General features: G+C 47.0%; 1 protein-coding gene across 1 annotated transcript; it reads right to left on the bottom strand.

Annotated features, from left to right (window-relative positions):
• Positions 1–7955: 7955 nt before the first annotated feature.
• On the bottom strand, positions 7956–35597 carry GRAP2 (GRB2 related adaptor protein 2). Its single transcript, XM_054582418.1, has 9 exons — positions 35519–35597; positions 32457–32516; positions 25879–25970; positions 19208–19299; positions 15263–15382; positions 12093–12261; positions 10162–10347; positions 8873–8995; positions 7956–8237 (listed from the first exon to the last, which is right to left on the bottom strand). Exons 3-9 carry the CDS (start codon positions 25954–25956, stop codon positions 8058–8060), a joined length of 948 nt encoding a protein of 315 aa, XP_054438393.1. The 5' UTR covers positions 25957–25970; positions 32457–32516; positions 35519–35597; the 3' UTR covers positions 7956–8057.
• Between the last annotated feature and the right edge of the window lie 15480 nt (positions 35598–51077).

Below are 51077 nucleotides of genomic sequence, written 5' to 3'. Positions count from 1 at the left end.
GGTTTCTGTGAATAGCATGGGATCTGTCCCCACTGACATGCTGGCTTAATCTGCATGTGGGAATCCGTAGAGGAGGGCTGGTGTGTGTGTGTGTGTGTGTGTGTGTGTGTGCGCGCGTGCGTGCGCGCGCCCATGTAGGCATCTCCACTCAGAGGGGAAAAGCTGGGGAGCTGTGCTCCCTCACACTGCCCTCTTGTTCCCTAAATATCTCAAGAAGTGTATATGGAAAGATCTGGTCCCTTAATATGTGAATCTTCTAACGTTCCCTGCGGGTTGGAGCTTGACAGCCATTGCCCACCACTGCCTTACCCCCACTGTTTCTTTCTTGTGGGCAGAACCCTGCCTGTGTTCCCAGGTTCTGTCTTTCTCAGGGTCCCCCCAGTTGGCCTAAGTCCTCTTGGAAATGGTTGGTGTAAGGACAGCATGTGACCTAGTCATTGTCAATGGGATCTGAGGGACTGGCTGTGGAAGGACTCTTGGAAAAGGTTTTTTCTCAGTAATTAAAATTGGGAAGGAATGTATCTCTTCTTCGTTGCACATTGTCAGTCTGCATATGATGTCTGGAACGGCAACAGCCGCTGAGACATCACTGACATAGAGGAAGGTACTGTTGAGCCACTGAATTCAGCAAGCCAGGAACTGCCCTTCTTCTGGACTTCCTGTACGGGGTAGCATTAACCCCTTATGGGTTACTTCCGTGGGATACTTCCGGTGAGGGTTCCATTTTCTGGCAGGCAAACGGCTCCTGACTGATACGCTTGTCCTCACAGCCTCAAGTTCGCTCTCTTTACACTAGTCTGAGTAGGGCCCTCAGTAGATGCCTGGACAAGGCATGGTAGTAAAGGTAAGGACCCAAAGGAAATCCTCTTCCTGAATAAGTCAAAGATATGACTCCTTGGTTCTCTACATCCTGAGCTGGAATTGAAATCGGACCTGCAGCTGTGTACCCAGCTTTCTCCAGGTCTGGATAGACTTCTTCCTAATGAGGCCAAAGTCTTCTCTTATGTTCCTAGTGCTTTCCTTCCTTCCTTCCTTCCTTCCTTCCTTCCTTCCTTCCTTCCTTCCTTCCTTCCTTCCTTCCTTCCTTCCTTCCTTCCTTCCTTCCTTCCTGTGCTATGCTGGAGCTGGTTCTTACCTATTCCTGAGAGCCAATTGTGCACATCTCTTCCTCACCTTGAGTTTAGCAATGTCATGTTAGTAGCTTGAAATCAGTCATGGTGGGAGGTGTGTTTTTTTTTTTTTAAATACACTTAATTTTTTTTAGAGCAGTTTTAGGTTCACAGCAAAATTGAGCAGATGATAGAGGTTTTCCTTATACTCCGTGTCTCCCAACATGCATAATCTCCCACATTATCAACACTTCCCACTAAAATGGTTCATTTGTTGAAAACTGATGAACCTGTATCAACACATTATTATCACCCAAAGTCCATTGTTTTCACCAGTGTTCATTCTTGGTGGTGTACATTCTGTGAGTTTTGACAAATGTAAAATGACATGTAGCCACCATTATGTTATCACAGGGAATAGTTTCACTGGCCTAAAAGTCCTCTGTGTGTCACCTGTTCTTCTCTCTCCCCACTCCCACCCTTGGCAACCTTTGATCTTTTTACTCTCTTTAGGTTTGCTTTCTTTCCCAGAATGTCATATAGTTGGAATCACACAGTGTGTAGCTTTTTAAGACTGGCTTCTTACACCTACTAACATGCATTTAAAGTTCCTCCATGTCTTTTCATGGCTTGATAGGTCATTTGCTTTTAATATTGAATGATATTCCATTGTCTGGATATCCCATAGTTTATTTATCCATGCACTGACTGAAGGACTTCTTGGTCGCTTCCAAGTTCTGGTAATCATGAATAAAGCTGCTTTGAACATTCATGTGCAAGTTTTTGTGTGGACATAAGTATTTGGCTCCTTTGGGTAAATGCCAAGGAGCACCATGGCTGGATTGTAGATCAGGACTATGTTTAGTTTTGTGAGAAGCCGCCAAACTGTCTTCCAAAGTGGCTGCACCGTTTTGCATTTCCACCAGCAGTGACTGAGAGTCTCTACTGTTCCACATCCTTGCCAACATTTGGTGCTGTCAGTGTTTTGGATATTGGATTTTCTAAGCGGTGTGTCGTAGTATCTCACTGTTGGGAAATCTGTATTTCCCAACGACATGTGATGGTGAACATCTTTCCCTGTGCCTACTTGCCATCTTCCATCTTTAAAAGGTGTCTGTTCAAGTCTTCAGCCCATTTTAAAATTGGGTTGTTCATTTTCTTATTGTTGAGTTTAAAGAGTTCTTTGCATATTTTGGATAACAGTCCCTTATCAGATATGTCTTTCACAAGTATTTTCTCCCATTCTGTGGCTTCTGTTCTCATTCTCTTGACATGTGGTAGAAATATTTACATCACAGACTTGGGAAATACAACAAATTAGGGCTTTCCACCAGAGAGCCAACTGGTTGACCTTGACCAGCACACCAGTGGATTCAGGCACCAATCATTTATTGGGTGAACTGTTTTCCTTGCCCTCAAAAATAATCTGTCCAGTGGGGGAGGCAGGTCAATGAATTACTGACTCTGGTGCAGAGTTCTGAGTCTCAGGATAGAAGCAGAGAAAGGATGCTACAGGAAAGTAAACGAGGGGCATCTATATCAGCCATGAAGTTGGGATGGCTTTGCAGTGGAGAACTTGAGCCCTGAGCTAAGCATTTCAAAGTGAGTATCTGTTGTCTGGATCCATGAAGGTAGCCACTTGCCAAATAAGGCTATTAACTCTCACTAGCCACATTGCAAGCACTCAGTAGGCACATGTGGCTAGAGCCTGGCCCATCAGACGGAGCAAATACAGAGCTTTTCCATCATCTCGGAAAGTCCTATTGGACAAAAAAGTGAGAGAAAGGTGTTCCCGGCAGAAGGAACAGAATGAGAAGACACAGAGTTCTGAGAACATGGCTCCTTCCAGGGAGAGATGGGAGTTGCAGCTGAACAAACAGGCGGCAGTCAGATCACAAAATGTCTTTAGAGCGAAACTGAGGAGTTCAAACTCTAGTGTGAAAGCTCTGGGGTGTCCCTGAAGGCTTTTTAAACAGAAGCTTTATGTCATCTGCTGTGCATGTTAATAAGGCTTCTCTGGCAGTCAGGCTGATTAGAGGGGGCCACCCAAGAGGCAGAGAGACCAGTTCTGAGACTGTTGCCTGGGAGAAAAGTGAGAGGCCTTTGAAATGAGGCACTGACCGGGGCACAGATGCAAGGAGAGGGCAGAGTCAAAAGATAAGAAGGACCCACTGGCTGATTGTGTGGGCCCCTAGGAGGTGCTTTGTAAATATTTGTTGATTTAATGAATTAGTTCTAGCTGAGCCCAGATTGTACAAATGGGTGCACTTCCCCTGGGATCCTAGGTGGTATCTGTTGCAAAGTGAACAGGTGGAGGGGCGTTTCTTTTCAGCTGAAGGGGAAAGGGGCAATAGGGAGAGAGACAGACAAAGGAGATGTAGGGGAAGGTGACACTCCCTGTCCTGTTGATGGCTCTGGTGACAAGGGAACAAGCTATGATCATGAAAGACTGTGAGAGACACTGGCCCCAAGTAGTGCCTCTCTGGGACCCAGGGACAAGAGCTGCACCGAATTGGGTGCCGGCCGTTCCGTACTCCGCCCCTTCCCTAACCCCCTTGCCACATGGACTGCAGGGCAGATTTGGTTTCCTGAAGGATCAGACTAAGTTCACCAGCAGGCAGATGCAATGCAGAGCAGATCCACAGCGGATCCACAGCATCAGGAAAGATGTTAGCGGAGAACTTTGGGGGCAACCAAAAGTGGCCAGGGTAGAAGACATAAGCAGGCCGGTACTTAAACACAAGAGAAATACCAGCCTACCGCTCTGGGACTCTAAGTAACTGGAGATTTCGAGGGCAGGTGGCTAAAAGCTACTGTAACTTGGGCATTGATGTTAATATCACCTTGTTTACACCTAAGTGTCTATAATACTGGGGACACTTGGGTTACAGGATGAACGATATAGGATACAGGACGTGAGGCGGGGTTCACTTCTTCATTCATTTATTGAGCCCCTGTGTGCCATGCACAGTGCTGGATGCTGGGCGTACAGCAGCTTATAAAGCAGACGATCCCTGCCCCCAGGGAGCTTACAGGCGAATAGTTGTCCAGATCAGTCCAGCGCCTTCACCTGTGCACTATTCAGGAAGAGCGCTGGCAATCACGAGATGGTCTAATGGGAAGGATTATTTGAGATCAGGGGTCAGAAAAAGAACAGTTTGAGAGAGTGACATTTAAACCAGGTAGAGGGAACAGCAGGTACGAAGGACTTGGGGACAAATCCTTGGCCATCTGGAGGCGGAGAGATGGCCAGTGGGCCAGGGGCATGAAGGCGAGGAGGGGAGAGGCCCAGGAGGGGGCTGGAGAGCGAGGCACAGGCCGGGCCTCCCAGGGCCTCGTTAGGACGGTGTATTTTCACTTAAGTGCGCTGGGCAGAGGCTTGATGTGATCAGACTCGTGTTTTACAAAAACTGCTCCAGCATCTGCATGGAGCAGGGTCTGGGAACAAGAGGGCACACAGGGAGAAAAGTGTAGAGGCTAATTCAGGTGCCGAAGAGAGAGCTGTCGCTGGCCTGGCTCTGGTGATGGAGAGAAGCGAAGGAACTTGAGCGGTATTTAAAATAGTTGACGCTGTTTTTCTCATGCCCTTGCCTTGTTATAGATAGGCTGAAGCGCTGATTTTAGACCAGGCAAACAGCAGATATTTTCAGCATGTCCATCTGCACCCCCCCCCGGCACCTTTTCAGCTTTGGGCTAGTGCAGGTCTAATGATGTCACACGGGCCATTCCGCTGCCTCCTAGCAAGTCCACACCTGATGGGAATCAACTTTACATTCAAAGATTTCCTGAGAAAGCTTTCACAACCTATACTCATGTTGAAAATAATTACTATTAGGAAATCTCTGTTTGTACTTCATCTGACTGCCTCTCACCCTAAAATTTCCTGATTCCCAATGGAGATGAAGATGCTGAAATAGCAAGTCACCTGGGCAAATGTGATGTCATAATGATAGTTCTGAATCATGTTTGTCTATCCCATAGCCAAAGCAACCCATTTGTTAGCAACAAAGAAAGATGCCCCAGAAAAGGGATCCCATTTAATTTTTGTAGCTGTTTAGCTCACTGTGAAGTTCTTTGCCCTTGCAACTCAAAGTGCAGTCCCGGACCCAGCAACCGAACTCCGGAGATTGGTAGAAACGCACAACTGAATCAGGACCTGCATTTTAACACGCTCCCCAGACAATGCTTTGGCACATTTATTTTGAGGAGCGCAGGCCTTGGATTGCCCTAAGGACATCTAAAAGTGGGTGGGCAGGGGCCGGTGCCAGGACTTTGAAATGCAGCGAGCCTCAGCAAGCAGTGTGGGGAAACCGAACTGGTCCAACAGGAACTGGATGTTCTCTGGAAGTTCCCTGCTCCCGAGTCACACAGGGCATTTCTGCGGAATTCAGAGATGATGTGCTGTTTCCTGGTTGTGGGCCTGGTGAGCGGTGCTGCGGGGACAAGCCCCCCGAGCGGAAATGCTGTCAGGTGGACGCACTTGGCAGGCGCTCCTCCAGACAGCACCGGAGGCCATGGAGAGCCAGCTGCCCCTCCCCTGGCATGGACGGTTTGGTCCTTGTCCTCTTAGCTTGGTCCGAGGGCCCTTGTTCTCTGGGAGGTCAGGGTGACATCTGCTTCCTTCTGCATTGAGGCACGTGAGGAGCAGGGTGTTTTAGCACCTCAGCGAAAAATGTCCCCACGGTGGCCTCTGGTGGAATAGAAGGCCTGGTCCAGGGCTCTGAAAGCCCTGCCCACACCGTATGGTCAGCCCCTGCAGGCCACGGGCCCTGCCCCCACGGCAGGGGGCAGGGGTGGTGTGCAACACAGGCGCCAGGCATAGCCGGTGCAGCCAGGGCCCTTTTTGGTTACCGCTTTCTCGAGAAGTGTTTCAAGGCGTGAAATCCAGGCCAGAACCAAATCACTTCACTCTGTCCTCACTGGGGCTGATCCTCCCACATAGTCAGACAAATGGATCAGGTTGGTGGGCAGTTTAAAGCATATGGTTTAAATGCTGCAAAATCAAACATTTATTTTGGCTTTCAGTTACCGTAACATGTTCGCATTACCTGGCACCACACAGCTGATGCGGCCTCCTTCGCCTTTGTTCTCTCGCCTTCACTCCTGCGGTGGCTTTGCCCCCTACCTGCCGGTGTTAATTTCTCTGCTCCAGTTCCTCCTCCCCACCTGCCTCGCCCCTCCTCCCGGGGCCTCGTCTGCCCGCTGACTCCAGCGTCTTCCTCCCCTGTCCCACTTAACCTCTTGCTCCCTTCCCTCCCTTCGTGCCCCTCACAGTGCTCCTTCATCTTTTGAAATGTCCTCGCTACTTTTTCCTCCCCTTGCTTTTATTCTCAGAGGCCACGGGATGCTCCTCACTCGCGCTCCACTCGCCCACTTCTCTCAGGCTGTTTTCTCTCCCCTCCTAAAACCACCACAGAGCCCCTTCTTTTCCTGTTTTTCTCTAAGGGTGACGTGGGGACCGGAGAATCACAGAATTCAGAATCAAAGAGACACAGGCTACGTTACACTGACAGTCACTTCTGAGTCACAAGCTCTTTCTTTTTCTTCTCTCACCTTTGACGATGGCTGCCCCTGTCCCTCCTTAGAGCAGGAAGGGCCGGGGAAGAAGGAGCAGACCCCCCCACTCACCCCACAGGCCCCTCGCTAACGCTGTCACCCCAACCTTTTCTTTCATGTCTCAGAACACCAACATGCACATTCACGCCCTCTAGGTGTCCTCGGTGCAGATGTGTGCTCCCAGCTCCCCTGTGACACTGAGCTTCCTTCTCCAGTGTCCCTTGTTCCTAGCCAGGCTGGTCTGTGCTTCCTGCCCTCGGATGAGCACTAGGAAACGCAATTCTATTTTGAGGTGCTGGGTAGTGATGAGGCCATGGGGTTCTCCTCCCCAGGTACAGCTCTTGGTAGGGGGAAGGTAGCAGCCGAGGTTCAGTAGTCAGGGAAACAAGAAGCTCATCTGAAAGCCAGGTCCCCCCAGGGTCACGTTCAACCAATCAATCAGCCTGTCCCTAGTCAGTGCTCTTGTGAGGTGGGCTTCTCTATGTGCCACTGCGCAAAGCATCTTCAAAATGCAGGAAACCAAGAAGGAAAACAAATAGAGCCCCCAAAAGACACCCGTGTAACCACAGAATAATGGCTCTAACATCAGCATTCTTGGCAACGGCTTCTCCAGGCGCTTCGCAGGATCTAGGATGCTACTTTCTTGGAAGCTGGGGACATGGAGGTTACAGCCAAGTAAGCCACAGGGAGATTGATGAAAAAATCCAGTCCCAGTGCTTGGCTCCTCATGGTGTCCCCTTCTCTCCATGTCAGCCACAAGCAAGGGGACTGGCCAAAGAGCAGTCACTTGAAGGAGATGCAGGTCCCAGCCTTGCCCAGCCTCGGGACACTTGCGCCCCAGCCCCGCCCTCATAGCCTGGCTGCTCCAGCTCAGGCATGTGTGGCCGCGCCCGGATTCTCGATGCAGCTGTGCTCGCCCTCGGAGAACAGGAGCGAAGCTGCCCTACATGCCCTCGAGGTGAGCGGGGCTCTCAGGTCAGCCGCAACGTGCCCTGCCAAGCCCGACTCCACCCTGCCGCTCCGCAGCCAGCGCTGGGGTGTGGACCTCCGCTGCCGAGCCGCCCAGTGACAATTCCCAGAACCAGGAGGAACAGGTGCCATCTTTAGAACAGGAAGAATTTCAGTTTCACTTCTCTGCCCCCCACTCCCCATCCCCACCACCTTCTGCACCCCCGCTGAGGGGAGTAGAAAAACAAGGATGAATATAGGCCTCCACCTGAGTTACTTTCATATCAGCTAATTAACCAACAAAACTGCCAATAAATTACTGTTATAAAATGTGTGTATACATAGGAATATGTGTATGTAGATGTAGTTCCAGCTTTTCTTCCTTGCTCCCTCTCTTGCAGGCAGCTTCAGACAAAGCCTCTGGCCGTCACCCCCCAGAGGGATTCACCGGGTCATGGGCGCCACGTAGTTGGCAGGGAAGAGGCCCAGTTTGTTGTGCAGGCGGCCAGTCCACCAGGATGGGTTGGAGCTATCCAGGACCTCCACCACCTCTCCAGTGTGGAATCCCAGCTCGTCGTCCTCAAGGGCCTCAAAGTCATACAGCGCCCGGGCCCACCGTACTCGCTGTTGGGGGAAAGCACAGAGGGGCCCGCTGAGCGAGGGGCCGGTCTTGGGACTGTCACACAGAAGAGGATCTGCTATCTCTGGCATCAAGACAAAGTCCTCCGTGCGCAGCCTGCCCCGGAGGCTGATGCATGGCTCTCTAGAGACATCCCAAACCCCACTGCCACTGAAAGCGGACGCTGGCCGCACAGCCGAGCGCAAAGCTCCCAGAGCTCCCCAGGGTCACTCTTGGGACTCAGGACTAGGGCTGGCGGAGATAATATTTCCCAAGGCCCAAGAGAACCCTTGAGAACTCCTCTCTCCCCATCGATAGGTGGTCTTTTTGCTTTCTTCAAGTGACAGAGTGGCAGTGTGCCCAAACTAACAGCCCTTGGTGCTAGACCAGTGACCGCTCCAATAGACCCAGAGCCAAGAAATATGAGAAGGACAGGGCGAGGCCGCCGGCCAAAGAGAACAAGGCTGGATGGCGCTGGGCTGGGGCCGCCCCGCCCGGAACACTCCCCCGGCACCGCCTGGGCTCCCAGCACCTCCGCTTGAGCTCCGGGAAGTTTGACATCTCTGCTGGAGGAGCGGTCTTTTCTCTAATCACCCCTCTGGCCTCCTCCCCTGAGCCCAGAGAGGGAAAGTTCACGTACCCCGGCCACCTGGAGTTGCACCGGGTCTGTGTGTCTCCGGTGCATGAGGGCCGCGTTCATTTCGCTGCCCAGGCCTATGCCGCAGTGCCCGTCGTTTATGTCGAGGCTGCCTCCGCGGCGTTCCTAGAAACAGATGCAAGAGGACCTGTCACCGCGCTGTCAGAAGCAGCCCTCACAGACTCCCCTCGTGCCTTGCTCAGAGGCCATAAACACAGCCAGTGTTCCAGAGTACGTGCTGATGATGACAAATAAACCCTAGATGACGGTGACAGGAGGACGTATGACAAAGGGGCCTCAGATTCTGAAGGCAAAGAGGATGGCAGGTCTCATTTGTTCAATCAAGAAGTGTTCAGCAGGCACCTGCCACGCATCTAGTATTGTACTAAGCACTGGAGATAGGTAGCTGGAAAGAGAAGGCCCCTTGTCTTCATGGAGCGCCAGTTCAGAGGGGAAATTACGCACATTTAAGTGATAAGCGAGCAGAGAGAAGAGTGTCTAGGTCAGCCTGGGTAATCAGGGCAGACTTCATAGAGGAAGTGACGCTTGAACTCCAGCTTAAAGGATTGGCCAGGAGAGGGCATTTCAGGCAGAGGGGACAGCATATCAAAGCCTCAAAGGCGTGAAAGAAGATGCAGTGGACCATTCTGGTAACTAGAGGTGGTCATGGGCGTTTGTGTGGGGAGCAGAGGGAGGCTGCAGGAGATGAGGCTGGGGAGACAGATATGAGCAGCTCACAAAGGACTCTGTGGGCCCTGCGAAGGAACTCAGGACCGATGTTATCTGCCTGCACTGTCCATCTCGCCAAGCCGCCTAAAATCCCATCTGGAACTGGGCACGCGATAACCAGCTAACTAAATAAGCAAGGCTCCGTGGCAGGTGTTAATCCACTTTTCTTGTAGATCTCTGACAGCCGGGTAGGTTAAGAGGCAAGAATGAATTTGAAATTGTGCTTATAGGAAAATGAAGCAATTGTTCACTGAGTCCTAGGGGTAAGAAAGCTGTGTGTGTGTTCAGATGGGGAGCCATTTGATTTGCAGAGGCTTCTTTGCCAAAGCAGTCTCCATATCATATTTCTGCCATTTGGGGGGTCCCAGGACCTTCTTTCTGAACTTAGTGAGACCTGACGGGCTGGGCCAGGCCAACAGCCCCAGGAGCACAACAGAACCCCAGCATTTATTTGCTACGGTTGTTTCCAGCATTATGGAGAGTTTTCACGCACTAAGCAACCCTGGATGCAAGGTGGCCCGAGCCTCCAGGGGGAGGGTACCCTGCTCCATCCTTCCAGATACCTGATGAAAATGGTGATGCTGCATGTACCGCTGCTGCGGTGGTGGGGCTGGGGGATACTGCGAGGGAGGGGGCGGCGGGTGATCTGACAGCTTCCGGTTCATCGAAGGCCGGATTTCTTCTCCCACAGACCCACTGAGGTGTGGGCCTCCCTGGGCCCTCTGGTCCAGGCTGTTGCTCCGGCGACCCTGGGAGAGAACAAAGACGATTGGATCCATCCTCCTCCTACGTCTCCTGGCCATACTGCGCCCTTCAGGCAGCTGTTCCCAGGCTCAGCCCATGACAGCCCCAAGAAACAGCTGATGGGTGGCGAGCATCTTACAGAGAACCCATGGAGCAGACCTCCTGCATCCTCAGATTCTCCCGCTTTGGGGATGCCAGGTCTCTGGTCCACAGACTGGCACTTTCCACATGGTATCCATTTAGTCCATTCTCAGTGGGCTTGTTGTTCTCTGTGTAATCAAGCTTAAATATTCTCTTTTACTGACATAATGCCACTCCTCCTTATCGCATGTTGCCACACCACTGGACATCCTACCCTCCAGATAAGCCCTGCTATTGACTTTGCGTGATTTTGTCATTTGTCACACAGCCTGGTGAAAGAGACCAAAATGCAACACTCTTGCAGCACCATGGAAACCAGGCCTGCACTGGGCATGTTGGGAGGAGCAGGGTCGTCTTCATGCTACAACAGCTTCAGGAGCCGGAGAGAGTTACTTTTATTTACCAGTCCAGAGGGCCCTGGACTTAGTTACTACACACCAGACACTGTTCTAAGCACTTTGGAGAGATGAAATCATTTAACCCAGTTTAAGGCAGTTTTATGTTGCCTTTCCTATCTCTGCATGTACAGCCTAGTAATTAATACCTCTGTCCACTTCCTGTTTAAAATAATTCACAAGGTCTTGCTTAACCTTTGTATTTCTTTCTGAACTTTTGTGTGTACTTGATAGGAACACCCTTTTCTCTTTTGATTGTAATTTCTCAGTCTTAATCAACCAATAACTTGAAAGGGATGGTTTTCTTTGTTTCCCTGAAGCACGTGTTGCTTTGAATGTCTCAATGCCTTTTTAAATAACCCAGCCCTGGGATTTTGACTGTTCCAGTCAATGCTCCTTCTTATACCCATCTTCCTACACTATGTTATTTACTTTGAAAAATATTTTATATATTTCATGTATATGCACGCGTGAATTTACTCATGGAAGGCAAGTTAATGTTTCCTTTGTGCCTATGATGGGCCAGACTCTGTGGCAAATGCTATCACTATATTTTCTCATTTGATAATCACAACAGCCCCGTGAAGGGGGTATTATATTCTCTCCATTCTACAGATGAGAAAACTCATACTCAGAAAGGCTTTCTTAACTTGGCTAGGTAATTAGGATAGCTGGTGATAATATCAGGATTTAAAGCCAGGTCTGTCTGATGCGTTTTCTATGAAAACAATACTCTATATTCCAAATTGTCCCAAGAGCAAGAATTCCAGGGCTAGTTTTCTCCTCCAGTGCCTCCTCCCCACCCTGAACCCTGCCATGAAGCTCCAGCGAGGCCAAAGACTGTGACGTAGTCAGGTCTATAACAAAATAATGACACCCGCAATAAGAGCTCGTGGGCACTGAGTGCTCGCAGGGTGATTGGGGTGATGTGTGAGAGGGGGACACACCCCTTCTAACCTTCACAACCATCCTATCAGGTAGAGGCCACTATCATCCCAATTTTATGGAAGAGGAAACTGAGGATCTGAGAACCTCCAAAGTCACACAGCAAGGAAGTGTTAAGCTAGGATTGAAACTGAGACCTGACTTCAGAATTAGTCTACCTTTCCAAATCCTCAGAGCACCTGCCTATCAAATGCATCGTCTTGGTGGTTCCTGTAAGCCTCTGGCTGCCTACACTCTCTAGGCCGGGCTGGCTGGGGCCTGAAGCATACCGGATCCTCTCGCGTTCTGTCCCTCAGGAAGATCTGCTTCTGTTTCGAGATGGAAGTGGTCCTGTAGTAGTCCACCAGCTTATTTAGGGATGGAAACTTCTCTGTCCATAGGAAGTAATTACCCTTGTTGTCTCTCATGACCTTGAAGTGCTGGACATCATCCTCGTGCCTAGAGACCAAGACAAATCCAAACCGTGTCACACTTATACAATGACAACATCCCCGCCCTCAGAGTTGATTGCAGAACAGGGAGAAATGGGCGGCTTGCTTATCATCACTGGGCAGGTGGGTCGGCCTCATCAAGCTCTTGGGGCAACTCTGGGAAAGGCCTGCTCAAGACACAGGCTGCACTAGAGCAAAAGGTAAAAGGTCGACCGGAGCTGATCTTTCACAAGAGATGTTCCAAGAGCTTTAAAGACTGAGGTCAAAGGCCTTTTAACACTGTTTATCTGGAACATGGCAGCCCTTGAGCCCGTGCTGTGTTAAGGGCTCTGCTGAGACCCAGAGGGGAGGGTCCCAAGCCCTCGTCATCTTTCTGCTACCAGAAATACTTCCAGCCAGCTCCTTCAGGCCATAGACTTGTTGCAGACAGTGGGACACCACCTTGAGAAATTTGTCATGCTTTGTTCTCTACATAGATCTTTTGATCTTGATTTATGTTTTGCATAAATAAAGTTGCAAAGAATTTGGAGCTTTTGGGGAAAGAATTATTATATAGAAGTGTAGAGTGTTAATTGGAAAGGGCTTCAGAGATTGTTTATCCTGACATCTGCATGTTGTAGCTGAGGACACTGAAGCTCAGAGAGATGGAGGGCCTTGGTCAAGGTCACTGCGAGTGAATGGCAGAGCTGAGGCAAGAACCCCAGGTCTCTGATTCCAGCCTGCCACGCCGTGTACACACACTAATTTCTTTTAGATGGGCATCTCCTGAAACCAGCTGGACTCACAAGGGGTTGGCATATTTGCAGCAGGACTGGAGAGACTGGATTTTATTCATTGGGAAAGGGGCACTGGGCCTTTGCCAATACCTCTAGGATATCAAGTTTGTTTGTGAAATGGACATGCATTTATATCTAAAAATTAACTGACATTAATTAATAGTTCCAATTGCCTGATCCAAAAAGTTACGAATTTAAAGAGTGTTGGAGAGTAAAGATACTTAAAGGTATCTTCAGTGGAGTTGCTCAGGGATGGATTTAGTGGTCTGTGTTCAGAGAGGACAGGAATTCTGGTTCCCTCTGGGCTCTGCTCATGGCCAGGTGAACGCATGAGGTGACCCCTGCCAAGCTGCCCTGGGGTGGTAACCAGCACTTTGCAATCACTGCGTGGCCTTCCCCTGGCTTTGGCCGTTAACAGATGTTTTCTTCACTCTAACACTACATGGCTTGACTCATAGTCATTACCCCTCACATTTGGGTGAGGAGGAGGAAATATCCCTGTGGTATAATTATTCATCCACCCCCTCTGGTTAAAGAACACAGAGTGAGAAACATTAACCCTTCTACTCTCCTGAGCCAAGAGGATGGATGCCAGGGTTGCATTTGGTCACCTGGGCCGATGGCAAGCGAGTGTTCTGAGAGGGGCAGAGGAGAGGCTGTGACTCGGCACTCCGGACACTGAAGTCTAGTGTTTCAGACCCTTATCAAATGCTAAGTGATAAAAATACAGTTAGCTCTTAATTATCTGTGTTCATGACAGAAAGCAGATGTATAAATAAATGAATTAGAATGATTTCACTCTGGAATACATTATACTACATTTCTGCAGAATACGTGATAATGATTACAGTAACAATCACTGCCACAAGACGCTGCATTACCTCCATAGCCGGGGAAGACTTTGGCAGAAGTCAAGGCTGACTGTTTTGTAGAATTTACTTTAATCAAAGAAATGTAAACCATGGTTCATAGCTGAAGAAGCCAGAGTCTGCTTCACGCACATCAAAGGCACCAAGAGATGCCCTTCAGCCTAACAATTTACTTGGTCCATCCTATAATCAGGGCCCTCAAGAAAGAGGTTTGACTTGTAAGATTTATTAAGGGCAAAATTTCATTAATTAAGGCCTAACAAGCTTAGAGTTTGTGATACATCAATACTGGCCCGACCTGAAACATCGCCCAAGCTGTGAAAAAGAAAGGACACCTGAGAATTCGGACGAGACCGCAAGGGCACTGTAGACGAGTCCAAGCTATTCTGGAGGACTTTATAGGCACATGCGCATACACACAGTTGGCCCATTATTTGTAAGTCCCTTCTATCTATTCCTTAAAATGTCCACTCTTTCTAAATAATAAAGTGCCCTCAGTTTATCACTTGAGATCAGGTTTCCGTACTTAAGCACTCAAGCTACATGCCTTTCAAAATACATTGAATAATCCAGACCAGCATTTCCTGTCAACTAACTTGACAGTAGGTTTCACTGTCATCCTCCTATACTGCCATCAGCGTTAATTCTTGCACTTTCAAGCCTGAAGCATGACTGGCGATCCCTGACACGCTGACCATGTGCAGTGTGTTCAGGCTTGGGCCTTTGGAGTGTGGGGCTGTGTCACGCTTGGGCCTGGACTGAGTCGCTTCCTGCCGGGTGCCGCATATCAGAGAGATTTTGCTCTTAGGCTCCCCCCCGCCCCCCGCCCCCACCCTCGGCCCCGCCCCCAGCCCTCCTCTGCTCTGCTCTGCTGCCCTCACTTGTAGGTGTCTGTCCTTCTTGTTGTGCAGTCGCCTACAGCTCCATGTGTGTCCTACAGCGATGACTTGGGGTTTTTATTTATCTCTGACCCACTGCAGGCATCCGTCAGTAGCAAAAGGTTACAGTTTAGATGGATGTGGACAATTCTCCTTTCCAGCTTGTTCCCACAAACACTCATGGAGCACCCACGGGGTACAAGGCACTGCTAAAGGTACAAAGAGGAAGCAGATAAAAACCCTGTCTTTCCAGAAGCACCTGGGCTAGAGGGGGAGGCGGACAATTGTACACACAGTTTTGGCCACAAACCAATGTGCTAAGGAGTTACAAGTACATGTTATAGGGAGGAAATGAATATAGTACCACATTTGGTGAGGTGCGTGGGCCTTGCGGCCCCCGGGCTCCTGAGCAATGGGTCACATGAAAGAGGTCACGTCATGCCTTTAGCAGTCTGGGTCAGGGAGGTGTCGGGAATGGCAGGTACCTGACAGAAATGGAGAAGTCCCCTGGGGAGCTCTGGCTGGCCCGGATGATGAAGAAACCAACCTCCTTGCCCATGAGTAAGTTCTCTGCCTGGTGTCGCGAGAGGCCTTCGTGAAACCATCTGTGGATCAGAAGAAACCAGAGGGTCTTGGTGAGATGCCAGAGCAACAGGAGGTGGAAGTAGGGGTGAGATGACCCACAGGGAGAGAGGCTGGGCTCTCTGTTCAGCAGAGAGCAGACAAAACTGCTCCGGCGGCTTCCAGGCACAGCGAGCATGATGCCCCCTCTGTTCCCCCCAGAGAAGTCTCTCCAGCTCAGAAAGCCAGTGGAAATGTGCCACTGCACCAAATGGGATGGTGTGGGAGTGACTCACTGGGGGAGTAGCCTCCTCCTGGCAGCTCTGTGAGGGATGCTGCCAGGAAAGAACTTCAGGGACACCCTATGCGACAGGAGGACAGGGAGCCCTTCCATCCCTGGGGGTGGGCGCAACCTGGCAGAGCTGGGAGGCCTTGGCCGCTGGCTCCCTGGCTGAAGCCTCAGCGGCCCGGCCCGAAAGGAGCATCCATCCAGGGCCCCACGTTCTTGCTCAGTGCGCCAGGCGGAAGCTGCAAGGCCCCTGGGGAGCCCTGCACAGGCACTTGGGAATGAGCAAGGCTGGCATCAGCCAGAGAACCACGTCTACACAGCGGGCTCCTGGGCCTCCTCAAAATCGAGGCTGCAGAGAATCTTTACTGTGGAAGAGAAAAAACTGAGGAGAAACTGCTCTGTCAGGGGAGCAGTGAGGTGGCAGCCTGCGGAAGTGTTGCTGCAGGTGGCCTGTGGCGTGTGGCATCTGAGAAAGGCTGGGCTGTGTTTTCACCTAAAGTGTATTTGCCATAAACATTTTCACCACATAACTAACTAATTGGCTGTAAGGCAATTTGTCATTAAAAAAATAAGTTAAAATCACAAGAAATAAAAGAACATAAAATTTAAAAGGCTTTCTTTGAATATATTTAAAGTGTGGGGAGCTTCACGGCAACACTCTGTAGATAACCTATTTTAGTTTGTGCATCGTAGCTAAGCACTTGTCTTCATTCTGTGGGAAGTGTGGGTTCCCCTCTCCGCTCTCACAGAGGGCCCTGTCTCTCCTCCCGGTTAGAGTGCTTCAAACTAAGAAACCGATCTTGGGGGCAAATCTTTATCCTCTGGAAGAAATGCTATTTGAAGGCCACCACCATGTTTACTCTCAGTGTATGGACTGAATTAAGAGGGCTCACTAAGATTTACAGATTACACAGATTACAGATAACACAGCTGCAAGAACTTGTCAATAGAGAAAAATGAAACCACACTGACAACTAGTTTAAATGCATTAAGTCTGTGGAAGGCAATTGATTGATTCATCAATGGAGAAATAAAACCAACCAACCAAACAAAAAAAATCAAAATCAAACTGTCAACCAGTTATTTTCTTTTTTATGGCAGTAGATTCATCAGTAAAGAAGTGAAACCAAACGAGAGGGGAAAAACCAACTGTCAATTGTCAATCAGTTATTTATCTTTTTTTTTTTTTTAATGGTAAAATTGCCTTTAGACAACAAGTTATACTGGGAAAATGTGTGCAGCAAAAATGCAACAAAGCTGTCTGTGGCAAAGGAGCAAAGACTCTGCTACGGAAGCGCCTAGAATGGAGAAGGGCCAGGCGCCGCCCCCCCCCCCCCCCCCCCACCGGGGCCCAGGTACCGGCTCCTGCCCCAGGGCGGGGGCAGGGCTTCTCTCCACCACAGCAAGGCAAGACCAGTGTTTGCAGTCTCTCAGCGGCCAAAGGTGGGACAGGATCCCATTGCTCCAAGGTGGCTGCCCTAACTGAAGCCACCAGAAGGTTAGCATGTTTGTCCCTTTAAGGTGCATGTCCAACGGGCACTGCTTGGATTCCTTTGTGAGCAATTCTTGTGCTTTCTAGACTTGGGAATCTGAACAGACAGGGGTGGCAGGAGGGGTGTCCTCATTCCAGACCAAGGACCGCAGGGGGAGGTTGGTTGGCTCTGAGGGAATGGAGGCAGAGGGCTTCTGGTGATCGCTGGCCTGGAGATCCTGCCAGAGTATCTGCCATACAGCCCTATGGGTGTTTGTGTAGGAAACCCAATGGGAATGGAACAAAGAATGGGACATGCTCCATAGCAGCCTTACCTCAAAGGAAATGTATTAGAAGAGACAGCAAGCAGTGAGGGGATAGTGTAGAATTTGTCCTCCAACTGGAATTTGATAAGTGAATTTTTTCAAGACTTGCGAAGCTATCCACACTTTACCTATTAAATGAGTGGCCAGGGTTTCAATATTACATATCATTCATTCGTTTAACAGCTTTTACTAAGTAAGAAGTGCCAGGCCCTCTTCTGAGCACTTGGGATAACTGGCGAGCAGGGCAGACTAGAACCCGTGCCCTCATGGAACTTACATTCCAACATCGGGACAGGGGCAGGGGGGCACACAGTAAACAACAGAAAGTCACAATATGTGGTAGGTCAGATGACGGTGAGAGCTGTGGAGACAATGAAAACCAAGAATGGGGATGGGAAGCTGGGGAGTGGCTTAAAATACCGTGACAGGGAGCACTTCCCTCGGAGCGGGATATTCTAGAGGAGATTGGGACGATGAGGAGAAAGCAGCAAATGGGACTGAGGACGGGCAGCCAGGAGGAAGGGTGTCCCAGAGCCCAGGGAACAAAGCGTTTCAACGGAAGGGAAAGGTCCCTCACGTCAAGTTGCGCTGCAATGACGGCTGAGAATGGACCACTGGGAGCCGCGCTTACTGCGACCTTGGCAGGACCACTCACCTTGGCAGGACCACTCGCAGGAGTCTGAGGATTCTAGGGAGAGTGGCGGGGGAGGGGCGAGGAGAGAGAGGACGGATTTGAATGATTCCTTTGAAGAAGTGCAGTGGTAGCTGGGAGAGGATTTGGGATCCAGAGTTTTTTGTTTGCTTTTGGTTTGAGTTTTTGGTAGGATTGGAGAAATTGCAGCATCTTTGTTTGCTGACAGGAATGACTGAGCAGGGAGGGAAAGAAAGCTGATCAGGGAGAGAGGGTAGAATTTTTGCTAGAAGCACGGCCAGGTGCAGGAGGTGGGTGGCTGCAATGAGTCAGGCTGGGGGTGGGGTAGAGGGGCTTTTCCGGTCCCTCCCACTGGCCCAGTGCAAGCTGTGGGGCGGTGGGGGGCGGGGGGCGGTGCGGTGAGGGGCAGAGAAGCGTGACTTGGTCGCTAGAGACTGCAGAGCAGCACCAAGGAGTGGAGGCCGGTGCTTCAGCGGTCAGTGCTGGTCCCTAGTGAGCGGCGCCGCTGCACCTCCCCAGTGTCACTGACACCACTTTGGTTTTATGGCAAACTTTTGCTCTTTGGGCTAGTCCCTGACTCTCAGACAACATTAGATTTCTATCTAACCCTTCGTGGTCAATTCTTGAGACAACAAAATTCAATCTCAAATTTTCATTTCCTCTTTATGAAGGGAGTTTCCCTTTTCCTGCCACTGACTTCTCTCTTTGGTGTAGCCTAGTTTAAGGAAGGCAGAGAGTGTCCACGCATCTGTTTCGGGCCTGGAGCTGTCTGGGGTCCCTGGTTAGAACGGAAGGTAGGTTGGGAGATAAGTGCTTTGAAGTAGCTGCTCTTGAAGTAGAGTGGCCAACAGCTCTCCTGCTGGAATTCTTGGGAACCCTGTGATTGCAATTATAGATGACTTTAGTTTATAAATTTGAAATAGGCGATATGAACACGTGGTATAAAATTCAGAAGAGAATGCAGTGAAATGAAAATCTCTCCCGCCCCTGGCCTTCAGCTGTGTGTTTCCCTCTCCAGAGGCAACCATGTTTGACGGCATCTTGCGTGTGCACGGATGCTTTTAGTGACTACTGAAGAGGTAAGGGGAGCGTGTGGGGGCAGGCGCACCTCAGCAGGCCGGAGACACTTACTCAGGAAACTGGATGTCAATAAAATTCTTAGGCACGTATCCTTCTTGGCTCCCAAGTTCTGCCTTGAACCACTCCTCCTGGTTACTTAAGATCTACATGGAAGAGAATAAAGGACAAAGACACTGTAGGGAGGACCCCAAGAAGTAAAAGAAAGAGGCTGAAGGGTGAATAATGCCCCTTTGGGGTTTAGAGAAAATAAACCAAAGAATCCACACAGCTGCCCTCATGGTGGGGTGGGGCACCAGGGTTGTCTTTGGAGTTTACCCCAAGCTATTTCTGTCCACAAGTGCCACCTACCCCTGTGACCCCACCATGGCGTGGCTTCCAAGACTCAGCACTCAGGGGCTTCGCGCAATCCCTTTCTCTTTCTATTTTGGAAGTTCATGTATCCCAGATCTCAGCACCTAAGCTCATCATCTGGGTTGATGGTGAGAAGGCAAGAGTGGCTACTCCATATTTTTTCTTCTCTGCCAGGTAACCAGGAACCTTTTAAAATTGTAATTTGTTCTATTTTTTTGAAACAAGTAGGTCGAAACTTAAATATCCACGTGGGGCCAGCTTTGAAAACAGTAACTCTGTGTGTTCACACTCCATGTGCTTCACAAACTATTTTGACATGAGATATCTGGAATGCTTTTCCTAAACTTGCTTTTAGATCTAGGTCACAGACAAAACCACACGTTCTGTCTTATTACTATATGGTCCTACCTTGACCATGACCCCAAATGTTATCACCTACTTTGATTACTCGTGTGACTAATCAGACTTGGCTTTATGTGGCTTCTGGTTATTTCAGGAAATATATCACCATTAAAAAACAAATACTTGCCCACACCCCACTCTGACAGTGTTTCCAAAATATGTGGCATAGACTTGAACAATAATTCAAAATGAGGATGGCAGAGCAGAAAGGTGGAAAGAACCTTGATGATATCATTGAGCCATGGAATTAACCCCTGAGGATTCTGCCTACTTCTGAACTTTGGCTGAAAAATAATAAATCTTTGTTATCGTTTAAGCCATATTTAGTTTCGATTTCTTGTAGCTGAAAATGTCCAATTGACAGAAGTGCTACGATGAAGGGGGAAGCAGAGGATGGACAGGAAAGACGACCTGGGAGAGAGGACATCTGGGTTGCCCAGGCAATGACAGGAGTTACCCGGGAGAAGCCTGGTGCCAAAAGAACTACTTCTGGGATATAAGGAAGTGCACTGCATTCTGGGAGTGAAATGCCTCAGTCTGGTGTGTGTTAAGATCGTGGCCCAGATGTAGAGAGAGAGGGAATCAGGAATGCCAGCCTTGTGGACCATGTTGAAAGTTTGGATTTTTATCTTGAAGTCTCTGGGGGGCTATTAAAGCAGGAAAATAACACAGTAAGAATCAGAGTTAAGAAAGAGTGTTGCATCAGAGTGTGGAGATAGATAGGAGGGTAAAGTCGGGGGAGGCACACTTAGGGGGGCTACAGGAAGAGTAGCTGTAGGAAGACGGCTGCAGGCATCCAGGCGAGAGACGAAGGGGATCTGGGCTAAGGGGAGGTAAGGACATGTTGTAGAGGAATCAGGAAGCAAAATGGGCAGAATTTCATGACTATTCATGGAACCACGGGAGGCTGGGGATTCTGGGATGGCTCCGGAGTTTTGGCTTGGGAGATGGAGTGGGTGGTGAAGCCTTTTCTAAAATAGAAAATAGAGGAGGAGGAGCTGGTCTAAGGAAAAGCTTATGGACCTCAGATCGTGTGTGGGTGGGTCCAAGCTGCCCCTGAGACCATCCTAGAAGAAAAGCTCGGTGAGCAGTGGGAGAGGTGAGCCTGCACTCAGAAGCGAGGCTGGGATTTTAGGGTCATTGGGAAGTGGGTGAAGTTGAAGCCATGGGTCCCCTGGGTTTCTCTCTCCCAGACATGAAAAGAGAATGAAAGAGAGCTAAGTAATCAAGAAGCAATGGTGACCTGTTTCTAATATCCCTCCCAAGGCGAAAGGAAGGGAGGGCAGCACGTTGAGTTTAGAGTAAGACCTGGTGTCTAGTTTTGCCCTGTCACTAGCTGTATGACCTTTGGCAAGTCATTGACCACCAGGAGAACGGGGGGGGGGGGGGCGGGGGGGAGATGGGCCAATGCCCCACAGTATTGATGTGAGGATTAAATGAGCCCTGTGCCTGGGAGTCCTTTAGAAAGTGTATGCTGTTTTTCAAAAATATAATTCTATAAAATGTGATATCTGACGAGGGAGGACTCCAGCTCTGGAGGGTTTATGAGTTCTTTACAGTGCTCTATATGTATGTTTTGAATTTAATCATTTGTTCTGAAGAAATAAAAATGTGTCCCGTATTTGAATTCTAGAATTGCTGAGAGAAGAAAACTTTACAGTTTCTAACATCAAATGTGACTGTTGCTATCACCAAGGACGTGTGGGTATGTGTGTGCTGAGGGCGGTGGAGGGGGGAGCAGAAAATCTAGGTCAGAAGAACTAGGAAACCCGGCGCTGGCACCTGGTATACACACACGGGGCGCGAGGGCATTTCATTCCATGCTGCCTTCCTGGATTGATGGCTTCGGAATTCCTTCCTGCTGCCACATGGGAATTCGGAGTTTGGCCGGGGTGACAAACGTCAAAGAGGGGAGTGAGCAGGGATGAGGTAAAAGAGGCCATTTGGCAATTGGCTTTTCACAGTAAGAACCACACTTTGTACTTAGTTCTCTGACCTGAAACCAGCTGTAATTTTAGTAATCGTGGCTCACACCCATCGACCTCCTCCAGAAACTGAAAGATTATCTATGGCACGATGCTGGCCATTTCTCCCTACCACCTGGGGTTCAGTCTGTCCGAGACTGTGTTCCCAGGGAGGTGAATTTACAGGCTATTTTGGATGTCTAGAAGACACGGTTTTAAAAAATCCATTTTCTGCAACGAAGAGTATTTGCGGGGGGAGGTGGTTTCCTCCTGCCGTTGTTGGCACAGGGCCCTAGGCTTCCTGTTCTCATCTCTCCATCTATTCAGTTCCCCTATCTCTTGTCCCCATCACGTAAACCTGAGCTAGGAGTTCAGCCTAAACACCTGAGGTTTGACACTTTACTGTATCTCAATTCTTATAACACTGCTTACTAGAATACATTTCTGGGTCCCATGGTCTGAGACTAATTTAGGTGTGGGAAGACAAAAAACTGTACGGTTGAAAGAATTTTAAAATTGGATGGAATTACAGCTCTCAGAGGTATAGCAGAAAAGTGAAGTGCTGAAGAAGTTATTGATGTAGGATTAACTCTTAGTGCTTTTAGGTCACTGTTTTAGTAGGAAGAAGTGAGCTTGACTAAGATGCATTACAGAAGCAGACAGAAATCAACTGGGTCAGGAGTCATGTTTTAAGATGACTGACATATCCTACTGACGCTGTGTGTAGCTGCAGGCCTGGGGGTTTTTGACATGGACACAAGACACCACACTTCTGACCTGTCAGATGTTTCTGTCTTAGAAGTGAGATCAAGTCACTGGGCAGGAGTTTCCCCTCCCCAACCTTGTTCACCCTTCTGTGATCAGCATCTAGTGAGCACCTGCTGTTTGCATGTAGGTGCTGGGAATGCAGAGGTGAATAAGCTGGGGCCTTCGCCCTGGGGGGTGGGTTGGTGGTGAGCTGGGAGCCATTTTGTACCTTCTAATGAAAAAGCCTGCTTAGTCTTTTAGTACTAGAGGCCAAACACCAAAGAGCATCCCAGGAGTGAGTTGCTGGGTCAGTTACAAGATGGCTTTGAAAACATTTGTGAGGCTCCTGGGGCTTGTTACACAGCTCTGAGGGAAAGGGACAGATGCTGCAGCCATACGTAGAGAGACCCACAGGCAGGGCCACTGACTGCCAGGAGGCAGACATTCTGTGAGGCTTGGCCAGTGGGCCCCTCTCTGCTTTTCTCTTTACTCCAACAACTGTGATGGACAGAATTTGAAAAGGAGGAGGAGTTTGGCCTTCCCATGGAATTCCAAATCAGCATGCAGAAATGCAACTTAACAAGTCAAAAAATGTGCCCAGAGCACTTGCTTGGGGCTGCGCTTTGTGTTAGATGCTGGGAAGATGCAAAGACAGCCTGGCACAGCTTTGCTCTCGGCATGTTCACAGACCAGCGGAGGAATCAGCCACTCATTTGCTCACCGTTCACTGCGTATTAGCAAGGGTCACTTTTTTGCTGTTGCAGCCACTGAGGCAGGCCCGGTCCCTGCCCTCACAGAGCTCTGCCCAGTGGCCCACACATAAACGACAATCAGGACAACATGGGGCAAGGGCAGCGATGCGAGGTGGATATAGAGGGTGCATGAGAGCACGGAGGCCTGGCCCGCCCACAGAAAATTGCCGTGGGAGGCGGGCTCTGGTGTTTGTTGGATTAAGTGTGTGTGAGATGCTGTGGAACTGCTGAAGAGGGAGGGATTAATGTCCCCAGGGCAGTGGGGGAGGGGAGTTAGTGAGGGTTCCCAGGCAGTGGTGGTCAAATATGTGTGTGTGGGAGAAGGGCATTTGGAGGAGGGGGCAAGGGATAGTGTACACCTTGCAGCGTGCCCTGGGGGCATTAGTGCACAAAGATGTGTGTGTGTGTGTGTGTGTGTGTGTGTGTGTGTGTTCATGCATGTGAGCATGATGAAGCTGGGGCAAGATGGCTTAGACTTCAACCAAGTGGTAATGGGGAACCACCGGAGGCTTCTGAATGAGGAAGTGGCATGATCTGACTTGTCTTCTCGAAAGATCCCTCCGGGAGTCGTATATAGCATGATTGAAAGAGGAAGATACAGGAGGTGGTGAGGTCATCAAGGGGCTGTGGCAATAGTCTGAACAATCAGAGGCAGCAGGAAGGAGTAAAACTGATAATATATGGCGGCCATTTACGGAGCATTCACTTTGGGATGGGGCCATTACTTCTAAGCCATTCCATGACCCTGCAAGATAGATAGATCCTTCACTTACAGATGAAGACACAGAAGCTCAGAGGGGGCAAGTGACTGGCCCTGGGCCACACAGTTAGTCTGCTGGGATTCGATCCCGAATTTACCAGGCCCCAAAGTTCCTCCCTCCTTTTCATGCATTAGGTCCCTCTCCAGCAAAGCAGGGGGTTGCTCGAGAGAGATCAGGAAAGAAAAGTCTTCAGAGCAGGGGACAGTGTTTGTGAGTCAGCCAGGACGCTATTCCAATCCAGAAGAGGGACAGTGAGCGGCGTCACATTTTACAGGCATTTTGGTAGAGTTGTTACATTCCACACTAAGGATATCACTGGCGGGTCTGAAGGGGGCATGGGGGTAAAGTCGGATGCCCCAGGGGGCCTGTGGAAAGAACGGGAAAGGGAGCAGGGGAGGCACCCAACAGAGGGGACTGGTCCCAGTACTGGTGGCAAAGAGAGGAAAAGAATTGGAAGCTGGATTGAGAGGCAGAGTTGAGAAGTTGTTTTTTTTTTCTTCCTTTTAATATTTCTAGGGAACAGGGAAAATGTGAGCGAAATATTAGGTTCTGTTCACAAAAGGAGATGAGGGGTGGGAGTGGGCCCCTTCCCCACTCTAGAGACACATGTTCACAATACCCCATGGATAAGGGAGAGGCTGGTCACCATATGGCAGATCCCTCTGTGATCTTGGTAAGAACCCAAAGAAATGAAGGTCACCTTTTCCTGGGTCAGCAATCCAAGGACATTCTGACCTTGAGAAGCTCCAACATTGAAGGTACATGTTTTGCAACCACATTACTAGATCTTGCAAGGTGAGAACAGTTAGAAGGATAAATACTGGGGGTGTTTAAGTTACAAACCAAGTTGTCACCTCGTTTGTGTTCCACAGATACTTTCTGAGTCACCCTCTCACATACTGGCAATGTTCTTCCTATAAAAGGCATAATTTTTAGCGGTGGGACAGTGGCGGCCTCAGCGCTGCTGGGCCGGCCCGCGCGTGCTGCCGAGGGCCATGGGCCGGGATGCCCGAGGGCGCTCTGGTGGGGGGCGCTGCATCACAGGCTCCTTGTGCCCTCTTGAGGGGCTTGTGCTCTTTTGCACAAATCAGGGGCTGAGATGCAGTCTGTAAGTGTGGGGCATGGTATTTGGGAGGAGTCCAAGATCTTGTCAGCTTAGCAAGTGGCCATAATGACTCAGGTGCAGGCTGGGAGCACATGGCCTTTGTTGAGCCGTGTCCCCTCCAGCTGCCTTTCCCAGGTGACAGTCTCCACCCGCACCCTCCCCTTGCAAGCCCAACCATGCTGAATCTCACAACGCTCACAGAATTCCACACGGGCTTGCTCATTTCTGAGCTTTAGCTAAAAACCCGACTCACCTTCATTACATCCCGCACAAGTGATGTTGCCACACGTGCCTGCGAACCCATCTTTCAAGATGGGATCGCTTGTTTCCTCACCTGTGCTTCCCGAGCTCCTAGATAAGAACACCTACAACAGCCCTTTGGATGGATTTGGTTCCCCCTCCAGAGAACGCGAGTGTCTCAGGACAAGGGTGGCGGCTTATGCCAACCGGATTTCCATCACCTGGCCTGATAGCTGGCACACAGGTGCCCGAAGGAACCCTTTTGGTTGAGGTGAACTTCTTTGTTGAAAGGAACTGTGTGTAGTTCTTCAGAAACAAAGGCATGGATTGTTAGATTAACTCAGTGACCAGACAGAGTAACCTAAACCCCCGCGGAGCCCCTGAGCCCCAGGTCACCTACCTTCAGGATATCTCCAGTGTGAAAGCTCAGTTCATCCTCGCCCGAGGCGGTGAAGTCAAACTTGGCGATGGCTTCCATGTTGTAACACGAAGCTGGAAGAAAAATAATGCGGTCATTGTGCCTTTCTGGCTGGAGAAGTGTAGCGAGCAGACGGTGCTGCGGAGCAGTCTTAGCGGCTGGGAGGCGAGGGGTCGAATGTCTCCAGGCCGGGGAGAGAGACGCAGGCGCACAGTGAGAACTTTTGTTTTTGAGAAGAGCTGCTGGAGCCCTTAGGGCTTGCATCCTGGCATCTTTCTCTGAATCCCGAGATGCCAGAAGCAGGAAATGAAAAGCAGACTGACTCTCCTTTCATTGCCCTTTGCCTGTCCTGCCACCATTTCTGAGGCATCTCCATTCTCGGTTGCTAAGGAAAAGACTTGCTATCATCTCCAGCTTGAGGCCTGAGGGGCTGGAAAGGCTGTTCTGTAACACGGTCCCAAGGCTGCCCCTTGGCAGCTATATTTAACCAGCCAGTGTTAATTAGACAGATGCCATTGTCTCTTTTATGTCTGAGTTATTTAAGAGAATTGGACAGCGCTGGCCAGTGGGGAACTTCAGGCCCTTCTGCCTGGTTTGAGAGTGGAGAGCACTCTGGTTTTAGAGTTGGGAGGCTCAATACGTCAGCTTCTTTATTTATTTTATTAAAGCTGAGTAGCAGTTTTGTTTTACAATAATTTGATGGAATTAATTTATCTTCAGCAAGGGTAGCCTGGCTAACAGCAGCACACGTTTTCTTCTAATTCCTCTCATCTCCTAGAAACTTTTCTCATTGAAATTTGATGTTTGCTCTCCATGACCCTCAAATCATCCGGTCCTCTGCTAAGAGGCTTACTATCAGGACACAGTCTTGAAAGCTGTTGTTTGGCATTTATGTTTTGCAAAATTTGCCTAAGTCCAAAACCCTTTAGATTAGTAACTCCCAAACCTAATTGACTTTCAGTGACCAGACCAGTAAACTGGGACTACAATTGTCCTCTCAGTGGGGATTTCTGCTCAAGTGAGAAGATTTGGGTGAATAAGGAAGGTGGCCACTGGCGGTTGGGTGCAGTGGCAGAAATTGGGGATAAAAGCCGACTGCAACCGTGGTGATAGCAACGGGCTCACTTCTTCGATTTTCCACATTTGCTTGGTCCAAAGGCAATTGTAGAGGTGAATATTACCAATCCCAAAAATAGATATTAAGTAAAAAATATTTCAGGAGCCAAAGTGAACTGTCATCACTAACTGCGCTTACTCACCAGCCGAAGCTACCCTCCCCGCAAAGTATACTTTTTGTACACTTTCTTCAAGACCTGTCCATCTAAGGCAAATTAAAATTTTTGTGACCTACGATGACCCACTCAACAGGAAGGCATACTCTGCTCTCCTTAGTGAATGCTAAATGTCTTTGCTGATTTGATTCGCCCCATTACTTTAACATGCAAAACGTCCCCTAATTAAGGCCTTGCCTCTAGTTGGCACCACATTAAGATGTGGTATCTGTGGGTCATCCTCATGGTGTCAACAGTAGACACTGGTCGCCTCAGGAGATCAAGTGTCAGGTGAATGGTCCTGAAAACCAACATCCCATTTCTATGCAAATTTAGCTTAATAAGCAGGAGGGAGACAAGGGGAGTACCAATGCTAAATATATTAGAAAGTCACATAAATTAGAGATGAAAAGAATATTCAAGGCATGCTCTAGATATGACCTTGAGCTTGGGAAGCTATTTCCTACATTACATGTAATTCAGATCAGGCCTTGGTTCAGCCTGGCTATAAGTCACTTCAGTGAGAGGGCTGAGGCAGAAGGAGCATTGCTTCTGAATGGTGACACTTTTCTCTGCCTTTCCCCCAGGAGGCAGGTGGTACAGCAAAGCCAATGACACAGGCACACCACAGAGCTCCCCAGCTTCTAATATTAATCCTGGCTCAAAAAACCCAATTAAAGAGGCCTACTCTTTATGAAATCACTTTGAAAATATTTGTTTGCATCCCATTTCCATCTGTGAAATGAAATCTATTTAGATGCTGTTTGGTAGGGGGAAGATGCTCAGGGTGAAGTGGGGTATGCTTCGTTTTTGTTCAAGTCACAGGGCTTTACAAATTCTTCCCTTGAATTTACCATCCTCTGCTTCCCAAATAGCAGAGGATGGTAAATGTGCTACCCCTAGGGGTCAGTCTCCTATTTGATCATAGAATTGCATAAAAATTTATATCCCATTCCTCTATAGCCATTAGTTTTGTTTTGTTTTGTTTTTTAATCCTCACTCAAGGATATGTTTATCGATTTTAGAGAGAGGGAGAAGGAGGAAGAGAGGGAGGGAGGGAGACAGACAGACATCGATGTGAGAGAGAAACATCCGTCTGTTGTCTCCATAAGTGTCCCTACTGGGGATTGTACCTGCAACCCAGGGATGTGCCCTGACCAGGGATCAAACCCACAGCCTTTTGGTGTTCGGGATTACATTCCAACCAACTGAACCACCTGGCCAGGGCCATTAGTTTTAATTTTGAAAAGTTTAAAATTGCCACCAGGGAAAAAGAAAACCGAACTAATGTAGTTTATTCAGTATTTATTGCATACTGCATCTGGGAAACAAAAAATATATATATGATGGAGATAAAACATAGTAGCAACAATTTCAAGATAGAAGGGGGCCACGAGAGAGAGCGAGGGCAAGCAGCTGTCTCTATAATTCAAGAATGCAACGGGTAACAGCGCTTCTGACCCCGTGGGGACATGGAGACAGGGCCGCCTCTTCAGAGAACCTCCCAGATGGACTGAATGTGCCTTTTCTGCCAGGGATCAGGTTTAGACATGGCTGAAATGCTACCTGCCACAGAGTGTGAGTGAGAAGTGACAGGATCCAAGGGCAGCAAATCCACCCCCAGCAGCCACCCCATGACAAAGCCATTTGTCAAGAAATCCCACCTCAGAACCAGGCAAGGGTCCCTGCCCCTGCTGCTCCCTCTGCTTCTCACCAGCCCTCTGCCAGGGGCGCACGTCCCCCTCATGAATTGCTCATCATACCCGTTAGCAGCCCTGCGACACGGATCTGCCTCACCGCAAGGCAACACCCCGCAGGCCCTCCCAAGGCACAATTTTCTCTACCCTTGCGTTTCCAGTTACACTTCTTTAACCAGTAAGAAAATCTGAAAAATACTCAGACTATATACCAGGAATGCTTATCTACTTCTAAAAGACAGTCACCACAGAGGACGAAAACAAAAGCCATGAGACAGTTCTTTAAGATATCCTTAATTGATGTCATTTACCTAGTTATGAATACCTGTCACACATAATGTCAACACATACAGAAACTTTTGTGAAAATGTAGTTGATGGAGCATCTCGTTGCCTGTATTTTTGAACACTGCTCTAATAACAGAATCATATAAGATGAAATAAGTTAGATTTTGCAGGAAGAGCTCTTACAATAGAACTCACAGCGTTTTCCCTCCCTCCTTTAGCAATTTAGTATCTGGAGCCATTAATAGCTTGTTTCTTTAAAAAGAAATCCAGAAGGTATATAGAAACCTTTTCAGATTTTTCATCTGGTTTGTTCATGCAGACGTAGTTCTAGCAAAATACCTTATTTTTCCTTAAGGTATTTTTTACAAAGGCAGATGCTTCTGTATTTGGAAATTTCTACTTCAGTTCCTGAAAAACTGCAAAACCAATCTGTATCATGTACTAAACTGATTTAAAATACAACTACATGTTTATAGGGAAAAAGTATCCTTAATTGAAAGCCAGATTAAGGGAATGTGTTCAGTAACATGCAGTTACCATTAAAATGGTACCAGGCAAGAAACTTCTTGAAAGATTTCAGCTCCTCCTAAGTGGGCTATGAATAGTTTTCCTTTTTATGCGTCTCTTAAAAAGAGCACTTGCATAACACCAGGAAGCCGTGTGGAGATTCAGGCTCAAGACCCATTGAAAGAGGGAGCCAGGTCCTAAACGGAATCAGTGACACCACTTCCTATTTTTCTGGGGAGTTCTAATTTGAAGATTGTATGACTTGCTCCAGTTTATGTTGTAATTCAGTTAAGATAATGCCTTGGAGAAAAAATAAAAAAGAGAGAGAAACACTGCTCTTTCTAAGTACAGTTGATTCTTCAACAACATGGGGGTTAGGGGTGCTGACCCCACACGTGGTCAAAAATTCCCATATAACTTTGACTCCCCGAAAGCTTAGTCGTCCCTCGGTATCCAGGGGGATTGCTTCCAGAACCCCCACAGATACCAAACTCCGAGGTTGCTCAAGTCTTCTACTTAAAGTGGTGCAGACCAATGCATACTGTATCGGGGCACTCCCAACCTCAGGTGGAAACATTATAGTTATTTATTGGGGGAAAAAAACACGTGTAAGTAAACAGGCACAGTTCAAACTCCTGTTGTTCAAGGACCAACTGCATTGCTGGTAGCATAATTACGAGGACATTAGCAACAAATGTAATTTTTATGAATTTATCTTGCACATGACATAAAGTGATAGAATAGTGAGGAGTTACCATTTTAGGATTTTGGCTGTAGCTCCGAAGAGGAATTTGGCTAAAACTGTGAAGTTATACCAACCATTGAACTTCCCCTGAGGCAGACACTTGGAACCCACCCACAGCCTTTCTACTGTCAGGTGAAGCCCCTCCTGGAGACAATGAGGAGGTAAAGCTTTTACTACCCTCTGGAACTGATGGCCCAGCTCAGTGACTTTTCAGAAGTAGGAAACCTTACCCTGCCAGGAAAATGATTAATGATTATAGCTAAGCCTCACTGTATACAACAGATAAGTTCTTGAAAAGTTATTATGAATAGAGTATTTGTAAATGGAATCATATTAGCATGCATATGGAAGCTCATTGCATAAAAGAACCCTGTGGTGAATTCTTTTACAAAATGAAAGGAAAATTTGTTATGCAAATCCCTACCTTTTAATTTATCTCTTTTAAAGTTTGGGTTTTCCTGCACTGAGTCTTAAAACAGAGCACACCTGTATAACCCTTGTAGCACCTCACACCCGGGGTTAAATAAGTAGGAGTTTTCCCTCTTTTTAACTCTCAAAATCCTTTTAAAAACCTCTCCTACTGATACATAACATTTCACCTTGGAGTATAGACTAGGAGTCACCAGGTCTTTTCTGTAAGGGCCAGAGAGTAAATATGTTCGGCTCTGTGGCCGTGTGGTCTCTGCCACAGCCTCCCGGCCCGGCTTGCTGCAGCCAGGAAGGCAGCCGCGGAGAAAAGTAAAGGAATGCATGAAGCTGGATTCCAATAAAGCTGTATTTATGAAAGCTGAAGTTAGAACTTCATTTTTACATACCACGAAATATTATTGCTCTTCTGATTTTCCCACAATCATTTACAAATGGAAAAACCATCTTAGCTCATGTGCAAAAATATGTGACGTTTTGAATTTGGTCTACTGGCCACAGTTTGCCACTCCGGCATAAACGTTTATATCTGTGTCCTGCCTCTCCTAATAGTTTGTAAACTTCTTAAGGAGAAGGGTTGTAGCTCAGAGGACAGATTATGGACTTCGGAGTAGATGGACCTGGATTTGAACCTCAGATGTGCCGTTTACTTCCCAAGCGCCCTGTTTCTGCATCCATAAGACAGGAGTAGCCACACTTACTTCATGGGTGTGTTGTGTGTTAATGTGTACAAAGACCTTGGCACACAATAGGCATCTAGTAAGTGCTAATAGTAGCTACTGTTTTTATTTATTCTTAGATTCCCTATAATATCTAACTAGTACTTAGTAGGCACTTAGTTTGCTGAGTGAATAAAAACATGATGAATGATCTGCCATTACAGTTACGATAGGCATTGATTTTTCTCAGGGAAGGGGCAGCAGATAGGATCATTTACAAGGATCAATTAATTTCCCACTCAGAGGTGCCCTGACTTCTCAGCAAACTCAGCCGAAGGTAATGAAATACACACTAACACTAAAGGTCTGATTTATTTAATCCAATAGAGGGCAATGGTGCACCCCAAACCGTCGATTCCACCTTGTAACTTTTCTTTTTATCTTGAAGCCCCACGACCTTTATCTAAACAGGTTTCCCAATTGTCCTCATTGTCTCTTGTGCCTTTGAAGGCATATAAACTTTAACATTTCAAAGAGTCTAAAACCCATAAAATACAGTGCTTAGATGGAAAAGATTTGAATCCATCTGCTCCTACACATTTCCTTATGCTTGAATTCCTTCTCAGTTTCCCCAAAAGGCGGTCCCTGTTCATCTCAAAGTGACTGGTCCCTCACTCCTGCTTTTGATTTTAGGTCCATGGTTTGTTTTGAAATGCCGTGTGTGTGTGTGTGTGTGTGTGTGTGTGTGTGTGTGTGTGTGTGTGTCTGAAGCTTATGGCCGGGGCTGGAGCCTTTCTGCCTTAGTTTATTTCAGTGTCCTGTTCCCCAGTCCCCAGTAAAAGGTGATAAACTGAGGCAGAAAGGCTCCAGTTACACCTCTGGGGTTCAGATGAAAGAAAAACGTACAGCAGGGGTTTCAACACAAATCATTAACCTTGAAAATGCGTAAGCATAGGATGAACAACTACCTATAATTCACTTGTCAGCCGCTGCTTAAATAGTCTTCTGGAAACCCAAAGCAATCCAATCTGGGAAAGAAAGCAAAAGAAATAAAAGCAAAAAGCTGAACATGGCCAAGAGATTGAAGGCTGGCTTTTCCTCATTTTGGGTTCTCATATGACAATACTTTTGCTCTACTCTAAACCAGCAGAATCACTGCTTACAGGAGGCCTTTTATTCAGCTGGCCATGTTAGAAATGTTAAACCTTCTCCCTGGATGTCTAACAAGGCTTGCACATTTTTTCAAAAACTGTTCTTGGTCTAGAATTACTTCTAATTTATCCTCTGAAATAGAGACCCCCAAATGCTATAAGATCCTTCTTCCGGGTTCTCTGGAGACTCAGCTCTGTGGCCGTGCGCAGAGGGTGAGGTGGGAATTGAATCACGGCAGCTACAACCCAGTTTGCAGGTAGCCACGTACCGGGGAGTGGCCTTCAGGGCCGCTGCTTTAAAAGATTTCCAGCCAACTGTTCTGTGCATATCTGGACCTCCCAGGTCAGATGCAAGACTACTTCTTTTTAGGCTCAGGATTCCAGGGGAATAAATGGCTTTCTCAGGAGGACATGGTCTGTTTCCACAGGTGCTCTCCATGGGATATAAACATTCCTGATTTTATTGCAACCAGAGTAAGTCAAGACAAGAGAAATATACCCCACCAAACTATTTCTGGTTGGTTGGCTGAGATTTTAGTGCCCTCTAAGAGCCTCCATTTTATATGCTTTTATGCACATAGGACATTTTTATTTTCCTCTTGTCCCCAAGTGACTTATTATTTCCTCCTCCAAAGCCCCAGGAAACCATAAATGCCCTGGCATGACAGGCAGGGGTGAACACACGGAGCCAGAGGGGCCCCAGAGCTTGTCTGAGAACCGCAACCCCTTGCGCGGACCTGCTGATGCCAGTCGTGGAGACCACAAGGGCCTGTCTTCTGTGAGAAGCCTCCCCACCTGCACAGCCATTCTCTGGCTACTCCACTTGGGCGGGAAGCAGCAACAGCGCTGTCTCTGGCGGCAGGTAACTAGCGGGCAGTGTGCTTTGCAGGTGAGTCAGGAAGCTTGGGCAGGGGAGGTGTGCGGTCCTCCCCCTGGCATCAGGCTTTGTACGCCCGGACCCCCTCTCCCCTCCAGACCCGCTGTCAGCCTCTTAGGGTTCCAGTCCCACCTTTCGGCCCTGCCCTGAGATTTCGACCTATTTTCCTGATAAGAACCATCCCTCCAGCTAGAAGTCACTTGGTTTCTAGGTTTGGAAGCCAAATAAATATATTTCAAAGAGTTACAGACAAACTTTACACAGCTGAAGAATCCCTCTAAATCCCATATATCCTTATTTAATCAAATTGCTGTTCTGCAGGTCCCTGCCTTTCACTGTGGATTAGGGAGATTCCATTGGTCTCAAGGATGCTTTCCTCTTTTTAAATTAGCTCCTCTTTTCCCGCCTAAGGGTTTGTTTGTTTTCAGGGTGGGGGGGGGCAGTAGGGAGCAGGACAGTGAGCAGAGGGAACAGATGAAGAAAGAAAACAAATCAAGAGCTTGTTCCTGTGCAGGCCAACACTCCCCCTGCCCCCCGCCCAATGCTACCATCCTTGTAAATTGAGTGATGCCCAGACGAAGGGTGATTTACTCTTCCTTTTTGTGGTTTATTTAAAAAAAAAAATTCTTTTGTTAAAGCATAGTTGACATACAATATTATTGTCCTTGTTCTGATTTTTTTTTTATTACCTCACTCTTCTTTAATCAATACCAGCCTGGCTTATAAAACATAACTTTTTCTAAGTTCAAAGCATGTCACATAAACGCTTACTTGTCCTCCAACTTTTTGTAAGGAAAAAAATCTTTTTCTTTAAGTGTAATGTATGTTTTCTATCAAACTCAAGCAAACGCCGTCCTTTCCTTCCTACCTTGCCACTCTCTGCAAGGTGAGGTTGCCAGCCGCGGTGGAGGTTCATAGGACCAAGATGTCAGAGAGGCCTGTTTCAGATCTTAAGTCTTTCTTGGTAGCTTTTCAAGCCCCCGATTTTTCTCGCTCACCCTGCACTAGTGCTAGCTTCTCTCTGCTCACCACCGAGCCCCGGCTGCAAAGTCATCGGAAGGTACAACGCCCTTGTGATCAAGGCAATCCAATAAGAAAGAGAAAATGCCCATAAGCAAAGGGAAGTGGAGAAATGGAAGGCTGAGAAACAGAACACTGATCTGGCTTCTAAACTGGCTGGCAGCCCAGAGTTCGGTCACCGCACAGCTGTCTTTGAACAGCATGCCCTTGGGCAGCCCCTCGGGTAGCCCCGTTGGCACAGCAGGCAACTAAGCCTCCACTACCTCTAGGAGCAACCAGCTATGACTAAGCTCCATTTATTGACATAGCCCATCACTATTATTATTATTATTATACTATTACATTTAAAATGTAATATAAAATAGTACACTTTATAGCTAAGAAACCGAGAGGAGAGAGGAGCACCTCTGCCTGCTGGCTCCTAAGGCTGTATGCCCTGATTCCACACATGGCTTCCCAGTCCTAGCAAAAGGGTGTGAGTCCTGCACTAGTTTGGGATAATTGCTCACTGGCTTAGGGTCCCCTGGACCTTCCCGGGCACTGTTCTTCAGCCAAGCAATTGATGGCAACTATTCTCACATACCCACGAAATTCAAGCCCTTACTCCTCAGTCAAAGAGGCAAAGGCTGCAATAAACTTGGCTGACCTCAGACCAGGCAATCATGTGCTTTAAGGCAATTGCAGAAATGGAAACAATCTCAGTTAATAAATTTACAAGCTACTGTTCTCGTCTTTTCCTTTCCTTTCTGTTCACTATTCTCTCTCTTTCTGTTTTCTAAACTTTCCCACTATCAACTGACCCCAAAATATATTCTCTTTTCAAGTTCTTTTTCTCCTCAGAACATTATTTATTATGAATCTAATTAGAAAAAAAGTATATTTAAAATGCTTTTGTTTTTCAATCTCTTCTACTTTGCTTGTTTAAAGGACACCATAAGAAAACATCAATCCACCACAAGAAAAATGAAACAGAAAGACCCACCAGCCCCGCTGGAGATGCCTCCTGCAGCTCCTCTCTGCCGCGGAACTGACGGATCACTTGCCATTCCCTCGTTTTATCCTCATTGTTTCCTAAAGTGATGACAACTGTCTACAGAGACACCATGAATCCTGCTGTCAAAACCCCTATATGAGTGAAGCATTAATCATACCCACCCAGAATCAGAAATTATCTAATGAGCCCTATAAGAAGGGCGGGAGGCGTGGTGGAGGACGCAAGTGAAGCACCAGAAGAGACAGACAGACAGGCAGACATTTCGCAAATTTCCAGGCATCATTTTTTTTCACTTCCTAGTTTCTATTCACATCATGATTTCCCCTCAAATATGTCACCAGGATTTTATGGTGCCTTTATGTTCTCTTTTCCTTCTCTCCCCTTCTGCTGGCTTCGTGTTTGTTTTTATTGATTTCGGGAAGCGTGGCTCATTGGTCATAAATTTGAAAGCCTTCGTGTCTTGCTCTGCTGTTGCCACGGCTGTAACGTCGCTCGCAAATGAGGCACATACGCTCGGCGTCCTCTCTCCTTTTCCTCACCACCTGCACTGCTTTAATTCTTATTTAGGCAAAGCTCAAAAGGGTACCATAGATGACTGAATGACCACAACCACTTTAATTTTCTTGTCACTTTTTATTTATATACCCAAGCACCCATTTATTATTGGAAAGCAGTCATTTTTCAGTTTGCTGGGCATACAATTCACAGAAGTGGACATTAACCCATGTAACAGCTCACCTTGCTTTACTTGATATGTCTATCCTGAAAATTTGGCGATAATTTCATTTTAAAATATTAATTCACCTCATAAAGGCACTAAAAAGCTGCCAATAAAAGGAATGATAGTGCAAATTACTTCCATCAGCTGGAGTAATTAATCTGAGTTTGCTTAAACTGAGGAACACCTGTACCTGCCATGTTTAAATTTTGACCAAGTAGGGCCCTGAATCTTAGGTTCCCAAAATTGGAAGTGACCCCAAAAGTTGGTCCAGTCTTTCCCTAATTCGAGATGTCAGAGAGTGGGCACAGGGAAGGGTGGAATTGGAAGGAGGGAACTAATAACTTGGTGAATTGCTATAGCGGACCAAAATGTCTCACTCTAATTTTCAGTCTGAATTCTGCCCTAAGAAATAAAGGCTTTGAATATATGAAGAAGATGCTCAAGTTCCAATGTCTTATGCATAAGTTTAAGTATCCCTAGGGTCCTCTAGGACCTTCCATGTGACAAGGTTCAGATTCTTTGCTCTCCTGGTCATTTTCTTCAGGTCACATCACAGTTTCTCAATGTTCTTCTCCAAATGTGTCACCTGGCATTGAACCCGGTGGTCTCAGCTGGACTGAGTATAATCGGACTATTTAATCACTTGATGTGGACAGTAGATTTTTAATGATGTGTTACACTCTTGGCCGTTAGGGAGTTCGACAGCTGCGACAAAACCCCAAGTGTTTCCCAACTGTGTAGAGGCGTCAGGCCAGGCCTCTCCACTTCTGCAGGGGATTTTTGAAAACCTAAACGTGAGGTTCACATTTAATCTTTTTGACATTCATCTTGTTTTAGTCCTCCCCCGTGGGCAGTTTCCTCTGTCAGCCACAACTCTTCTGGGCATGGATTTGTATTCCTACCCTCTCGTTATCTCTTCTCTTTTTTTTCATGAGCAAACTGAATGCCTTTCTGGTTCTTCAGAGCTGAGTTTGAATTCTGACTCTTTCCTCCACCAGCTGCGAGATCATAAGCAAATTGGTTATCTCAGAACTCAGCTTCTCACCTGAGGGCTCCCTCCAGGTCGTATTTAATCTGTGAATGAACATTCTTTGAGTATCGACTCCAGACGCACCAGATAAAGTAGTTATCATTCAGCCTGTCTCCCTGCATTTTGTTCTCGAGGTTTGGTTACATGAAAAATGTAACCAAACGCCTGACTACAATCACTGTGTGTGCCTGTGGCCCTTTCCATATGTGCCAGTCTAATAACCTTCTAGGAAAGAAAACACCAGAACAGGGGCAACTCTTCCTTCGGGGCCATACTTGGGAAAATGCAAAGTGGAAGACATGTATCTTCTCACTCACATCCCCCCTTTCGTGCTTTCTGTTCCCTACTTCTTGCCCCCTTTTCCAGGCCATTGAGTTTCCTTTTGCTGTCTTTTAAACAGGCTGCCGTCACCGTACCTACAGCGCCCCATTCTCCCTCCACCCTGTTCCTCCTGCTCGATGGAACCAAGGCCCCTGTGTGTCGAAGCTTCTGACAAACCCATTCCTGGCAGGGGTTCCCATTGATCCGCTACCTCCCAGACCCACTGGAGACCCTCCTGCTGTTATGCCGGGCCTTCAGCAATCTGCCCCCATCGTGTGTCTCTAAAGTGACTTCAGAAAACCACACACTCCATGCACTGTGCTTTAGCAAATGGCTTCTCGTTATTCTCTAAGTGCCCCATCTGCGTCTTTGCCTCTGCACTGGTGTTCCTTCTGCCACCGAACGCAGGCGGCTATGCACAGCTGTGCAGCGGCCCCTGGTTGAGACTGCGCTGGGGCTGAAGCCCACCTGGTGTCCTTCTCCCCAAGCTGTGAGTTCTGGTATGGGGCTGCATCTGTCTCAAGGTATGGGCACCCTTTTCTAACTTAAACAAGGGCCCCTAGCCTAACTTCAAAACTGCTCCTTTAGGGCCTTACTCAGGACCTGCCCATCATAGCCTGTGCTCTTTCTCTTTTATTCTTCTGGGGGACTCAGTGTTTGCACCACTGGCTTGGTGCTGTGGCCATGTCAAATGGGGTGGGCCAGGACATGGGCTTTTGGAGTCAGGCTGCCAGAGTTCAAATCCTACCTCTACCACTAGCTATCTGGATGACCCTGAGCAAGTTATTTAGTCCTCTCAGCCTCAGTTTCCTCATCTTTAAAGCAGGAATAATGACAGTGCCTGCCTCATAGTGTTCTTGTGAATAATATGTGAAATATCCATCTAAACCACTTAGCATGGTGCCTGGCCCATAGTGGGCACTCAGTGAATGTTAACTACTGCTACTTTATGCACCAATAGCTAATGACTGAGGCGTGCTGTGGCCCTCAGGAAGCATGGATGCCGAAGTGCTACCTCACCGAGGAGGCCTGCTAGATAAAAGTCCAACTGAATTCAATATACAACAAATATTTTTTCTAGTACATCTCAAATTTTGATCTTTTGCACGGAAATTTCAGTGTTAAGAATTATAGCAAGAAGTCATTTAATCTTTTCATCATTTCATCTTGATTTTCCCTGCCGCCCCTTTACCTCACACAATGCCTGTCCTGCAAGATCTCTTACAGGGAACCGGGGAAGTGGGCTAACCCGCGGAATGAGATCTGAGGTCTCAGAATGAAGTTTTTGGTGTTCTTATGAAGGTGATAGTTTGCATACAGGAGTGCATATTTTATCATTCACATATCCTATGAGCTTCAAAATGTCCTACTTCCTTTCTCCACCTTTCTTGTATTATTTGTTACTTTTAATATTGTGTAGGTCCAAAGGCATCCTCTTACCAGTATGCGTACTGGAATACTATGTGTTTTGATAAGTGGGTCTTATATATTGAAATTTATGTTTTTATAAGTGAATTTTCTTGTAATCTAAACTTGTGGTAAAGCAGTAATCTTCTAAGCGCTCTTACATATTCAGATATTCCTCTTGTGATTATTCTGGCATTTCATATAGTTATTCTCAAATTCACTATGTGCTTTCTCATATCTATAACTTGTCAAATTTTTCCACTCTTGGCATTTGCACCACAGTGAAAAATTCCTAGGCAGCAGCCCCAGCAAATTATTAGTCCCGTCACGTAGTCACCAGGTTGACATTTACTTGTATCACCATGTATTCGTCCTGATGACAAATAATCCTCAAATCGGTTGCCGATACCTTGGCCTTTCTTTACATGCTCTGTGCCTTCCTAGAGCCTGTCTCTTCCTGGAACCACGGTAGTAGAGGAAGTTACTAAACCACTGGCAGAACCAAATGTGGTTCCGTTTTTTGCATTTTTTTTAAAAAATAGTCTTTCACTTCGAATCTCCCATGACTGACTCCTTGCTGAGATTCTTTTCTCTCTTTCCCAACTCTGTCTACATGGCCCAGAAGCAGTGATTTCTCCTTGGGAAGGTCGTCTTCAGATTTTCTGCTGCTTGATTCCACTCATGCTCCTCATCTCTCCCAGGAGTATCTCCTATATACTTTACACATTTACTCAACAGTGACTAGGCCCTACTTTGTGCCAGGCGCCGTGCTCAGCATGGAGACCCAGAGTGAACCAGAGAGTCCATCCTAGGCCTTGGCTGGCTCACAGTGTCACAGGAAAGACGGACAAGTCAGCCAGACAAGCGAGGTTGGTGTGACAATGGAGCCAAACCTCAAATGGTTGAGGAGCCTGAAGGGATGGTTCCTATTTAGCCTGGGATCGACACAGGTGCAGGAGGAACCAGGGGACTTTCCCAAATGAGGTGACATACTCAGTCTTGCAGACAAGTAGAGGGCATGTACATCACAGAGAGGGAGAACGGCCAGTGCAAGTAGGAACAGGGGAGCCCGTTTGGCTGGCTGTGGCCATCATTGACTGGCGGGGGTGGGACTGGGGATTTGGCTGAGGGCAGACCACAGAGGGCTTTGTGTAGCATGCCAGAAACTTTGGACTTTATTCCAAAGGTGATAGGGAATAACTAAAAATTTTGATAACATTTGCATTAGGGAGCGTTTAATCTGGTGGCAGTGTGAGGGACTGGAGGGCGGGGGGTTCTGGATCTTGAGAAACTATCGTAAGTAGCCTTGGTTAGAACTGATGGAGGCCTGAAATGTGACGACGAGAGGTCACACTCTTTCTGTTGACGCTGGGACTTTGCATATGCTTTTATCTCCATAGCAAGTGTTTTCCACATATCATCTCATTTGATGCCTGCAAGGACCTAAGCAGTAAGAACTATTTTCATATGAATCTGATAGATGAGAAAACTGAGGCTCAAAAATGTTAAACACAGGCCAAGGTTCACATGCATCAAAAAATGTGGAGCCAGGATTCAAATTCAGCCTGTGCACTTAACCAGTATTTTCCCTGGTCTTGACTCAAGAGGATCACTGTGACTTTCTTGCCAATTGGGCATGGCTGAAAGGCAGACAAGTTTAGAGCAGCACTATACAACAGAAATACAATGAAAGTCACACATGTAATTTTAAACATTCTAGTAGCACACTAAAAAATAAAATTATTTTAATAATTTGTTGTTTTGACCCAATATATCCAAAATATTATCAGTTCAACATGAAATCGGTATAAAACATCATTGAAATATTCTGCATTCTTTTTTCTGAACTATCTCTGGTGCCCATTTCACACTCACTGCACATTTCACCTTGGACCGGCCGTCTCTGAAGTACTTGATAGTACACGGGGCTGGAGGCCGCGCAGTGGGCAGCATGAGCCTCGAAAGGGCTCTTCCATTTCTGCCGCGAGCAATGAGGCGGATGGCGACAGCGCTTGCAGAGATGTGTTGCAAGTGTTGGAGGAAGCAAGCACTGCTGGAGGAAGAAAAGATAAACTGGAAGGAATTTGAAATGGAAACACCCAGGTAGAGATTCCCAGTCAGGGGGTGAGTAGGTAGGTGTGCATCTCAGCAAGAAGGTCTGAGCAGACATATAAAGTTGGGAGCTATTCTCACATAAGCAGTCATTAAAACCCCCGGTAGGAAGGAACTCCCAAGGGGAGATTATGTAGAAGGACATCCTTTGGAGACAGCAGGAAGGGATGGATGCCTTGTGCGTGTGATGGAGTTCATTTGTAGCGACAGGTGAGGCATTGCCCCTGGAATGGGAAGGAAGGAAGGACAGGTGAGTGTGCGTGCGGGGGGTGATTTGTGTTGGTAAAGGGAGTGGGGAGAGGCAGGAAGTAGGACTTCCAATCTGATGTGGGCAGGGGTCCTCTGGGCTCGTTCCACTTCTTTCTTCTCTTCTATAGAAAAATGAGCCCTGGCTCTCATCCAACCCCTCACAAATTCTATATGTGAAAAGGTGAGGAAGAGGGGAAAAAATGTAAATATTTGCCCAGCCAGGGACTAAAACCAAGATGAGCATTCATTTCTTCTAATTGCAATCCCATTCATGTTTATTCTCTCTCATTAATTTTATTTTATTTTGAAATAATAATAAATGCATAAGAAACTGCAAAAATAGTACAGAGAGTTCCCCTGTACCTTTTTATCCTGCTGTCCCTAATGGTGACATCTTATATCACCCTAGTATAGTATCAAAACCAATAAACTGCACTGGCCGGTGTGGCTCAGGGGATTGAGCACTGGCCTGCGAACCAAAGGGTTGCTGGTTTGATTCCGGTCAGGGCACATGCCTGGGTTGTGGGCCAGGTCCATGGATGGGAGCATGCGAGAGGCAATCAACAGATGCTTCTCTCCTTCTCTTTCTCTCTTCCTCCCCCTCTCTCTGAAAATAAATAAATAAAATCTTTTAAAAAACCCAGTAAACTGACATTGGTGTAGTACTATTAACTGGACTGCTATCTGAGTAAAAAGAATCAAAATGATGTAAGATGTAATGTCAAACCCAATCAAGAGCTTTGTGTGTGTCCGAGAGGTTTTATCCCCTTAACTAAGTGGTATGCGTCAAATACAACACTAAATGCCACCTAAATGCTCAGGCCAAAAATACTTTCTTACAACCATATGTAATTTGTACCATCATTAAGTACTTAGACCAGGCTCTTCACTGTCTGCTTGGCTTTATCTCATTGTGGAGAACAGCAAAGAAGAACAGACTGTTCTGTTCTTCCCATCAGCATTTATAACAAAGAACGAGTGACCAAAAGAGAGAAGCAAGGCACCTGAGATTGCACTGCTGTACAATGCAGGTCTCGCAGATGACAGAACTCAAGCTCAGTTTATGACACCACATTTTCCCTTGGTCGGTGGCTCTTTCATGCCCCCATCTACATAGCAATAATAATAATGATGATGATGATGATGATGATGGATTGGAAGGAGTTAGCATTCCGATTAGTGACTTCATTCAGCTTCCAAGTGGGGAGGGTTTCAGAGGAACCCACAGCCCCCAACACAACAGGCAACTCATTAAACATTAGGGGTTAATCTGACCAACTCACAAAACAAACAGACCCAGAGGAGGCAGGCCCTCCCCTCAAAAGCAGAATCAAACAGAAAGCTGAATTCTATTCGCTGTAAGTCAATAAAAACCAACAAGAGAAAATTAACCCGACTTGAAGTGAACAGTGGCTAAGGTCCAGCCAAGATGAATAAACCATTTATCAACAAAGTGAGAGAGTTCCTCACTTTGTTAGTTTCCTGTATTTTCACTGTAAGAGGTAATTTGTTAATGGGTAAATATGACTTTCTTTCTGCCTTGGAGATAAATGAGCTCTAATTTTCAAAAAATAATATATCTGGCAAGATGTAGAAAACAGAAAAAAGAAGTGTTTTGTCCATAATGATCTGAAAGGCAAAGGAAATGCTTATTTCTGGTAGCTGGGCGAAGAGCTTGGCTTTACAATTTCTAAGCAACTGAAGAAGGAAACATTTAGCAGGAATTGGCTGAATAAGAGTGGTCAGATGTCTTCAGGCTGAGTGATCTGTACAAATGACATTTCTCTTACACGGGCCCCTGATTTATTTTTTGTATCTACACCTTCCCTTATATGGTCACATATTATATCTGTGCTACCAGTAATAAAATAGTTTTTGAAATATTCAAGAAGACAGGCTGAGAGCCATTTGCAGCCGTGAAGACAAACGGAAGGGAATGGGAGGCAGGGAAGGGGGTTCCTCGGTGTCGCCGAGGCTGGGAAGCACCTCAGGCGCGGAGCAGAGCGGCCTGCGTGAGGAAGGCTGAGGGAAGTAGCTGAAATCAGCTCAGTTCTGTAACTGCTGTTATCAAATAGTCAAGGGTGAGAAAAGAAAAGTCGCATGTTTGATGGACTGGCTCTGCATTGCGCAGAATTCAGATCCAGCCATGAGCTGAAAATCACCCTTTGATCACTCTGTAACAATGCCTTTGGCCATTTGTTTGGGGCTGAATAGGTGCTGCCTGCATTTTGAAATATGTGCAGACGCTTATGTAGACCCCACTCTCCAGTCAGACAAAAATGCCACCAGATGGGACTTAAACGCCAGCCCTCCCATTTTAGCTGTTGAAATGTGAGAAATGTCTTCCATATCTAGTCCACTGCAGGGGGCTATTTTTATCGGGCTCTTTCAACCCCAGCTCTGAGACACATCACAGATATTCCCACGAAAAGTCCCACAAGTCCACAACGAGATTAAACCCCGTGTCAGACAGACTTGCACAGCCAAGCAGGCAGGAAGGGTGGCAAGTCCTGTCACAGCACTGTTCTCGGCGAGCGCTCTGAACTGCAGGTGAGCTAAGTGGGGGCGGCACGGCCGACAGGGCCGGATTAAAATGCAATCAACGTGGCATCTGGTTTCTCTTCTCGATTCAGCTTTCGCAGAAACGAACATGAAAAAAAGGGAAGCAGCAAGGAGGAAAAATAAGGAGAGACAGGGCCCCTTCTGGGAAAAAACAATTCTAGTCCTGAATTCTCAACTGTGCCTTCCACCTTAGAAAGCCTATGACCGCTTTAACTGACCCCCAGTGACAGACACGCTGAGTTTGATACAAGCTGGAACCAGACAAGGGGGGCCGCCTCCGACTCAATCTTCCTGCTGTTTCCCTCCCCCATGCTAATCACAATAAATATATTTATACTCACTTGATTATGTCAGCCCGACAATGCTCCCCTAATTGGCAGTGATCAGAGTTCCAGAACTGCTGGGGTGGGCCTGCTGTCTCTCTACCAGGCAGAGCGATAAGGGGCTGCTAATGCAGTCCCCATTAACAATTTCCAGTGGAGTAGAAACCGGTCCCCTGACTCCTGCATGGCAGTGAATTTTCCTAACCGCTCCTAAAGCCGACCCTTGAGGAACTCACACTTTCATGAACCTGCCCAACATAGAATGCTTTGATGACTCTCCCCCACCCCCAGCTCGAGTGCACAGAAAAAAAACATAGCCACTTCCTTCTGCTCGAGGTTCTTTTGTTCTTTTGCATTTTTTCTTTTCTCTTTTAGAGAGCTTATGGAGCTAACTGTCATTTTTGGTTCTTGGGTCTTTGTAAATTACAGGGACATCTGGCACACAGTTTACTGCATTTGCTAGCTCCGGTATGTGTGGTTATGTACGCAGTTCCTGCTGCGTGTGCATGTTAACACCCTACATGCATAATTGATGCATGCATAATTTGGAGCTTGAGTGCATCAGTATATTTTGACATTTAAGAGTGACTACTGAGGTGCTTATTATAAGTAATTGCTCAATAAACATTTATTAAATGAATGAAATGCATCAAGAAGGCAAATGTCATTCATTGCATTCATCAGATGTTTAAATACAAGTATATGTCAGGCACTGGGCTAGATACGGGGCGTTCAATGGCACAGTCCCACAGTTCCTGCCCTCCAGCAGCTCACAGTTGAAGGGCGGAGGGAGGCAGGTCCATCAGCAGATGATTATAAAGCATCACGGAGACACAGTGGTAGAGCTCTGTGTACGTGGTGTGGAAGCTCCATGGAGGAGACCCTCGTCTGCTTAGGGGAGGGGCTGAGGCCAGGGGGCATTTCCTGAAGGTGGTGAGGCCTAAGCTGGGGCCTTAAAGGTTTCCAGACAGAGGACAGCGCAGTCAATGGCACCATGGGAAATCACAGGGTGTGAGCAGAGAATGAGAAGCCAGAAGGCGCTTCAGGACAGCACAGAGGCAGGGAGTGGGCAGGAATGAAGTGGGGGCTCAGGGATGGACTGGAATGGGGTGGGAGGGTCTGGGGGGAATAAAGAAAAAGAACTTCAACTATCTCAGGGGGCCAAAAATGCCTTCTGGATTCTGCCAGAATTTGTACACACACCCTCCTCAAAGCAGAACTCGGACCAGCTTTGGACATGCTGCTGGAGTGCAGTAAGAAGAACTGGGCACGCCCCGGCACTGTCGTTGGCGGGCTGAGCAAGGGCCGGCTCCGGAACTGGCAAGCTGGGGAGATGGGCTTGGCAGCCTCTGAGGTCCCTCCCAGCTTCTTTACTGTAAGTTGCCTAGGCTCTGAGGTCTGCACATAGACCATGCCTGGGCCTGTTCCATGTGCAAATGTGGGGCTCTGTGCAGGGCACAATAATATCACAGCTGCACTGTTTTAGAGTGTGGAGACAGCTAGGCACACTGAACACAATTTTATAGGAATCCCTAAGAAGGATTCACAGAAAAGTAATGTAGGATGGAGATACTCTACTGTCCTCAGCCTGGGTTAGCAACTCAGTATCTCAATTCTGAAACCGCCACCCCCAGTGAAATTCATAGCACAGATCCCTCCTTGATTTAGTTTCTGTAAAGCATCATTTAGCTCACATCCTTTCTGCTCAAAAACTCTTGATGATTCTGGTTGACTTACAGAATCAAGTCCAAAGTCCTTAGAGTGGCATTCAAGGCCATACCTAATCTATTCCCTCCTTACCTGCCACAGCCTCTGCTTCAGCCACATGGGACCCCTAGCAACGGTATCCATGAATGTTCCCGCTGCTCTGCCTTTTCTCACTCCAGACCCCACTTAAGGTTCAACTCAAATTCGAGTCCATCTCCTCAGCTCTCTGGTCACCTCGTCCTCCTCTGAACCCCGTGTGGCACCTACTGACCATATCGTTCATTTGTGACTATTAATTTCACTTTGTGGATTGTGCCTTACCTCCCCAGCTAATTTGTAAGACCCAGAGGATAGGAACCACACCGCACCCCTCTTGGTAGTCTGTGCACCTAGCACAGCATCCTGTTCACAGTAAATCCTTGCTGCTGATACATTTTCTGCATTGTAGCCTCTATGAGACTATTGAGTAAAATCCACAGGAAGTATGATTATTATTATAATTATAGTGCTGTAGCCTGAAGTATTTTTTTGCCTTTCTCCCTTGGGGGGGGGAAAAAAAAGGGAAACTTGGAGAGAGTGGTTTGATGCAACCATTTTGGAGCAATGAGATTGTGAAACATTTCTCTCATGATTCATAAACAGTATTTTATATGCGTTACTTTGGAGCTTAAAGTTCACCCAGGATTGAGCTATTTCACAAATCAAAAGGAGCATATGTGCAACCCACCAGGAGGAATAATCACTCTGCTACATTTACAGGAGGAACGACTGAACACTCCAGACTGAAATTAGAAATGGTCTAACATCACCTGACTGGAGAAGAACATGAGTGACTTAATTCTGGTCCTGATGTTCAGTTTTTATTGTCTGTGTTCCATTGAGCAGCACATGGGATTTTTCACAAAAGAGGAACTGGCATTAAATCAATAAGGAAAATCACCACTTCCCTACTGATCCAACAGCATTTAAGGAAGCTGAGCTTTGCCAATATGTACAACTGCACAGAATTTGTTACTGGGCAGTTAAAACCACCATGTAAGCTGGCAGCTGTGATTTTCCCAGAAGTGGAGCTTCAGGAAGAAAAATAGCTTTAAACTTCAGTTCCATTTTTGCAAATTAGGTCTGTTCATATAAAACTGTTTTAAGTCCAAGTTTTTTCCCCTATTTCCTTTCCTTTCCTTTCCTTTCCTTTCTTTTCCTTTCCTTTCCTCGTTAGCAAAGAATAGAATTGTTTCTTTTTACCCACATGGAAATTCATTCATTCTTCTCAACAAATATTTACTGAGTACCTATCATGAATCAAACACCATTTTAGGTGTTGGAGATGTAGATGTGAAGAAAAGAAGCAAAGTCTTTGACCTCATGGAGCTTGCTTCCAGCTGGAGGAGACGGATAAAAAGCAAACAAACAAGTAGACATGTATTATGGAAGGCATAGACAACTGAAGTAGTGGGAACACCGCATGTGGTCAATTAATTTCCTAACAATTAAAAATTAAGACTCCTACAAAAGAATTATCTTAACTCATATACATCACCTATATTAAGGGGAATTGTAAAAAGAATAACTCGTATATGGCTCTTTGCATGTGATGTTGACATTCCCTACTGACTTTCAACATGACATATGTCTTTGAGGAACATTTCTAGGAGAAGGATTTGTGCTAACTTGTATTCATTTCATTATGGCCTGTTAAGGTGCCACGATCCTCGCTGTGGTCTGCACAGGAAACCTGGAATTCCTCCTGGACTCCTCCCTTTCTTCCCCTTTACCCAGTACTAGTGGTCCTCTCTCCTAGGTCTTTAAACAGTATCTTTTAAATATACTTTAAGTCAGCTCCCTCCTTCTATCACCCTTCCCTTAGCGCAGACTTCATGATCTCTCTCCATGACCCCTGCAACCTACTGCTCCCTGGTTCTAGGCTCCGATGCCTCCAGTGCCCCCTCTTTGTTGTTCCCAGAGTGATTTGTAAAACACCCCAGCTCCCGTGCCTGCAGGATGGAGCTCAGGCTTCGTGGTCTGGCCACTACCAGCCTGTCCCCAGCTGACCCAGGCAGACTTGTATCTCTGCACCATTCGGAGACCCTGGGCCCCACTCACACCTTCACTTTGGAAGGTGTCCTGGCCATGCAGCATGCAGATTGCTTCTTCCCTGAACACTCTCTTCTTCCTTTCCTCTCAATTCTTGCCATTCTTTCATATGGTTCAAAAGTCACCTTCTCTGTGTAACCTTCCTGTTCCCACCAAGCAGAGTTGAACTCTCCCTCCCTTTTCCCCAAGACACCTTCTCACTTCAAGTACAGGATCTCATGGCAGAATTTTGCAATGGTGTGCTTACTTCTGTTCATGTAAAATAAGACACTCCCAAGCTGTAAGCTCCTCCAAGTAGGCAGTGTCTTATTTGTAATCTGAAACACAGCACAATGCCTGGCACATAGTAGACCCTCAATAAATATTTGATGAGTGAATGAATGACCTGTGTGTGGTCTCTTCTGGTTTGGCTTGTGCTGAACTACGCATTTGAAAATTAGGTGGCTATGGCAATATATTGTAACTGACCAATATGGTAAAGAACCCAATTTTGCTCTTATGAACAATGGATTTTAAACATATGAGCTAACGGATGCAGATGATAAGGAATTGCAAAACCAAATTTCCTAGATGATATTTCTGCATGTACTATAAATCCGGAGATGGTTGAGAAGTTCAAATAAATCATTAAAGCATGTAAAACAGAATAATTAAGTAATCTGGATCGTTTACTGCAGAAAGGAAACTTGAAGAGACTTAATAAGGGTTTTTAATAAAAGATTGTACTCCAAGGATGACTAACCATCTTCTTTCTGCACGCACATAGAAGAAGAAATGAGACTGAAGAACTACAAAGATTAAAGTTAAAAACAAGAAAGAGCTCAATGGTTTCCTGACTGGGGACGTGTGAGACCATTTCAAGTTACTGTAACAAATACCGTCCATGCGTTGAGGGCTTACTCTGAACCCACATTGTTCTAAATGCTTTGCCATTTAGTTCATGGAATCTTCCCAAGAAACCCACACGGGTTCATATTAGTTACATGGCTCCCATTTTACAGGGGAGGGAATGGAGGCACGGAGCGCTTAAGTAACTTAGCTGGGCGGCACAGCTGGAAAACGGCAGAGCTGAAATTCCAGCCTGAGCTGCCTGGCTCCCGAGCCTTTGCTCTCACCCACTCTGCCCAGTGCCTTACTAGGGAGGCTGAAAGCGATGCTAGACCTCTGTCGGAGGGTGGAGGCCTAAAGCTAAGCTCGCGAAAGCTCGGCAAGTTCATGTGACTAGTTTAAATTCAACATGAAAATCCTTGAAAACATTCATTATCCTTCATTGCCAGGGCAACTAACTGTCTTGTGGACTTCACTACACCAAAGTGCATGTGTGCATGTGTGTGTAGAGGTGTACCCATTTTCTTTATTCTGGTGAGTTGGCCTACCAGCTCTTATCTTTCTAACGAGATGGTACGTTTTGTTTTGTTTTCAGCAACCAGAATACATGGTTTAAGCATCCACATGTGTTCATGTATTAATAAGACCTGACATAAATTGAGTCAAATTTAGATATGATTTTTACCTTCAGAGAGATGGAATTTACTCTTGGGACTAAAAAGCCAGCATCTTCTTCCCTGCTGTTTTTCCAAGGAGACCTTGTTCAGCCTGCCTCGGGCGCATGAGCAATGGGCTCACTGTCAGCACGAAACCGGGGCAGCTGACTGAGCAAACCTGACGCCTGTGCGAAAGGAAGCCGCCGTGCATCTGATCCGCAGCACAGATGCGCAGGCCCTGAGCTGCGCTCCGGCTGCAGGAGGCCTGGAGGCCGGTTCAGGAGAAGCAGGGCGGCCCAGCAGGAGCCCTGTGAAAAGGCTGTGAATGAGTCACTACACTTTTCAGATTGACTGAGATGACTTCTGCTGATTTTCTTTGAATTTAGATGTGTTATCAGTGTTCACATACTGGGCGTAACGGGAACATGAGTGAACGTTGTCTTGATAGCGCCTGGCCTTCTGCAGGGCTGTGATAAGATTTGGGGTAAGATGTGACTCTCCAAGAAGGTGCTGGTCAGCGAGCGTGGCTTGCATCCCCATGTGTGTTAGGGGCTTCACAGGGGTCTTAGTGTTCTGAGCTGGGAGTAAACCCAGTGTGATAGGCTCCAGTTCTTTGTGACATTATACACAAGTTGGCCTGGGTTGATATTTACTATTTTAGGGCATTAGGAGGCACTGCCAATTGGTCACGCTAATTGGTTTGTGGTCTGGGAAAAGCACTTGCTTTCTAACATCGGGTCCCCCAGAATAACCAGACAAATTCATGGTGTCTTGGTTAAGTGTTTGGGTTCTAGAAGCTCAGTTAACCTCTCTGGCCTTAGTTCTCCTCACCTTCAAAATAAATAGAACAATGGAATCTACCCCCTTGGGTGGGGTTAAGTAGATTAATACACACCTGGTACTTAGAGCAGTGCCCGGTCTATGCAGTTAGCACTAAGTTTGTATTTATAGGAATGCATACATTTTTGTTTATACAACTTCATATTTGGCAGAGGACTGACTCCACTGCTTGCACGAAATAGGCGCCTGGTAAATATTTAACTGTTGTTGGAAGCAGAAGAATGTATTTAGTGGAATATACATATGGTAACCTACTCTGATTTCTCAGTAACCTGACTGGCAAGACTGGATGTTAGATCTACTCTCCTACAGAGAAGTATTTCTAAATAAATGGAGTGCTCTATAATCAAACATTTCTGCAGTAAAGGAAGGAGCAGAGATGCTACTTTTGCCTGAAGATCATGAAGGAAATGACACGAAAAACTGAGTTGGGGAGTATCACACTTGAAGTACAGGTAGCAGGTTCATGACTCTAAGTCAAATAAAGTATCTCATATAATCAAAAATGTTAAAACTACAAAATATAAGTTATTTTTGAGTCTATAAAAATAAATATGAAAAACAGGAGTCAATTCTCTGACCTGTCTTTATCTTCTATTGATTGTCTAATGACAGCTTCAACTTGAAATGAATCATTTAATTTAAAAAATAGAAAGAAAATGAACGGTATAATGTTCTAGGAACTGGTATAGCATGACAA

The sequence above is a fragment of the Pteronotus mesoamericanus genome, unplaced genomic scaffold (assembly GCF_021234165.1).
Source record: "Pteronotus mesoamericanus isolate MK-2021 breed Mesoamerican mustached bat unplaced genomic scaffold, CSHL_Meso_final contig_702, whole genome shotgun sequence".
Classification (NCBI taxonomy): domain Eukaryota; kingdom Metazoa; phylum Chordata; class Mammalia; order Chiroptera; family Mormoopidae; genus Pteronotus; species Pteronotus mesoamericanus.
The sequence above is the reverse complement of the archived record's forward strand: the minus strand, read 5'-3'. Positions and strand labels throughout refer to the sequence as shown.

What these genes read in the sequence shown, in the direction of transcription:
- GRAP2 (XM_054582418.1), bottom strand. Translation starts at nt 25,956, where the DNA reads ATGGAAGCCATCGCCAAGTTTGACTTCACCGCCTCGGGCGAGGATGAA. An exon ending in ACAGAACGCGAGAGGATCCG is followed by an intron (nt 10,348 to 12,092) that starts GTATGCTTCAGG and finishes GTTCTCTCCCAG; the next exon opens with GGTCGCCGGAGCAACAGCCT. An exon ending in TGCAACTCCAGGTGGCCGGG is followed by an intron (nt 8,238 to 8,872) that starts GTACGTGAACTT and finishes TTCCCCCAACAG; the next exon opens with CGAGTACGGTGGGCCCGGGC.